The following is a 72,089-nucleotide window of genomic DNA, read 5'->3' on the forward strand; positions in this document are numbered from 1 at the left end:
CAAACACACAAGTATGAAATACTCAAAATAAGAAAAGTAAATAAAGAAACACACTTTTTTTTTTTTTAATCTAAACAAACAAAGAAAAATTAATTAAAATTAAGAAAATAATGCAAGTGACCTAACAACCAAAAACCAAGGAATTAAAGCTATTACACTTTAATCCTCGGCAACGGCGCCATTTGATTTGGTGTGCTTAAATGCAACTTACGCGCAATAAGGGCACGGTCATCAAAGAAGTGGGAAATATTTAGACCCGAAATTATCGTACCAGGGGATTGAAAAACTAACTTTAATCCTTGGTTATGCCGATTACTAAGTCACTAACAATTAACAAAGAACCTAGAAAAATATCACCAAGCTATTTACATGCTCGGCTCGGAACAACCAAGCCTAAAATTGGTCAAGAGAACCACAAATAAATGCGGAAACTCACAACCAAATGGTATGGACAATGAAAGTGGTTTGTGAAATTTGATTTTTTTAATTGCGAAGAAAATAAAATTAACAATTGAAAATTAAAATTAAAATTAAAATTAAAGATAATAGAAACTAATCAAGAAATGAAAATTAGATCACTAGAGTATCCTCCTAGCCAAATTTAATGCACAAATATCTTACGACAATGGTCATTCAATTCATAATGGCATCAAGAACCATACCCAAGGCTTTTCAAGGCTCATGGGTCATTAGATTCCTTAAAGGGTATTCCTACTCCGGATCAAGGGTCGTAGAAACTCAATTGGGACAATCTAGAGCCTTATTAGGGCCTCTAGTTGCACCAAAAGGCGAAGAGTCCTAGAATCAAGGTTCCCAAGCTAGCCAATACGGCAGTCGAAATTGGTATTGTAACTAACCAAGTTCTAAACAAGTGTCCTAGCCATAAATTAGAGAAGTGATTAGGTCCCCTAATTTTTTCTAGACATGCTCATTTACACATTCAAGAGTTAATCAAGCTCCTAAGCATGCATCTAAGCCAAATAATATAGAATAGAACATATGCCAAACACGAAATTGAAAACCATTAAATCAAAACATATTTATTACATTAAATCCATGCTAGGGCTCAAACCCTAGCTTCCTAAATAGACTACTCACAACCCATTCGCAAATCAACAACAATATTCATCAATTAATTAAAGAGGTAAAGGTGAAGAAGAGTGAAAATTAACAAAAACAAGTCACAAATTGCTATGGAGCAATTATGACAAGCCTTGATTTATGGCTTTCCACTATACCCAATCTCAAGTCTTGATGTAGATGGGATCCCTTGAAGCTCCTTGAAATCCCTTTGAGAAATTGATGAGGATTTGATGGAATTTTAGTAAGGTGAATCTTGGTGAGGAGGAAAATAGATCTTGGTGAGGTGATAAATGGATCTTGGTGAGGAGAAAAGTGAATCTTAGTAAGGAGAAGAAAGGGTGTGGAGAGGTGTGATGGAGAAGGAGAGAGAGAGAGAGAGAGAGAGAGAGAGAGAGGGTGCGGCTCTTGTTCTCTGTTTTGGGAAGAAGGGGATTGAATTTTTTAATTGTAGTGTTCTGGTGTGTGAGACAAAAGAAGGATCATAGGAAAGGAATGGTGCATGTGTGGACGGATGAAAAGAGAAGAGATTAGGTACCACGTGTCCAAAATTGAGAGGAAGAGTGGAAAAAGAAAAAGAAAACAAATGGAAAAAAATAATAATAATAAAAAATAAAAAGAGAGGCAGCACGTGGGGGGAGGAATTATGATACTGACATCATCATGACGTCAGCAAAGTAATTTTTTTTTTCCCTTTTCTTTTCTCTTTTTCTTGTCTTGTCTTTTCTTTTTTCTTTTCTTCTTCCTTCTTTTTGCTTTTTTCTTCTCTGTTCTCAATGCACTTCCGCATATGTTATCAGAGACAATTGGATTCTACTCCCTTGATGGCGTTGACCATTTCGTCATTTTGTCGAAAACTCCATTTTGCTCAATTTTTCCGTCATTTTCTTTCGATTTCTGCAACTCCGCTTATTTCCTACAAGTAAATAAAAATGGATTAATTACATTATAATTGACTTGAGGACTAACTAATTTATCGTGTTTTAGATACAATTACATGCATAAAAATGCGTGTAATCAGCACACAATTGGCTTGAGGGGGAAAGGATAATTAAGGACCATTTGCTTAATTGCCAGACCGTGCTGCAACATTCATTCCTCTTTTATTTCATTTTTTTTTCTTTTTCTATTTCTTTATTCTCTCTCTCAATATATATACACATATATAAAAAAATATATATATATATATATATATGTATAATCTTCTCCACGATCTCAATATATTTCCCCACCAACCATCAAGGAAGTAGTCGGGTTTCACTTCTCTCGCTGACATTGATCATGGTTGACTGGAGCCACTATTTTGTCTTTTTCTCGAAAACTCCAATTTGCTCAATTTTCTATCACTTTCTCTCGATTTCCGCAATTCCGCTTATTTCCTACACAATAAATAAAATTAGATTAATTACATTATATTGGCTCAAGGATTAGCTTATTTCTAGTGTTTTAGATACAATTACATGCATAAAAATGCGTGTAATCAAGCTCGAAGCTCAAGAAAACATGTCATCCCCGCTGACCAAAAGCAAATTCAGACTAGCCCCACTGGTCAAGTAATAATGGAATACGGGGAAGAATTTATCACCATACGAATAAAGGAGCCTCCCAGGCTCGGGTCGAAGTCTCCCAGACTCTTGAACCTCCCAGGTTCTTGTTCAACTCAGCTGCAAACGCATAGTAAGTGGGGATGAGTACTAATAGGCTACCTAGCAATAAAAATAAATAAAACGACCCAGGTATGGTGGGTTAAAATTATACAAAAATCGAAAACCAGTAAGGCTTCCCCAAAATATCACGAGAGAAAAAAATACAAATTTATTTTCCGATGACGTGGCCTCGCACGTCAAAATATTCTCGAATTCAACAATAATTAAGCGGAAAATAATAAATAAACATAATCCCTTTGGAAATCCCATTTCCGAATATCCATCTAAAATCTCGAAAATTGATAATTAAAATATAAATGATAAATTCTGGAAATCACCTCAGAATTTTCAACATAAATCACAAGTCTAAAATCGAGCATAATAAACTTCAATCCGAAAGTCCAATCCATATATTAATTTATGATCAAAATGATTAATGTGCTTGATAAATAATTTGATATTTAATAAATTCAATAATTCAGAAATTAATTTGCATGCATCAATTAAAATCAAAAGTCCACTCACAGTACTATTTAGGCAACCACGCATATGAGTTTCTTTGTCAAGCAGTATCTCGGTACATCGCCCTGTGCAATTATAATCCGTAAACAATAATTCGACAAATTAAATACGATTCTAAAATCAACTCCTCGTAAATCAACATCTCCTTTTCTTCTCGGATTCAACCCAAACTTTTCTATCAACAATTATTCATCTTAACTTTCTTCCACTAGCTTCCATTTAACTCCAACACTTCCAATTCACAATTTTCTCAATTTATTCTCAACACCAAACAGTATGATAAAGCTTAAAAAGGATAAAAATGGTTATGAAAGGCCGTCGGAGGCGGCAGAGCCGCAGTGGCTCAAGGTAACCCGAATTCCAGCTTCCAAAATCTTCAAATTTATATGCAATATTATACTCAAAAGAAAGTCCATGAGGTAAGGAACAACTTTATATCTTGGGATTTCTCCAAATTCTAGATGGTTTGGCCAGAAATCTGAAAATAGCCCCAAAAACCCAATCTACTACAGTCACCTTCTTGGCTTCAATTCGTCGTCAGTGGTGGATGATAGGATGCAAATCATATATGGATGGAAATCTTGTTTCAAGACGAAGATATTGATACCAATTTCATGGCCATAGGTGGCCGGACGAAGCGGCGGTGAAGCAAGGAAGTTAAGCCGGCGAGAGAGGAAAAAATTTGGAAATTTCAGGGACTTTTCCGAAATGGAAAGTCAGCTTGCTATTTATAGACACGAATTCAACATAATTACAAAACTGCTACTAACTTAAAACCCTTATAACTTCTTCGTTACAACTCCGATTTTAGTGTGCCATGTGTCCATGAACTTGGTTTAACGTCCTCTACAACTTTCATGAAGGAAATTTCCTCAAAAATTGAGCCAAACAAAAAGTCAACTTTTAGAGCCACTAAATGATCAAAATGCAGGTGAAAAGTAAAGATTTTATCTGTTTACCTTCCAAATGACCAGTAAACGGGTAAACTAAGGTTCGAGAAATAACAATTTTTATTCAAAAGTCATATTTTTTGACTTTATTTGGCTACATCATCACACTTGACATTCCCAGCCTTTGTACTGTGTCACCTTAACTACAAGCAAGATTTGTACAATTGGTAGTATGTTCTGCTATTTTGCATATTTTCCTTTATCAATATTGTTTGGATCCTTCTATAATTACAACGCTAAGATCTATATTTAGTTTAAGTGATTCATAATTAAAAGAGCATATCGAACGTTTGAGGATCCCTCTTGCCGGAACTATAATGAGAGGCACCCCATAAAGTCTCTCAATATTCTTGGCCTGATCGAGAATGTTGTGATAGTTGGAAGATAATACTGTTGCTTCAAAATTAGGATTGCATATTTTGTGTGGTGCTTTTTATTCTACAAAGTTTTTAAAAAATCTTTTATTATTATTATTTTTTTATACCCATCCCACCCTCCACTCTCGCCCAACCAAGCTTAACTTCGAAGTTCTAATTGGCTTCACTTTATTATTTGTATTTTGGTCGCACATTTGCACATAATCTCTTCATCATTTAATAAGAACTGTTTTTTATCCTGCAATTAATTATTGTAGAAACACAAATCTCAATTTTCCAGTTTGAGTAACTATAACAAAAAAAAAAAAAAACCACTGCAAGTGGCTTAGTGGTTTTTGCCTAGTTGGGTGTGCTCCCCAACCTAAGTTCAAACCCCAAAGCTGTCAAAGTGGCTACGCACTGTGCTGCAATATACAATTGGAGCATTTCACATGTGCCGAAGGGGTTTATCTTGGGCCTAGGATGCCTTTGGGTTCCCCTTGACAAAGTTTAAAAGAAAAAAAAAACTATAACAAAAAAATGTCTCACTCAAAATATTAATAATAAAATTGTTGACTAACTATATATTTTTGATGGAGTGACATCAGCACTAGCATAGACATGGTGGAGTAACTCAGTGACACATCTATTATTTCCTATTTTTCTGAAAAGTTATAATATAAACAGGACAACCTTCTACCACATATTATAATATCACAACCCATGTCTATTGATCGATCATTATTATTTTGTAACTTAGATTATATAGTAAACAATTTTTTTACTGGTAAAGTTTATGAGATAAACGAGGTTTGATGAGAACTTCAAGTGGAGTTGCTTTGACGTTTGTGAGCCCAGAACTCTCGGTCATATCAATAGGTGCATTATCAGAGAGAGTTGAAACTTGGAACGCATGTAAGAAGCTGGCCAATGTAAATTGCACCATTTGAATGCCGAAATCTAGTCCAGGGCATGCTCTTCTTCCACTTCCAAACGGAATTAACTCAAAATGTTGACCCCTAATATCGACATCTTTATGGGTGGTTAGAAATCTCTCCGGCTTGAACCCTAATGGGTCATCCGGCCACATTTTTGGGTCAGTTTGGATCTTCCATAGGTTTGTGATCAACCGTGTACCTTTTTGGACATAGTAGCCACCGATGGTGCTATCCTGGTTGAATTCATGTGGTCCCGATAACGGTGCTGCCGGGTATAACCGAAGCGTCTCTTTCACTATGGCCTGGATATAAACCAACGTGCTCATATCCGACTCACTCACAAATCTCTCTCTTCCAATCTCGGTGTCTAGTTCATCTTGGGCTTTTTTCAACTTTTCACGGTTGTTTAATAGTAATGCTATTGCCCATGTCAAAGTGACCATGGTGGTATCGCTGCCTCCTGCAATCATATTCTGAGAAAAACACAAAGTATTTTTATATAAAAGATTTATTTAAAAATATTCAAATTTGAGTGCATATATAGCTTCATAGAAGTATGTACCAAGCTTGTGGCTTTGTTGATGGTATCTGCATCAAAACCGCCGAGGTCTGCACCTTCAAGTATCGAAATCATGATGTCTATGAAGTCTTGCTCCCCTTTACAATTATGAGCATCATCGCCTTCTAGTGCTCTCTTTTGCTTATGTTCTTCCACCCATTTTCCAACAATGGTGTCCAATTCTTTTGCGGTTTTCTTCATTGCTTTCTCATGTCCTCCTAAATCCAACCACCGAAGATGAGGAATCACATCGCCTACCAATAACAGCCCCACAAAGTTAAAGAACTCCCTCACTGCCTTCTGGACTTGATGTGCTTCGTTCTTCTCTTCCTCGTCAGTAGCAACAGAGTAACGTTTTCCAGCTACCATCCTGAGAATCACGTTTAGAGTGAGGTCCCCGAACCATTGTTTTAACTCCACCAACACTTGGTCATTTTCTGAGCCTTTTTTTTCATTTGCTCTACTGCTCCAAGTTCTGTACATTTCTTTCAAAAAGGTGCACACCTCCGAGCCTCGAATGTGTTTGAGTAGCTCGAGCCGACGCTTGGAAAGCAACTCTAAAGTGGTAATCTTACGCATTTCTCGCCAGTATGGTCCATAGGGTGCAAACCCAAACATTGCGTAGTTATAGCCAATGTGTTCTACAACGGCCATTTTCGGTCGGGAGGACAAGCATGCGTCTTTAATGGTGAAGCACTCCTTAGCCATCTCACTACTACTCACCACCAAAGATTCATGCACCCCGAGCCGGACGGTGAAAACGGGTCCGTATTTGTCAGCCATGGCTCCCAAGGCTATGTGAAGAGGGTTGGTCGACCTTCCTAATAAGGGAAGGTGACCGAATAAAGGCCATGCACCCTTGGCTTCAGGAGCTCTTTTGCCCTCGGAAGCTCTCCAACTCCTTGAGATTAAACAAAAGGAAATGGTTATTATTGCAAGCAATCCAACCGTGATAGGATTCTTCAAATAGGGAATGAGAAAATCCATTGCAACTTATATATGGATCGTTAGCTAACTAGGGTGGAAAGATATGGGCAGATTTGGTTTTGTATGACTTTGCTCGTTCACAAACCCACATTTATAGCACTAGTAAGATATATGGATAACTACTGAGGACTGGTTTCTTATCAACCGTGGAGTAATTTTCATCCTTTAGTTTGATTTACACATTTAATATGATCGTCTTTCAGTCAAGTCAACATTTCAATTTACAAAATGAGACGTACTAATGTCACGAGACAAAACAGTCTTGTCTTTCATACACACTCTATCACTTCATGAAATCATGCATTTGAGTTGGCTGCTTGATGCTTGTACTGATCATGTACGGTCCTACATGGCCAAATCTGAACCATATAGAATTTTCTTTTACGTGCCTATTTTGGATACGAATGTTGAATTATTGGGGACGGTGATGGTGTCATAGATGATAAAGTATTGTTTAGCTTGTCATCTACCATTATCAACAGAGAGTTCTATTGGTAGTCAAACGGTGTTTTTATATGCATTGTCCAAATTCAATTTCTACACCATGTAGTCAAGGTCGAGTATTCTATATATTGAACAATGACAAATTTATGTTCCACTCCACATGCATAGAGCTTCATTCTAGTCAATTTGAAGATATATTTCAAAGCTAACTAATCCCTTATTTTACTTTTCAAAGAATTTTTTTGATCGTGGATCCGATCTCAACTTGCAGGTAAGATAAGATTCATTATCTTGTTTTGTATGTGTGGTTTATCTTTGATTGGCATGTATGTTATCTTATCTCATACCTTTGACAAATTACACTGTCAAGTAGACAAAATCAAGATTCATTAGTCAAAAGTAGTAGTTTTTTCCTAGTTGATAATGGTTTTTTCAATAAGGCATTGACAATCTAAGTATAGGACAACTTTGTTTAATCCACATTGGATTCTTATAATCGATTTTCAACTAATATAGTCTATTCAAAATTTTCATCGATGTAGTAGCTTTTTTATATGAAAAATGTCTTTTTGACGATTATAAAATATATAATTGTGTTGTAAAATGAGAAAGTTTGAGAGAGAATAATGTATACTTCTTCATTGATAATATATATATATATATAATATAATATATAATTATCACTACAAGAGAAAATAGCAAAAGCGAGGAATTTCATTGTGACAACCTAAAATTAGTCGCAAAAGCTTGGCAAATATGAGAAAAATTCAATTGTCACACATGATCCCATCGGCGACAACCAATTTGTCGCATAAAATAGGTATTTGCGAGAAATTGACAGTTGTCGCCCATATGACATTATGTGACACCAAATTCCTCACAAAATGTCAATTAGGCGACAATTTCTACCAATTGTCGATTAATGATTTTGTGACAACTTTACCTTCCTCACAAAATGTCAATTAGGCAACAATTTCTACCAATTGTCGATTAATGTTTTTTTGACAACTTTAACTTCCTCGCAAAAGATTAATTGGGCGACGACTTCTGTAGATTGTTGCTTAATGTTTATGTGACAACTAGTTTTTTGTCGCTGAAGACTGATTTTTTGTGACAACTTCTGTGAGTTGTTGGTTAATGTTTATGTGATAACCTTAACTTCCTCACTCAAAATCAATTGGGCGACAACTTTAACGGGTTGTCGCTTCATGTTTATATGACAACTTGAACTTCCTCACTGAAAACTAATTAGGCAACGACTTCTACTAGTTGTCTGCTAATGTTTATTTGACAACTTTAATTTTCTTGCAAAAGACCAATTAGGTGACGACTTCTATAGATTGTCGCTTGATGATTATGTGACAACTTGAACTTCCTCACTGAAACCCAATTAGGCGACGATTTCTACGAGTTGTTGGTTAATGTTTATGTGACAACTTTTATTTTCTCGCAAAAGCCAATTAGGTGACGACCTCAACGGATTCTTGCTTAATGTTTATGTGACAACTTGAAATTCCTTGCTAAAAATCAATTAGGCAATGATTTCTATAAGTTGTTTAGTGTTGATCTGACAACTTCAATTTTCTTGTAAAAGACGAATTAGCTAGGTGATGACTTCTACAGGTTGTCGCTTAATATTTGTGTGACAACTTGAATTCCCTCGCTGAAAACCAATTAGACGACAACTTGTATCAGTTGTTAGTTAATATTTATGTGACAATTTTAATTTTCTCACAAAATACCAATTAGGTGATGACTTTTACGGTTTGTCGCTTAATGATTATGTGACAATTTGAACTTTCTCACAACCTACCAATATATCATGCATAGAGAAAAAATATCTTATCTTCCACCGTTTCTGCAAAATTTCTCCGATATCGTCAAATATCTCATATATATTATATAGTTGGGATATATCCAGATAAAATGAAGAAATATCTATAAAATGTGAGAAGAGAAAAAAAAAATTAAAAAGTTACTCAATTATTTATAGAAAAACATACATTATCGAATATGAAGGTTATGTGGGGCATAAAATTTAAAAATAGTTTCTAGTCGGGAAATGGCCTAAATAGAGAGGCAGCACAATTTGTTTGGAAAAAATGTCTCGAGGTGAAATCCCTCCAGGCGGATTTGGGTGAGGCGAAATTATCCCTCAAGGTGAATCTGTGTGAGGAGAAATCTCCTCAAGACGAATATGGGTGAGGAGTAATCCCCTTAAGGGAAATTAAGGTGAAGAAATCTCCCCGATGGGAATTGAAGTAAGGAGAAATCTTCTCAAGGCGAATCTGAGTGAGGAGTAATCCTCTTGAGATGAATTTGGTTAAGGAGAAATCCCTCAATTATATGAAGATTTCAAAGAAAAACAAAAGAAAATTTTCATTTCTCCAAGCTGCTACTACTTTTCTTGATGATCTTTGTGAAGTTTCTATATCCAAATCTTCTATTAGGCCTGTAAGCTGTAACTTAGTTTTTTCTTTATACTGTTTTGGGTCTTTTCAAGATCTCCTTGTAACTAAAAAAGAGAGAATATGTAATACCAAGTCAAACAGAGAGACTAATCTGTGGTTGATCAAACAGAGAGAGGTAAAGTGTTGCTTCTATGAATTTTCATAGCAATGAACAAGTGCAAAGTCAAAATTTTTACTATAAGGAGGGGCGACCGAGCAAGTGAGCACAGTTAGATTTTTATTCTTCACTATTTGATTTAGATATAATAGAGATTAACTACATAAACTCACCAAGGGACAAAGAAATTAGGTCGATCACATCACATCTTCTAAAGTAACATTTCCTCATAAGCACACTTTTATTTTAGGGAAAATGTTTGTACAGTACACAAATTTTTCCTTCTTATAACTTTTGGTACTTGAACTTAAAAAAATATCAATACGGTACCTGAGGTTCTTTGCCTGACTGAGGATTGGTACATATGGTCATTACCTCCGTTACGACGTCTGCCAGTTGACAATTTTTGAAGGGCATTTTCCTCTATTCATGTCCGAACTCAAATTTTTTTTTTAAATAAAATCTTGAACTCAATTTTTATGTCTGTTCATCTTCCTCTCTCTTTCTGCAAATCATCTTCATAGATGAAATCCAGAAGAAGGAACAGGGACCTTAAGTCTCTCTCTCTCTCTCTCTCTCATGAATAAGTAAATGAAAAGGATAATGGCAGATTGTGAGGCAAGGTTATCTGGAAACATTCAACCATTAAAGAACCATAAGTCTCTAATTGTCCCTTCTCTCTCGTTTTCCTTGAGAGAGAGTTATGGTTGCCGTGATCTTTTCGAAGGTTGAGGCGGTGTCCTGGTGACGTGGGGGAGTTGGCTTTATGTCCGGTTGGTCTTCCTATTTTGTCAAGATCTGGTTCTCGGTTTCACAATTCTTTTGTGACATGGAAGAGGTAGTGGGTAGTTTTGCAAGGAAACTTGCATTGTCAGACAAGAAGGTGGAGGTGGTGATCCCGCCAGAGGAGGAGGCAGATGATGGTCCAAAGCGTGTCTTTCTGGTGGCAAAACTGTTAACGGATAAACCCTATTCAGTGGAGGCCCTCATCAGTACTATGCGTAGCTTGTGGATCCTATAGTTTGAGCCTCCACACTGTTCGAGGATAACTGCCTGCGTACTTGGGGGGGGGGGTAAGAGATTGCTCTTCTCTTTTAAAAATCATGCAGATCTAAAGTGGGCTTTGAGAGGTAGCCCGTGGTAGTCCGAGAAGTCACTACTACAGGTGGCGCTTATAGATGGTATGGAGGACCCTTTACGGGTGTCTCTCCGGATCTAATACTTTTGGGTTAGGGTCAGGGAGTTGCGGTTTACTTGGAGGATACCAGGCTGTATACGACGGGTCGAAGGATTGGCCAAGAAATTGGAGAGTTCATCCATGTGGTATGGGGATCTGGGAGTCTAGGTGTTTATCTGCGTATGAGGGTGGGCATTGATACAGAGGAGGCTCTGAAGAAGTGGGTTGTGTTCCAACCAGCCAGGGCCGGCCTTGCTGCTGGGCAGCATTGGCGACCGCACAGGGCACAACAAAGAGGGGGGCACCAGATTTTTAAAATAAGATTTAATAATTATATATATATAATTATATATATAAATAAGTAAGGAACGTTAAAAAAAAATTACAGATTTCTAGACGCAATTATTCCAGCGTCTTTTCTTCTTTCTTCTTCCAATTGCACGCACGATGTCATTATTTCAGTGTCTCTTACTCTCTCCCAAACCTTGAAATCAAGCAAATTCTCTTTAAATTGGTTTCAATGGTTGTTCAATCCTTCAATTTCTTCTCATCATTTATCATCACCCACTCTTTCTCCTCTCTATGCTTATGTACTTCTACGGTGTTCATACGAATTCTTCGGGTTTCCATCGACTTAGGCTGAGGTACAAATCAAAATTCGTATTGGGTGTTTTTCAATTTTGATTTTGGGTTACTTGATTTTTGGGTTCTGTTGATTGCTAATTTGTTGGAGTTCCAAGTCGATCTCAAGCAGAAAAGGAAAAACAAGAAGGAACAAAGTTGATTGACTGATTTCACATTTTATTGTTCTATGCTCAAATATTTACCTTCAAAGTTTAGTAGACTTATGTTTGGCTTCTCTTTAAAGATCTCAATTATTGAAAACTTTTTTTTTTTTTTCATTCCATTTTATTGATGTATATATATTTTTCGCCCAGGGCCTTGAAAAACTCAGGACCGGCCCTGCAACCAGCAGGATGGTCGGAAGTAAACGCTTTGATCTGGAATACGAGCGGTTAACCCATTTTTTTTTTTTTTTTGCGGCTTGTTGTCCCACACAGGGTTGCCCTAGAAGAGAGGCAGGAGAGTTGACGGAACAGGTGTATGATGCGTTGCTTAACGTGGAGCGGAAGGAGCAGTGGCTCTTGGAACAATGACAGCCTAAGCATAAGGTTGAGCCGTCTTCGATTGGTGGAACTAGGTTTGGCTTGATGCCTAGGAGGAAGATGGGCTGGATTATGTAGGCACTTGAGCTGTCGGTGAGCGGGCTGACCAGGAATAGGGAGGAGAGGGATGAAGGTTCGGTGCTCAGGAAAGGGGAGGACAGCGGCATGGATATCAACTGCCCGGTGGATCAGGAGCCATTGTTGGAATTTAGGGCAATGAAGAGAAGGAAGTCCGCCATGGATGACGAACGGAACTTGCCTCCGTCGTCGAAGGGTGCTGTTGGAGGGTGTTTTCTGGAGGTTCCTGTTTTGGAAGGCCCTGATTATGCGTCTGCCTTAATGCAACATTCAAGGCGGGAGGATTCTTTAGGTAAGATGGTGGAAGTCAATCAAAATTTGATGTCCAGTGGTAATCAAGATCCACAGTTCACGCTTTCAAAATCTCGGGGAGTCAAGGAAAATATTTCGATTCAAAACAAAACAAGCGGGAGTTGACTTTGCCTCCAACAGTGCCTTTACGAGATAGTGGGCCAGTTGAGAATGCTCGTACAGCTGGGCCTAAAGGAAAGGGAACAAGTAACATGGCGGGCCGGGTGAAAAATGGGCTTTTGACCGGTCCTGGGTCTCCAAAACAGAAGCGTGGGAGGAATGCTAAGACTGTTTTTTTACTGCCTAAGGTTACATTGTCTCCTAAGAAGAGTCTAGGGCGAACTGATCGTCCATCAGTGATAGGTCCGGTATCGACCCATAACGAGTCATGAATATTTTGTGCTGGAACTGCCAAGAGATTGGGAACCCTTGGAAAGTGCGTGGACTTAAAGGGTTGCTTGCCCTAAACATTCCTGATTTGGTGTTTCTTAGTGAGACTCGGTGTACTGTTCAAGAGATGACTCAACTTCGTTATCAACTAGGTTTTCAAAATGTGTTATCGGTGGCCTACAAAATAATAACGAAGACTAGAGCAGGAGGTTTGTGTCTTTTCTGGAAGGATGGGGTTGAAGTAAACCTAACCACTTATTCAGATCACCACATTGATGTTATGGTGGGAGGGATTAATGATCTGCATAGATGGAGATTTACAGGCTTCTATGGTCATCCCAAGGTGGAATTACGGGCCCAAACGTGGGAGTTGCTAGAACAACTAGGGCAAAGTAATATTGGCCCGTGGCTTGTGGGAGGGGATATGAATGAAATATTACGATGCATGGAAAAAGAAGGGGGGCCACCTCACTCGCCTAGATAGATTGAGTTGTTTCGGAGATATATTGATAGATGTGGTTTGCATGATCTCAGTTTCGTTGGCCCTCTGTTTACTTGGAGAGGGAAGCGACACGGTGAAGAGATAAAGTCAAGCTTGATCTATTTCTGGCAACTCAAGATTGGTTTGACAAGTTTCCGGCCTCACGTGTTACACATCTCAATCCATCCAAATCTGATCATCTGCCTTTACTGATTGAGATACGTACCTGCAGACCGAAAAAAAAATGAAGAAACTTTTCTTTCAGTTTGAAGAGCAGTGGCTACTTGACGACGTTTGTGCAGACATGGTAAAGCAAGGCTGGGAGGGAGTCTCTGCTGACGATCCTTTCATGAAGTTTTATAATCGGGCTGATAATACTAGGCAGGTTTTGCTCAGTTAGAGTAGGAGTAGATTTGGAAGATTGAAATCAGAGATTGAGGAAACACGTGGAAGGCTAGCAGCTTTTTATACGAGCTATCTGTCGGCATCGTTGGAGGAGGAAAGACTAGCGTTGGAGGCGAAGTTAAATGACTTGTTGTTGCAGGAGCATCACTATTGGAAGCAGAGGTCTAGAATTATGTGGTTCACTGACGGGGACCTAAATACTCAATTTTTTCATCAATATGCTTCTAACAGAAAGAAGAAGAAGTTGGTGAAGGGCTTATTCAACAAAGATGGGGTATGGTGCACGGATGACGCAGATGTGGAGAGGATTGTTTTGGACTATTTTGGTACGTTGTTTAATTCAAATAGTCCAACAAATTTTGCTATCTTTTCTGAGCTTTTCCCTCAGGTTGTTACGCAAGAGATGAATAATAGGCTCACTAGAACTTTTGAGGAGGAAGAGGTCTTTATTGCATTGAAGCAGATGCACCCAAGTAAGGCACCCGGTCCAGATGGTTTCTCACCCTGTTTTTATCAACGTTTTTGGCCTATAGTTGGGAGGGATGTTACTGCAGCAGTATGTGCTTTCATGAGTTCTGAAGCTCTAATGAGGAAAGTAAATAAAACTCATGTAACATTGATCCCAAAAGTGAAGGAACTAGAACACATGTCGCAACTTCGTCCAATCAGCTTGTGTAATGTGATTTATAAGTTGGGTTCCAAGGTGCTTGCCAACCGTTTAAAGCCTTTGCTTCAAGACATTATTCCACCTAACCAAAGTTCCTTTGTTCTCGGAAGACAGATTGCTGACAACTCCTTACTGGCGTTTGAAATTTCCCATTTTTTACAACGTCGAACTAGAGGTTCTCATGGTTTTGGTGCACTGAAATTGGATATGAGTAAGGCTTATTACAGGGTTGAGTGGAGGTTCCTAAAAATAGTCATGCAAAGTATGGGATTCAGCCATGTATGGATCAACTGGATTATGAGTTGTATATTTACCATGTCCTATTCATTTATACTCAACGGAGAACCTAGAGGATGCCTTTATCCTTCTAGGGGAATACAGCTAGGGGACTCTATCTCCCCATACCTATTCCGTCTCTGTGCCAAGGGTCTCTCAAGGCTATTATTGTCAGAGGAAAATCATGGCAGGTTACATGGGGTGTCAATAGCTACAGGAGCTTCTTCTATAAACCATCTCTTCTTTGCCGACGACTCCTTTATTTTCATGAAAGCGGAAAGAAAGGAATGTGTGAAGGGGGTATTGCAGCTGTATGAAAGTGCATCCGGCCAGGAGATAAACTACCAAAAGAGCAAAATCTCCTTTTAAAAAAATGTGGAGTTGGCGGTTCAAGAGGATTTGGCTGCTGTTTTTGAGGTGGAGAGGGTTGATAAGCATGATAAATACCTAGGGTTGCCAACTAAGGTTAGTTATTCTAAAACTGAAGCTTTCCAGTTTATTATGGAGAAGACAAGAAACAAAATGAAGGGTTGGAAGGACAGAATGTTGAGTGCCACTGGTTAGGAGGTTATGATAAAATCAGTGGTCCAGTCTGTGCCCACCTATGTCATGAGCTGCTTTTAATTACCAAAGCACCTTTGTGAGGAGATGCATAGATGTATGGTGGAGTTTTGGTGGGACGACACGGAGAAAGGTAGGAAGATTCACTGGTTGGCTTGGGATAAAATGTGCATTCCTAAAGCTGATGGAGGTCTTGGTTTTCGGAACATGGTGGATTTCAATCATGCCCTTGTGGCTAAACAAGGGTGGCGGCTAATCCGGTACCCAGATTCGTTGTTGGCAAGAACTCTCAAAGCTGTGTATTATCCATATTCTGACTTTATGCATGCAACTGTTGATCCGGGGGACTCCTACACTTGGAGGAATCTAATTAAAGGCAAGATGTTTTGGCAAAAGGTCTGTGTTATCAGGTTGGTACAGGTGACAGCATATCGGTGTGGCTTGACCCTTGGATCCCAAGGCCCCATACTTTTAAACCGGTCACACCTGTGATGGAAGGCTTAGAGGAACTTAAAGTTGCAGATCTTATTAACTGAGAATCTAACGAGTGAATTGTGGAGATGCTCGAGGAGTTATTTTCTCCTGATGAAGTTGAGTTGATTGTTAAGATACTGCTAAGTATGCGACATCCTCCTGATCGGATTGTTTGGCATTATGACAAGCGTGGGATTTATAGCATCAAGAGCGGATATCATGTCACTAGAAGACTGTCCTCTCCAGTATTTCAAGCATCTACCTCAGCGGGACAACCAGTTTTGATGGCGTTCTGGAAGAAGCTTTGGAGGGTGAACGTCCAACCTAAGGTCCGTTCCTTTATTTGGCGTTTAGTGTGTGGCATTATACCTACCAAAGAAGCCACTATGCCAATAATAGCTTCAGATGACAGATGATATTTGTCGTCTGATAAGGAAATTATCTGTTGTGTATCTAGCTGCCGTCTCTTATGGCATCAGACGACAGATCATCCGTTGTCTGTCCTCATTGAAACAACATAAGTTTAGCAATACTCTGTTGTCTGAACAACCCAAAATTGAAGGATTTCAGACTTTCTGTGGTTATTAATCACATACAACGACAAATTAATGTTGTTCAAATGAACTACAAACTACAGTTTTAATAAAACTGCTGTTGTCTGACATTTAATAAGAACACATTTATATGTTGTCTGAAGTTACCAAAATAAAAGCTTGTTTAACAATCTGTTGTCTGAATGAATTTGTAAAGACATTTGATTGTTATTTGAAATTCACTTAAACTGGGTAAATTATGCCTCATCTGTCGTCTAATTAGTTTTAAGAATTTATTTGTATGTCTTTTGTCTTGTATTCCAACTACTGCTTTAAGTATTTATGTTGTCTGATAAACAATATAACTATATAAAATCATGTACTTTTGTAGTTTGATTGAGGTCAGAAACTCACTCTTCTGTTGTTTCAAGCTAGCACATTTGAAATATAGATAACTTGTTAATTCTGTTGTTTGATATAACAAGAAACAACATATTTTGGTACAATTTAGTTGTTCATTTTCATGTTGAGCCAACATATGTTGTAATCTTGTGTTGGTTGTTAACCATATGGACATCATTCATTTTGGAACAATACAAAAGGCTTGTTATATATATATATATCATCAAAGTCAAAAAGCTTGAAGCCAATTCAAAACCTAATTTAAGAAAACACCAAGCAAAACTAGATTACTTCTAACCCAATAATTATAGAATAATATTACTCCATTGCAGTATGTTTGCAGCTAGCTGTGCCACTTCTTATCACTTGATATCCTTCGTACCATTGCGAAAAAAATAAATGTTGGGTCAGTGACAGCTCTTTGTAGTAGGCAAAGACCAAAACTGCATCAGCATTCATCCTCTCCCCTACAAAGTTGCAACGCTTTCATTAGCTACCTTCCTCAATGGTTTCAAAGATCGCAAAGAACACAAATCTGCATAACAAAGAGCAATCCAAAATCTATCATACTCTTACAAATCTTCATGCTATAAATAATCTTACTAAGCAGGCATTAATCAAGTTTAACCAAAAGAGCTATAAATATATACATGTATGCATATTCCATAAGTGCTTTTGTTACTCTAGCTTCTATAGTTTCTCCTTGCTCAGTCACATCCTACACAAACAATAAATTTTTTTGTGAAAAATCACAATTTAGAAAGCTAGAAGTAGAAAAATGTAATAGAACAAATGCATTTACTCACCAATTTTACTCCCTTATATGATTCCATGAAAAGCCATCTAAAAGCTAGGTTCATTTGGTGACATCCCTCTGCAACGTTACAAAAACCATCTTATATGGAGTTACATTCAACCACCCAGAACATGGACCCAACAAAAGCCATCTAGAAGCCAGGTTCTATTATCTATTCTTGATCTTTTATGATTGCAGTAATGAATATTCTTTTTGTTTTTTTTGTTTTTTGAAACGGGTGTAGTAATGAATATTTAAATGCCCAGAAATGATTTCCAAATAGTCTAAAAAGCATACGAGATACAGGTGATTAGTCAGTGGCATTTAATTATCTTCAATTCACAAATTTAAATGGTTTCAATGTTGTCATTTTTCTTGGATTTAACAAGTAATAAACAACATGACCCTTGACGCCATACAGATCAAACACAAGAACTTTGATGCTAAAGCAATAAACTATCACAAGTTTATAACAGAAGGCTAAGCTTGTAGGTTTTGGTAAATTAGTTTTATCCTAGAAATTCAAATGAACATAATTGTAACGTAGGTATTAGCATTTCACGACCATGTTGGATTATAGAAAAGTACCTGAAGTGTGATGGCTAATTTATCTTGAACTATCCAAGTTCCTGGACAGTTGACAGAGTTTACAAAGTCAATAAAATAAGAAACACTATCGTGTAGATTGACAAAATAGTGAAATACTGGACACACGTTTTCACTACAAATGAAAACTATGATGAGTCAAAGAGATGTCCCATATTTGGGACTTCTTCAAGTGTTTCCAGTTCAGTCAATGACAAATAATGTATAGCTATAACATAAATTTACCTGCTTGAGTAACTAACAAGAGAAGACAAAAATATCATAGCACCAGATAAACAAATTATGGCCCTGGAAACTTAACTTTCCTAGTGATGGGTAACATCCATGCACTCAATTTAATATTCTTAAACTCAAACCAAAAGAATATAGTAGAAGAAGAAAATGTTGAGAGTATAAAGTCAGATAAGAGAAAATGGGACTTCGACTCATAAGAAAGGTAGACTATGCTTGGAATCTAATAGAATCGTCTTAATACTTTTAATAGTATATAAGTTCAAATTGTCAGGGTATAACAAGAGAAAAGGAGTGAACCTGAGAGAGCACAGAACATTCTAAAATGCAATGTATTAAGGTTCAATTTGAAATGAAAATCAAGAATTTCAATTAATACTAATAGTGGAGTGGAGCACCAATAACCTATACAAAATTATACAATGCCTTCTTAGAAGAGGATTTGACAAAGTAGCACAAATATTTTCCTATATTTTATTTCTCACTGGTCATTGTGGTAAATGCAATAGCTTATATATTCTCTAAGTTTTCCATGCAAAGTAAAAGAAACAAAGGCAACTGAACATCTTATAAAGCAGCATTTAGCAACTTATCACCTTTGCAAGGCCACCAAGTAGGATCACAGACTTTTGCCTCTTTAGACCCATTAGTCCTGTGTATGTAGCTTCTACAATTGTTGCCTTGTTGTCATCAACCCAAGTTACCTCATGGATATCCTTGCATACTGCATAACAACACTAAACCAGTGAAAATATATAAATTTGAGCCACAGGCAAAGTTAAAGGTATGCTAACAATCATTGATATTACGATTTCAGTCTGAAGAATAGGAACAAAGAAAAAAATCACCAAGTTGAACATAAATTCATATAGAAAACAAGTATCTTTCTCTTCTCTTTTTTGTCGTTTCCTGAAGTAAACGACGTTGCCAAATGTGAGAAATTTTGTTTTTGATAATGGAGACAAGCAGAAAATTAAATATCCAGAGTCCCAGACCTACAAACAACTTCCATACTGTACCTGAAAGGAACTCATCTAGAAGTACATTCTGACATAACAGTTAGTAAAAAGCAAACAATGCCAGAGATTACCTTAAATGATTTCATCTGAGTGTTAACTGTTTGCTTGGCAAACTTAGCTGCCTTCACTTCCAACTTTATTGGAATGAGATCCTTTCGAGTAGCTTGGTCAAGGGATTGCAGAACTATATAATTCAAATGATGCAAGTTAATCTCAGGATTCCACTAAATGGAAAGCAAACCTAGTCTACCTAATCTTGATTTCAAGTAATTTAGGCCACTTTAATTAGGATAAATAAGAGAAGAGAAAATGATTAAGGCCCCTTGATTTCAAGTCAATTCATTCACTGTATTATGAACACAGTTTGCAAATATTAAATGAAAGAGCAAAGGATTGGTTCTATAGACCAGTGCCTAGAGTTATAGTTTTTAAGATAGTTTGAAAATTGTACCTCATAAAGGTGAGATAAGAGAGTGCCGGTGGTCTTTTGGGCAACCAAACAACAAACCGTAAACACTAATGTCCCAAAACCTAAATTAAAATGAAACCCCAAAAATGAAAATGAAACGCATTCATCAAAAGCTAAATTACAAACAATCTTGAACCAACACTCAACCCAAATTTTATCAAACAATGAAGAAGACTTGGAAAACAACCGATTCAGAGAAACCCATGGACAATCTTACCTGAATGAGATGAGAAGATATTGTCCCAACAAAGTCTAATTTTTTGATTTGGGGATGACTAATTAGAAACAAAATAAAAAATCGCAAATTGAAAACAGAACCCGAGCTTGAAATTCAACGATTTGAAGAAAAGGAGTTAAGAAGTTGAGTGAAACAGACCCGGTGCCGAAGTTGAGAGCATCATTCAGATTCAGAGGGTGTGGGTGTGTGCCTACACATTCCAGAGACATTCCCTACATCTCCCTCTTCAGAACAACGCATACGCCCATTACCCCATTTATTTCTCTCCTGAATCCCAAATCTTAGCTATCTCTCCTGAAATCCCAAATGTTAGATATCCACAATGTTACAAATATTATGGAGAAAGGAAAAGAAGAAGAAAAACACAATACCTAATTGGGGGTTTTTGAAACCCTAGAATTTTCACTTCAAATTTGATCTGGGGAGGCTTCACGTTAACGTGTTTGAAGGAAGCTAGAATCCCCGACCGAATCACAAGAAGGACGAATTGAAATGGAGAATCTGCAGAGAAGCTAATGATAAAAAGTTCGGGGTAGGGGAGTGAAACTTTGGGGAAAAGAGGGAGAGATGAGAGTAGGACTAGATCTGTGAGGTCCCTTTTGTTTTTTTTATCTTTTGGCCATTATAATTTCATGACGTTTTCGATATGTTGCTATGGGTTGCTGCTGGGTTTGTTGCTTTGGGTTGCCGCTGGGTCGAGATATAGCTAGGCGCGAGAGAATGTGTTTTTGATGTTTTGAGTTTTTGACTAGTGTGGGAAAAACAGGGCTTGCTAGGGCATCAATTTGATAAGTCTACGTTGTAACAAAAAATAATTTTTGGACACACAATGAGAAGTAATTTTCCTGTTTCACTCAGACAACATAAATTTGTTGTCTTATTTTGTCAATTGAAAGTTAGAATTTCTTGGTTTATTCATACAACAGTTATCTGTTGTTTGAATTTTTCAAAGTTGGAAAAAATGAACTAGCATGGATTTTCATGGTATTCAGACAACACAATTAGTTTATTATGTCGTCTAAAAAACTTGAAACATGTCAGACGACAGAAAACAAGTTTTATGTCATCTGAAATGTGTTGTCTGAAGGCATTATTGGTATAGTGAGCGTTGAGTAGCAAAAGAGTCCAACTTCCAGAGAAGGTATGTGTGTTGTGCAAATGCAATGTAGAGATTGATTTACATTTATTCAAAGATTGTAATGTGGTGGCATGCTTTTGGCTCTTCGGTGCACTTGGCCTGCGAGCAAGGAACCATCATTCAACTTCTTTTCGTGCATGGATCCTAGATATTGTCACGTCCTGAATTTCGAATCAGAAATGCGAAACTCAACAAGCACAAGAAGAATAAACATAAAAATTTTCATTTAGACTAAGCAACAAACAAACTGCACTCACAATGTCAATACCGACTCGTTCTCTAGAGTCAAATATCACATCACCAAGTGTTTACAAATTAAACTGAATAACAATTCAATAAGTAAACGCACCCTCCACACTCACTACACAGTGGAAGGCTAGAACCAAAATACCTTACTACGTCCAAGCTACGACAGCAACAAAACCTCAGCTTCGATGATGATTACACTGACCTGCACATTAACCCCTACACCATGGAATAGTGCACCGGGTTGAAAAAACAAACCCGGTAAGCTTTTGCAAGCTCGTGTGAGTAAACTCAATTAAAATGACTCACGTTACACATGCTCATAATTTCTCAACTCGTGAGATAAATTAAAGCAACAATATTTAACTCTACAAAACACAACCAAACATACAATCACACCAGGTGAAAATTAGTAATCCCTGCATAGAAAATTAGTTTAGGAGATCCCTAAAATTACACAACTCAAAATCATAGTAATCCCTGCGTGTATTTTAGTTCAGGAGATTACAATTAAATCAAACAATAGAATTTGTTTTGAGCGACCCCGATACCACGTGACACCGAGAGGTGTTTTGGGCGACCCCGATATCGAGAGGCATGTTGAGTGATTCCAATGTCGAGAGGTATTTTGGGTGACTCTGAGGCCAAGAGATGTTGAACTTGTTGATACCGAGTTGTAGATGCCGAGAGCATAGTAAGAAACTCCAAGAGTTGTAATATTAAGTAGTAGATGTCGAGAGCATCTTGAGAAGACTGGTGAATTTAGACAGTTGTGTGCCCTGGGCACTTGGAGTGTCGAAGTTAAAGCAAAGCTTCTTATTTAGATCTAGAAAGGCAAGATGCAAATACACCAGACGCTTCGTCGCTGGCTATTCCCAGTTGCCGAGAGCACCGCTTGGGAGAATGTGAGATTCAGTTTCTCTCTCCTTCGTCTCCCCCATATACAAACCCAGAATCACAGCTTCCAGAGACCAAGATGTGTGATGATGATGATAATTACTTGGAGAAGAGAGGATGGGAGGGTGGTGTCTTGTAGTAACGGCTGGTAAAGGAGGCAGAGTTCATGGGTGCCCAGAGAAAATTTCTGGGTGTCCGAGGCGACGGCGCGTGGGTTGCTTTCGAATGCTATCAGACGACTTGGAGGCCAGGTCGAACTCATCGAAGGTCGGTGGGTATAGCGGTGGTGTATGTGAGGCACGCTGGTGCTTGTGGAGCAGTGGTTGAGGAGAGAGAGAATTTCAGATCTAGTTTCTCTCTCCTCAAAACTTACTGAACAGAAACCCAGAAGCTGAAAGAAGCTTGATTTGGTGTGTAGAAGGTGAATATCAAGAGAAATATGTGGAGAAGATGAACTATTGATGTGTGCAGAGAAAGATCCGAGAGGGGGGAAAACATTTGTTGCTCGGAAAAAATTTCAGTGAAATTGCTCGTGGTGAGCTCATGGCACCACCGGAGGTCTCCTTCTAGCGCCAAATGTTTCAGTGGTAGAAACGGGGTTGTCGTGAGAGCTTCCACCTCTGATATCTGTACCTGACAACCATAAACAGAGGTCAGAGGGAAGACCGGGCTAGCCGGCCTTTTACCCTCCGATGCCTAAGTCAGATACATGTAAGAATGTAGACTAGGTAAGAGTAAATGGAGAATGGTGGCTTACCTTGATTGAGTGGAGAGACATGTATTTATAGTGTGGGGATGGGCTTCTCACCCCCTTTATTTCCAATGTGGGACTTGGTGTGGCCTACCAGATACCTCAAGTGCATGGTATCGGCATCGTCTTTGGGAGTTATCGGCATTGCTTCAAGTGGCTAACGAGCCTTGTGCTTCTGATACTTGTGCCTGAGAGGTATCTATACCAACAGAATTCATAGTAATCCAAATCTCACTTATAAATTAAAGAAAGAACACCAGAAATATTTTCTGATAACTACGTACTCATGATGCAGCAACACAGTACCACCATGACCATACACATACGACAGACGACATACTCATGATGCAGTAACCCAGTTACCACCATGACCGCAAGCATACGACAGACGACGTACTCATGATGCAGTAACCCAGTTACCATCATGACCGCACGCATACGACAGACTACGTACTCATGATGGAGTAACCCAGTTACCACTATGACCGCAAGCATACGACAGACTACGTACTCATGATACAGTAACCCAGTTACCACCATGACTGCAAGCATGCAAACAGACTAGAGCTCTACTGAATCGTAACCTGTCACCTCGGCCGAGGTTTAGCCTTACGATATTTTTGCACCCAGGTTACCACTGTAACCTATAGACTTCAGACCCTTCAGCCCTAGGAACAAGACATTTAAGGAAATCCCACACGACTCACAAATGTCACTCCATAACCCCAAATCACTCTTCCAACAATATAAATCATCAAATATACCTCCGGCATAAGTAAATGTTCAATTCAATAATGTGAATGAAATCACCAACAGTCTACATATCACAATGCCACACCATCCAAATATATATATTCCACGTAAATATATATATATATATATTTATATATATATATATATACAGTCATTCATGCAGCAATGACCATTAATACCAACTATAGTTCATACATATTAAAATCAAGAAATTCATTTTATACTTAAATTCATTTTTTTTACCTGTGAGCCGTAGCCCTATGAACCGTAGTCGATCGAGTTCATATTATTTCAAACAAATCTTTATTTTCGAAAATGATTTACAATTATCAATCAATTCCGAAAATTAAATAACTCGGTTCGTAAATGAACCATGTGAGATTTACTCACCTCTAAATCCCGCAGCGTCTTCTCTTACAGCTGAGATCACACAATCAACAAATGTTCGCCCAAAACAATTCTGTCAAACACCTAATCACATACAATCTCAACTTAGCACATAATCCACAAAAACACAATTATACGATGATCCAACTGTTGAATCCTCATCCGAGACCACACAAAGTCATCAGAACACTTATACGATCAATATATCAAATCTACAAGTCGATCGGACGGCCGGATCCTCACGGATCGAAAACCAAATGAACCGAAAACCCTAAAACCCTAAAATTCATAACTTGCTTATACGATTTCCAAAAATTACAAAATATATATCGAAATGATTGTATCGATGTGTAGATTAAAAAGAGAAACATAAACTGTTCCTGGGGTGGCCGGAACCTGCCGAAAAACACCACCACAGTGGCAGCGCCGCCGCCGGCCCAAAGTCAAAATTTGACAAAACTTCCAACATAAAAGATCTTCATCTCAACTCTAATTACAACTTTCATAACTAGCACAAAGTCTGAATTGAAGCCATATGGCCGGAATTTACCCCGCAAGTTTTGAAAACCGATGAACCCTAAATTCCCAATCTTCTAAATTCGAGCTCCACAGGTTGAATCATTGTAAGCCACCTTGAGAGAAAGCTTCTACGTCCTCTGGGCTTCAAAAGCCCCTAAGAATCACTTCCTGAGGTCGCCAGAATTGTGAGCTCCGATCTAGGCGATTTGTAGCGCCACTACCTATCTTTCCAGCCTTGTAGTGCAGTGCATGGGCCAACCCATGCAGTGAAACTTCCCAGACTTGGTGATGGGACTGAGGTGAAGAGAATGGAAGAAATGATTCGTCGATTGGTGGCTGGAGGAGGGAGAAGGAAGCCTGTAAAGTTGGCTGGGCAAAATTGGGCTTGGGACAGAAGAGAGAGAAAAGTTTCCCATTTTGGAAACTTGATATTTTCTGATTTTTTTTTGGATTTTTCCTATATATCCCAAAATGGAAAATTTTTTCGATGGCCATAACTTCTTCATACGAACTCCGATTCTCGCATTCCGTATATCCACGAACTCATATCAACGCGTTCTACAACTTTTATGAAGAAAGTTTTCACAAAATCTAAACGTATAAAAAGTCAACCCTTGAATCAAAGCATTTCGAGTGAATAATTGTCCGAAATACTTCCGCTCCACCCTTGAACCACTAAATCGTTCTAACAAACACTTAATTAATTCCTGAAAACCATTAGAATTTAATAACGAATTTTCGGGGTCTTACAGATATGGTGGACGTACTTCCCATGCAACAAGTGTGTATCTTTTTCATGTCTCTTTGGACTATATGGGTAGAGAGGAATCATATTGTGTGGAATGGAAGCATATTTAATCCCATGCATGCTTCTACATGGTCAAACCACCTTCTTTTGGAATACCAACGTTTGCATCCAATTAAGGAAGTAAGGTAGCCTAGGAGAAGGGAGAAAACAAAGTGGGCCTTCCGTCCCAAAGGTAGACTCAAGTTGAAAATTGACGGGTCATTCCAGCGAGATGGAGGCCGAGGTAGGATAGGTGTTGTTGTGCGGGATTCTCGGGGTAAGGTTCATGCTTCGTGGTCCAAGCTTCTACCGAATGCAGGTTCTGGTTTTCAATGTGAAGCTTAGGCCTGTAGAGCAGCTTTGCTGCTAGCTATACATCAAGGATGGCGTGAAGTTGAAGTTGAGAGTGACTCGTCGGTCTTAGTACATGCTCTGAATTACCAAGGGGAGGACAACTCAGAGGTTAGTCGAATTATTGATGATTGTAAAGATTATATACTTGCTTTTGATGCTATTGTAATTCGACATATCTTTAGAGAAGCAAACAGTGTGGCAGATAGACTTGCCTATTTTGCTAGTTTAGGTCATGTTTCTAACCTATATTTAGGGGAGGCTCCTGATTATTTACAGGATGTCCTCTATGAAGATTTTTGTAATGCTTCTATAAATGCTCGGGGTACAGGTATTACGTCCCCCCCCCCCGGATGCATCAATCTATATTAAATAATAACATGGGCGTGGGGATGAGCCTCCCAGCTTGATTGGGTTTCAAACCCCTTTTCGAAAGAAAAAAGAACCATAAGTCTCTAAACTTCCTTTACATTATTAAACAATGAAATTGCAATAGTGGATGAAAAATTAAACCCAGCTCCCAGATTCTAAGAAACAAATCTAAGCAATCTTCCTCATTAAATTCATGAAATTCCTAAGGTTTAGCAAAACTCAATTGAAATCAAACCAACCCATTACAAATTTACACCCAAAGATTCAGATAAAGATTGGAACTTTCAGAAAAAAAAAAAAAAGAAGAAGAAGTGCTTGAGGCCACCATTACCATCTTCTTCTTGTGTTCTCTCTCTCTCTCTCTCTCTCTCTCTCTCTAGATCTCTCTCTCTCTCTCAGATCAACACCATAGACAAACACCATGAAAACCCAGCAGCCTAATCTTAAGACCCAGCTCTTCTCTTGTGGGTTCTTCGACCACTGTACTAGAACAGTCCTCGGCCCTACCATGCCTCATCCTCCAACTCTCCCTTTCTCATCCACCGATCCATTACCACCTTCATGCAATGTAAACGAAGCCTCGTATATTAGAAATTGTAACAAATATAAAGTCTCGCATATAGCATTTTGTAACACACTTACGTGTCTCACAAGATGTCATATGCGAGGAACGAATTGTGTCGCATATTTTAAATTCGACAATCATACAAGCCCCGCAGATGGAATATGCGACATAAACGAAGCCTCATATATTAAAAATTGTAACAAATATAAAGTCTAGCATATAGTTTTTGGTAACACACTTTTGTGTCTCACAATTTGTGATATGCGAGGAACTAATGGCATCACATATTGAAAAAGCGACAACCATGTAATTTTGTCACGTGTTGTTGTAGAATTAGAAAATTTGAGAGAGATTAGGTTGAAATTAACAATGGCTGCTTCAACATAGATTATAACTATATTGAAGTGTCAAGTTATCGCATTTTGAAGTGTCAAATTAATTGATATACATTGACACCTTGTAACATGCGTCATGCCTAGAAATTGAAGCAAATATTAGATTCAACTAAAAACTTAACTCTTTAGTATGAGTAAGGCTATGGTATGTTAATATTTCTCATACATCAACTATTTTTATCACTTTGAGCACTCATTTTACCATTTTAAGGACTTATTTTACCACTTGAGGACTCATGTGGTAACTAAATTTTTTTACCACTTTAAGGACTAATATTACTATTTTGAGGACTCATTTTACCACTTTTAAGGCAATTGTATGCATGTCATATGTGAACACATTGTAGAATTTCCCCATTCAGGTATACTTTACAATCTTCAACAATGAAACCTACCTCAGAGAAGTCCTCCATGCTTCCATTAAGTCCATTAACCACCGCAACACAATCAGTCTCAATGTCGACCTCTGTCATGCCTTGGTGAATAATTAGAAGGCGACCTACTCTCATAGCCTCACACTCCATGTGGAATGCAGATCTAACCCGAAAAAAAGGGCGTGCAATTGCAGCTAAACACACACCAAACTCATCTCTGATGATTGCCCTGATTCCATCTTGACCCGTAGCTGCTAAAAAAGCACCATCCATGTTCAATTTGAGTCTACCACTAAGGGGAAGTTGCCACTTAGTCCTCCTCCTAGGCTTCTTTAACAGCTTGATAGTCCTTTAACAATTTTGAGGCCCAGGCTGCTGTATTGAGGGGGTTAAAAGTACTGCCCTTCCAAAGAACATTATTTCTTTCATTCCACAAAGCCCACAGTAGCATGCAAAAGAGGTCCCTCTTAGAATGAGACAAAGAACCAAAGACATGCAAACCACCACCAAACTGAGAACGTACCTTTAAATTCAATGACCCATCAACCAAAAGACAACCACTCTTTTACACCCCATGAAGGCATGCACATCGTCTTCCAAGTGACCACCGCCAAAAACACAGCTAGCGTTGTCTTCCAAGTAATCAAGTTGTTATTAGTGTTAACACTTCACTATTACAAGTTTGAGAACTATTTTACCAATAAAATAAAAAATTACGGTAAAATGTCGTAATTTAGTTGTTATAAGTGTTAATATTTCACTATTACAAGTTTTCATAACCACTTTACCAATAAAACAACGAATGTGTTATTATACTAGTAAAACCTAATATATCAGTAAATTGGCGGTGAGTAGTCCTTTATGGTGTAATGAGATTGTCTATTTTGTAATTACTATTCTTTAGGAATTATTTACTTATTTGACGATATTCTTGCCTGATTTTATGACAATTGAGGTCCAAAGTAGTGACCAAGATTTTATTTGTGGTAAATCTTCAATATTACAAGTTTGAAAATCATTTTACCGATAAGACAACGAATTGTTGTAAAAGTAGTAATCAAGCTTTTATTTGTGATAATATTTGATATTACAAGTCTGAGAACAATTTTACCAATGTGACAATGAATTGCTGTAAAAGTGACAGAACTTCATGTATATACAGTAAATGAGGCACGAGTCCTTAGTTTTGTAATAAAGTTCTCTATTTTGTAAATAATGTTAAAGGAAAAGCACATTATGTGCATTCGTCAAAGAAACTGACGAAGAGGAAATCAAGGAATTGCAATCACATCACAAATCAGCATTTACAATCATCATTGTAATTGATGTTAATCGATACTTCCATTGTTTTTAAAAAAAAAAATTCGATGCTTCCATTGTAATTCTATCCCTATATAAAGGGGCTATGGAAGCTGCCCCCGAGGGGGAGACTCAAGCTAAAAACTGATGGTGCTTTCTTTAGTGAGACTGGTAAAGGCGGAATTGGGACAATCATTAGAGATGAGAACGGTGTGTGCGTAGCTGCCATTGCTCGTCCCTTTTCCCATGTTCGATCTGCTATTCATATGGAATTTGAAGCTATGAGAGCAGGACTCCTACTTCTCATTCACCAAGATATGGATAACGTGGAGATTGAAACGGACTGTACCATGGTGATTGATGCACTTAATAGAGACACAGAAGATTTATCTGAGGTAGGATGTATTATAGAGGATTGTAAAGCTTATTTGCGTTCAATTCCTTCTTCATCACTCTGCTCTATTTATCGTGAAGCAAATGGTATGGCACATAGATTGGCCCATCTTGCTAGTGTTGATTACTTAGATGATTATTGGTTAGATGAGACACCTGTGATTATCCAGGATGTTCTCTATGAGGATGCTTGTACTAGTACTCGAGGTTTAGGTAATATGTCCCCCTCGCTGTACAATTATCCATCTATTATTAATAATAATTCCGGGCGTGGGGCTGAGCCTCTCAGTTAGGCTGGGTTCCAAACCCCGTTTCCAAAAAAAAAAAAGGGTTATGAAATGAAATGAGTAAATCAATTCCAATTCTCAATTTACTTTTACACGTTTTTTTACACGCTCAGAGCAAATAGCCAAGAGAAAAAGTATGTTTTTTTACACGTCAAAATCAAGTATGTTTTTTTTATTAATATTTTTTTTTTTTGGCTTCCTTGTTTATATTCCAATTTTCATATATCTTATTATATGTGATATATATATTCATGGAACCTAGAGCATGTGAATTTTATGTTTACTACTTTTAAGCATGCCTTATATTTTATTGTTTATGTTTTTATCATGAAATTTTGAGAATGTTTTATTTTATTTACGCTTATATAATTATTTCTAAGCATCCCTTTATATTATTGCTATTATTATATGTAGCATATATTTTGTTGTATATTTGTGAAATTTAAGCATGCCATGTAATTTATTTTTATATATGCTATGTTTTATTATTTATTACGTGCTATGATTATTAAATCTATACAAAAATTGTGTGTTGCCATGATAATGAAAATTCATGCACATTATACATACGCACTTACAGTGATAAAGCATTTTCACATACCATCGGAAAAAAAATATGTGACCATTACGAATCTTGGTCTTGAATTCTAATTCATATTTTTGGAAAATAATTCAGGTGGATGTCTTTATGACTGCGTAATTTATATCTTCCCTCTTGTTTATGTAGATGGCTGATTCAACTCGACTTGAATTTGACATTTTGGACTCAAAAGGACTTGAATACCATCGTTGGGTTTCCAATGTAGAAACTACTTTTGTAGCAAAAGACTACACTGCCACTATTACCGACCCCAAAGACGATGTACCGTCTAATAAGGTGAAAGCAAATGCACGCCTTAATGTTTCTAGGTGACATATTGATCCTAGCCTACGCTGGGACTACCTTCAGTTGAAGACACCCAAAGAACTGTGGGATGCCCTTAAGGGACATTTTGGGAACATTCATGATACTTTGCTCCCAAAACTGACCGTTCAGCGAAATGAAATCCGCTTGCTTGACTACAAAAGGGTCAATGACTTCAACAAGGACATGTTGCGCCTCAAGGCACGTCTCAACTTCTGTGGAAAGGAACTCACCGAAAATGATATGATTGAAAAGACTCTTTCCACCTTTCCTACTTTAGCACTTATACTCTCAAACTAGTATAGATTAGAGTATGACAACAAAAGAATCACATCCTTCAATAAGCTGATCAACCTACTGCAAGTGGCTGAGAGGCATAATGAGGTTCTTTTGAACAACAATGCCAGGCCTGTTGGGACAAAGAAAATTTCCGAGGCTAATTATGGCAAAGAAAAAGGTGAAAAGAACCCCGAAGCAAAGGGGGTTGAACGTGCTGATCCCTACCCGCGTGACAACAATACACCACGTGGAAAGGGACATGGGGGTCGTGGAGACCCTCCCAATGTATGGCACAGAGATGGTGGTGCTAGCCCTAGTGGTCTTGGAAACAAGGTGCAAAAGGCACCTAAGAAACCTTCATTCAAATAGGAAAGAGTTGGCAATGAACCATGCTATAGGTGTGGAATCATTGGGCATTGCTATAAGAACTGCCAAGCAAGTAACATAGTTGCAGCCACTTACAAGAGGTATATGGAGTCTAAAGAACAAGAGGCTCACAATATGGAAGAAGGAAGCCATGACCCAGACGTCAACCTCACAATTGCAGACTTAAATGGCAACAAGGAACTTGCTCAGTCAATGGATGCTCCAGATTTTGACCGATCTGCTTTTATTATTTTATTTTCAAAAAACAGTTGTGAAGGCATAATGCCTCATTTTTAATTAGACTATTGTTTGGTCAATGGTCTTAAAGAATGGTTTGATGAATTAGATTTCTGAATAAGACCTTGATTTGATTATCGTTGGCTTGTTAATAAATTTCAGATTTTATTCTGAAGCATTGAATTTATTCGAATTTACATGGTTTGAAATAGCACTATAAAGATGTAAAGCAATACATTTAGAGAAAAAAAAATTATTAGAATGAAAAGATTGTCATTCTACCCAAATAGAAATATTCAAGAAGAGCTAATCGAACCTTGTTAAGTTTCAAAGATATTCATGCCAATGGTTATCATGTAGAAACACACTGTGAGAATGAAACTGAATACCTTTATATTACCTCTAATGAATGTGGAAGGAAACGCATTTTAGAGAAACTAATGAGTCAATCTAGTGGACTGTACCTCATTACTATTGGGATCATTAAATCCTATGCTTTCACCAATAATGAAATGTGGGACACTGACTCATATAGGCTTTGGCATGACCGCCTAGGGCACCCCAGTCGTGACAGATGATCCGTATTTTAAAGAACTCACATGAACATCACTTCTTTCGAGTGAAAAATAAATTGGGAGAAAATTCTGCCACACTGCAAGGTGGCGGTCCTAGTACTGCTCAAATGCAGCCATTGCCTTCTGAAGTACCAGAAGCACTACCTCCCTCCCATTATGCCGCATTGACTATTTCAAAGGTACATCACTCACTTCACAAAGCCTGCTCTTTAGCAAAAACAGGATCGAGACCTTCCATGCTAAAGACACAAAACAAAACATTCCATTCTTACAAAGGATACAAGGAGATATATGTAGACCTATCCATCTAGAATGCAGACCTATCCATCTAGAATGCGGACCATTTAAGTACTTTATGGTTCTAGTGGATGCTTCGACACGCTGGTCACATGTCACTTTATTGTCCACAAGAAATGCTGCATTTGCAAAACTCCTAGCACAGATTATACGTTTAAGGGCTCACCACCCTGATCACCCTATCAAGTCTATAAGGCTTGATAACGCTGGAGAGTTTACATCAAAAGCATTTGATGATTATTGCATGTCTATTAGGATCGACGTAGAGCATCCTGTACCCCATGTGCATACACAAAATGGTCTCGCAGAAGCCACCAGCAAAAGATTACAGATGGTGGCTAGGGCATTGGTTATGCGCACCAACCCGCCTATATCTACCTGAGGTTATGCAATATTGCACGCAGTTTTACTTATTCGTTTTAGACTCACTGCTAGGCAACCATTTTTTGTGTACCAGTTGGTAACTGGATATGAGCTTGACATTTTACACTTACGCATATTTGGTTGTGTAGTATATGTGCCTATTGCGCCCCCACAACACACCAAAATGGGTCATCAAAGACGATTAAGTATTTATGTTGGATACGAATCTCCAATAATTATCCGCTACTAGGAACCCTTGACAAGCGATCTCTTTACTGCTAGATTTGCGGATTGTCACTTTGATGAGACAGTCTTCCAGTCGTTAGGGGGAGATAGGAAAAAGGATTTTCCAAGGGAATGACAGGAATTTTCGTGGTTAGTCCCTACTCTGTCTCATTTTGATCCCCGCACTTCACAATGTGAAAGTGAAGTGAAAAGAATAATTGATCTTCAGAACGTAGCAGATTCGATGCCTGATGTGTTTACTGATATCGCAAAAGTGACGAGATCACATATACCAGCTGCAAATGTGCCTGCAAGGTTAGAAGTCCCTAACAAGGAGCACAGCACCGCAGATAGAGACATTGCAACTACACTTAGTGGAGGTGTGGTGGAGGCCGTGGCTTCCCAAAGGAAGAGGGGGAGGCCACTTGGTTCAATTGACACTCACCCAAGGAAGAAGAGGGCGAGTAAGGCACAAACCGATCCATTAATCATCAATGTAGAGAATCCTTCTCATGAGACTATCTCTGATTATAGTTATGTCCATGAATCAATACTGGAGGGCTCTCTAATGTTTGAAATGATTCCAGAGAACAAAGAAATCTCAATGGATTACGAGAGTGCATATGAGTTGATAGAAAGATCTTCCATACACATTGATGATGTATTTGCATACATTGTTGCTCAAGAAATCATAGAGCACTATGATATCGAACCACGCTTGGTTACAAAATATCAACAAAGAGCAGATTGGCCTAAATGGAAAGAAGCAATCCAGGTAAAATTAGATTCTTTGGCAAGGAGACAGGTATTTGGTCTGGTAGTGCTAACCCCACCAAGTGTAAAGCATGTAGGACATAAATGGGTTTTTGTCAGAAAGTGCAATGAGAAGAATGAAGTCTGAAGGTACAAGGCTAGCCTTGTGGCGCAAGGTTTCTCACAACGCTCTGGAATTGACTACGATGAGACATACTCTCCTTTAATGGACGTTATAATGTTCCACTCAAGGTTCTAAAAAACGCTAGGCGCTAGTCGGGCGGTGCCTCGAGGACTAGCACCTAGGGGCCTCGGCGGGAACTAGGCGCTTTTTATTTTTTTAATTATTTTTATGACATATAATTATATAAATATAAATATCTAAAGTCTAACAATTAATTATAAATTTAAAAATAGTCAAAATATATTATAAGATTAAGAATTTAGCAATCACACGTTTGTTATATGACATGTATCCTTTTATTTAGATTGAGTTTGTTATATCTATAGACTATTTTAGCTGGTGTATTGTATGACTACACTATTTTAGTGGGTGTATGATTGCTACACGTCTGCAAACTGCATGTATATCCTTTTATAATTTTAGCAAATGAAACCTCCTTTGCTGGGTTCCAATTTCTCTTTCTCTTCTCTTCCTTCGCCTCACTACATCTCCCGCTTACAGTCCCACATCCGAGCGGCCTCAATCACTCGCACTAGAACCAAGCCCTTCCCCCCCCCGTCTCTCTTTCTCTCCCTTCCTCCCTTTTTCTCTCTCTTCCTCCCTCTTTCTAGTCATCACCGGAACCACTACTGTCCAGTCAAGTCGTCGGCGCTGCGTTGTCAATTTTGGATCAAGGGCTTAATCGAGGACTAGGTTTAGTTCAAAGAGTAGTCTCTAAATGCTTTTGATTTTTGAATCTTCTTCTTCGTCCTTTTGATACCTGACTAGAATCAAAAACAAAAAAAACAAAAAAAATTTAGCGCCCAACAGATCCGCCTAGGCAGCCGCCTGGAGGCCCGACGCCTAATCACTTCGCCCAGGCCAAAATCGGAAATGGATGTCGACGCCTAGTGCCTAGGCGCCGCCTAGTCGGCCGCCCAGCCCGTTTTTTAGAACCTTGGTTCTGCTACTTAGTTAGCTTGGTAGTTTTCGAAGGACTAGAAATGCAACTCATGGATGTGGTTACTCCATATCTCTATGGGGATCTTGATTCAAAGATATATATGAAAGTTCCTGATGGTCTTACATTTACCCAAGTCAAGTGACTCTAAACCACAGAATGCGTTTATAATTAGGTTGAAACGCTCACTTTACGGATTGAAACAACCCGGAAGGATGTGGTCTACCCGTCTAAGTGATTACTTGATTGGGAAGGGATATAAGAACGATGAATTATGCCCCTGTGTATTCATAAAGAAAACAAGTTTTGGATTTGCAATTGTAGCAGTATATGTCGATGATATGAACATAATAGGTACTCTTGATGAAATGAGAGAAACCGCGAGCTACTTGAAATCCGAATTTGAGATGAAGGATCTTGGGAAAACTCAATTTTGTCTAGACCTTGAACTAGAACACCGAGTTTATGGAATACTAATCCACCAGTCTGCGTATGTCCAAAAGATGCTCAGGCGATTTAACATGGAGAAAGTGCATCCTGCTAGCACTCCCATGATCGATTGAAGTTTGGATGCAAGGAAAGATCCATTTCATCCAAAGAAAGATGACAAAGAGGTGTTGGGAGATGAAATTCCCTATCTAAGTGCAATAGGCGCGTTATTAGACTTAGCCCAATGTACTCGACCAGACATTACATTATCAGTGAACTTGTTAGTTAGATTTAGCTCAGCGCCAACGCAGCGTCACTGGAATGGTATCAAGAACATTTTTCGATACCTAAAAGGAACCATTGACTTGGGATTTTTCTTTCCCTACAAAGAGACAAGTGGGAACGCAGATGGAACTGCAATCCCTAAAGGAAATGTTTATGGTGAAAGCACCACTCACTACATCGAAACGCCAAATGACGTTTTGGTAGGTTTTGCTGATGCTGGCTACCTCTCTGACCCACATAGAGGTCGTTCCCAAACTGGTTATGTATTTACCATTGGGAACACGGTGATATCTTGGAGATCAACCAAGAAAACCCTTGTGGCTACCTCCTCGAACCACTCAGAGAACATTGCTCTACATGAGGCGGTTCATGAGTGTATATGGTTAAGAGCTATCATTACACATATTCGAGGGACTAGTGGTTTGAGTTTTACAACTGAAGAGCCTACTTTCTTTTATGAATATAATGCAGCTTGCATCGTACAGATGATGCTAGGATATATAAAGGGTGATAATACAAAACACATATCGCCAAAGTTTTTCTACAATCAGCAACAACAAGCTCTCCTCAAGCTTCAAGTGAATCAAGTAAGGTTTGAGGAGAAAGTGTCAGATTTGTTCACCAAATCATTGCCTAAGGCCACATTTATGAAACATGTGAAAAACATAGGAATGCGAAGACTTTCCAAGCTCCCTTGATTAATGTAAGTATCAGGAGAAGGTGTAGACGTTTGGGGGAGTCTAACACACACATGTCATCCTCAAATGTAGAAGGTGCGTTGTGCTCTTTTCCTTCGACCAAGGTGTATTTTTTGTCCCACATGATTTTTATTGTTACTTGGCAAGGTTTTTAGTGAGCCAACAACTCATGCACCATTTCGTCTTTGACTTGGCGCAAGGGGAAGTGTTAAAGGAAAAGCACATTATGTGCCTTCGTCAAAGAAACTGACAGAGAGAGAATCAAGGAATTGCAATCACATCACAAATCAGCATTACTATCATTATTGTAATTGATGTTAATCGATGTTTCCATTGTAATTCTATCCCTATATAAAAGGGCTATGAAATGAAATGAGTAGATCAATTCCAATTCTCAATTTTCTTTTACAAATAAAACTTTTTTTTGTCTAAATCTCATCATACATGAGATAATTACTCGTCTGACAATGCATTTTACTATAAATTACAACGATTAAAGTGTAAAGCAGTAATTATGGTTGTATTTATGATACTTACTTAAAATATGATTCCATTTACCCAAAAAACGATCATTTACAACAAATGTATTGTCGATATGATAAAGAATCATATTAGACCTAAAATTTCTCAAGTCCTTATTCTTGTAATCAGGTTCTTCTTTGTGTAACTAGAGTCATTTTTTTTGCAAATTTCATCATTGATGAGACACTTTACAACAAATCACCACATTTGATGTATTTAGTGATAATTATAGTTGTAATAAAAGTAATTACTATATTTACGATCTTTATTACTAGTTTTTGAATAATTTACATATAAACTAATTAATGAGTCCTTAGTATGATAATTTTTTTTTTAAAAAAAAAAAACGTACACATGTCCAGTTATAAGTGGATAACCTGTTGATCTATATAACAGGTTTCACTAACTAATTAAATTTAATATATATTTATTAAAAAGTTGATGTATGACAAATATCAACACATCTTAGACTTACCCACCTGAATGCTATTTCTTCTTTTTCTTTACAACCTATTTATCGTGAAGCAAATTGTGTAGCCTATAGATTGCCGCATCTTGCTAGCTAGTGTTTCTTACTTAGATGATTATTGGTTAGATGAGACTCCTCTGATTATCTAGGATGTACTCTATGAGGATTCTTGTACTAGTACTCGAGGTGTAGGTAATATGTCCCCCTCACTATACAATCATCATTTTTATATTAATAATAATAACTGGCATGGGGATGAGCCTCCCAGTTAGGCTGAGTTCCAAATCCCTTTCAAAAAAAAAAATTTAAAAATAAAAATAAAAACAACTTGATTACCACAATTCGCGGTCTTATGGCTTAGACTTGAAATATTCAAACATTACTACAAATAGAACTTTGGTTACTACTTTTAACCTCAATTATCATAAAATCAAGATAGATATTCATTAAATAAGTAATTAACTCAAGACTTCAATAGTTACAAAACAGAGAACCTCATTACACCGTTAGGGACTCACCCCCAATTTTTAGCACAGATTTCAATTGTATGTATTTTAAAAAATCCTTCACAAAAACAAAAGAAAAATCAGTCTTGACTAGAAAAATAAAATAAAAAATTCACTCAACCCCAACTCAAGTCTAACTCTGTTGGACTCCAACATCTTTCAGAAAAAGCATAGCTCTCTAGATTGAATTGAACGCTGAAACTCTCAGGTCATCCTTTGCCTTGGCTCCACCGATTGCGCCACCAACTCCATTGTCACGGTCAAAATATTAAGTGTTGTTTAACAAATTCGAAAATTTTCTCAAACAATCAAACAAAATTAGTAATTATCTGCATTAAATTTTCCTAAATCGTAAACCCTGACCCTAAACTCTAAAATTTCTGATATTCTTTATCAAGATCCTCCTCGACGAGATATTCTCACGTAGATGACGAGACATTCCCACCTAGATAAGATATATGCTCCTCAATAAGATATTTTCTTTTCGACAAGACATCTCATCCCCGATCATAGATCTCCTGCTCGACAAGATATCTGCTCCTCAACAAGATATTTCTTCCTCGACAAGATATCTGCTCCTTGATAAGATATCTCATGCCCAACGATATATCTCATTCTTGACAAGATATTTCCTCCCCGACGAGATACCTACTCCTCGACCAAATACACCCTCGTTGTGTTTCTAAAGCCATTCTCAAAATTTCTCCTCACCGGCTTCTTTGGATCATAATTTTCTTAGTAGAACATGATAAATACTTGCTTGAGGTCATGTCTACTGTTTTTCACGTTTGAGTTATTTCAGTGCATAGATAAATATTTAGCTTCAGCCAATGTACAATATGTTGTGGATACACGTCAATGATGAAACCAAAATATCCTCTATTTCAAATTGCGTAACAAATATTATTGTACGTACTAATGTAGACCAATGTGCGTACTAATGTAGATCAACCACCATCAGACACAAGGCGTGGGACACTATCGGTTAGGTGTGAGAATTACGATAGTTTAGACTTCTACCATAAAATTCATGGACAATTGAATCTAGTTTTTTGGCATGCGAACTCTTTTCTTGTTATTTATGTACTCTTCTCTTCTTTTCCCTTGAGCAAAACAAACCAACCGCAATGAAGTCACTCTTCCTGTTCTGCATGTATTTATTCTCTTGTAGTCCTTTTTAATGTCACAATCCACGACCTTCGCATAAGAATCATAAAAGGACTCATCTTCTTCCGCAGTCTTAAGCTACTGTCTTCTATAAACAACGTATCGTACCGAACTCCCTTATGTTGCATTTCATTATGGCTATGTTTGGTATAGCTGTTCCTTGAGAAAAAGCTGGCTTCTGCTTATTTCTGAGAATAAGTGGCTGAAAAGCAAAGCTGCTGAGTGTTTGGTAAACTAGCTTTTTATAAGGGCTGTCAGTGGCAGAAGCAGTGGCAAAGTGTTTGGTAAATCAAACTGGCTTGTGCTTTTTATTTGTGGAATGACCGAATTGGACATGAGAGATTATTTTGCTTAATTAATTGTATATAAAACAATATTGTTCAAATGATCTTGTTATTATTTTTAATCTTTATTATCTCCGTATTAATTTTTGTTAACTTTGAATTTTTATAAAGCATGGTGACTATTTGATTAATATTGGACAATATGATTATAAATCATGGTGACTATATTATTATAAATCATAGTTTCTAGTTCACATCAAATGTTCACGTTATTACGCGCATTCATCAAGAGCAGACCCTTCCCATCCCGCACATACTAGATAAATTTCTAGTTTAGGATTGTAGCTCTTTTAAGAGGCTGCCTATTATGTGGTCCATTTTGTCCAAAGTCAACTAATTGAATTGCTAGTTGCTGGTTGCTACATCAGAAGTCAGGTGCTAAAATTTTGTCATCCAACCAAATTCAGTTTGGATTACAATCCCACAGAAAAGCTAATTGACATCCAATGCTAGCAAATATCAAACTGTTAAAATATAGATTTGATGATAATCCATCGAGTTACTTGAATAAAAGTGTACTACAAACTGGCTCTATGCCCACCACAAAATTTAGTTGATATCATTTAAACTCTAGAATCACATATATCATTTAAACTCTAGAATCACATGATCCAGACTAGCTATAATATGAGACCTGCACCACTTTTCTGATCTGATCTCTTTTTCTGCTACCTGCTAGCTAGCTTCCTGTGCTGGGAAACCTACATGCATATCAACAATTTACTATTAATACTTGCACCAAATAGAAGAAAAATTGTCTAGCTTGGATTATGTATTCAGAAGAAAAATGCAAACACTAAGCTCATTATTATTACCCAACCATAGAACCAAATAAGAAAAGGGGTATAATTGATCATTTTCGGTTATTAACCATGATCGATCAATTTCGGTTATTACCCAACTTCCGGATTAAAATGAGTATGTGGACGATTATTGTTATCCACCTCCTTGATACATAAGTCACAAAAAACATCTACTAAAGCATCATTCCAAACAGCCATCTAGCACAGATAAAAAGCCAAAAATTTACAGCCCAAGCTTTAGTACCAACCCCAATGCATAATCAATGATATGAAGATAAGCTTTAGATGCAATAACAAGAAACTAAAGCAGTGATAAGAAAACATAAACATCAACAACAGACAAAGAAAAAAAGGCAGCTATAAGAAAAAGAATAAAGTAGCTTGAACAGCCCCAACCATTTGTACAGCTGAAACAAACAACAAAGCTATAAGAAAAAGAAAACTTAAAGGAGTACTTCTGCATCCTTCAAAAAAAATAAAAAAGAGTACTTCTGCACATTGGAATTAAAGGGTTGGTGACCGACAGGAAAGAAACTGAGAAGCATCTTCTCATCCTTCATGTTCTTAGTTTTCTTTTTTATTATCATTACTCAATTCATCCCCATTTTCTTGTTCCTTCAGTGATTGAAAACCTTTGTAGAATTCGTTCCCATATATGATAATGATACAGTAAACTATAACTTAATTACTCAAAACCCCAAACAAAAAGTGACTGCAACTCTGGAAGAACAACTCCAGTTTATAGCAAAAATTCAATTCCCATTTAGTTTCCTGATAGATATAAAAAAACCAACCAAATCGAAAACACCTCATCTTGCAGGAGCTATTCTTAGTACAGATCCATAATTGTGAAGCCTATACACTTCATCTGACAAACAAATTCTGAAACACCTAAATGGATCGATAAACAAGAAAAGCAAACATAATTGAACTATCCAACTAACATTCACTCAAACCTTGCTCATCAGTAGTACACTTCTAGATCACTAGCACTCACCACACCAAAATGTTTTAACTTTCCCAATCCACTCTTACCCACTACCAAACCCCAGCGTGTTTTTTGATTTAGAAGAGGTTGCGAAAGTCACAATGCAAAAGCTTTAACAAGAACTACGAAAATCAAAACAAATATAACAACAATTAGATTAAAGATAAGAACGAAGCAGGGAGAGAGACTGACTTGCTTGATTGAGGCTTCAATTTCACTTCCGAAATCCTGATGAGATGCAAGTGAGGCCAAGATCGAGATGCGGCGACTGATGGGTTCTGTGATTAGAGGGAGATCGAGATGCGGCGGCGACTCGATGGGTTCTGTGATTAGAGGGAGATCGAATGGGATGCGCGAGATGTGGCGGCGACTGGATGGGTTCTGTGAGAGGGAGATCGAGCAGAGGGAGATCGAGGCTTGCTTGATGGGATGGGATGCGTTCTGTGATCGAGCAGAGGGAGATGGGAGAGCGAGAGACTGATATCGATATCGAGGGTTTGATGGCAGTTCATTGTAATTGCTTCAGCCAACGGAGGGTAGAAACCGGGATTTAAAAAAATTCATTAATGAACAGTAATCACCGCTACAGTACTCAGCGGGCTTCTGGCTTCTAAAAGCTGGGGGGAGTCGGCTTCTAAAAGCTGGGGAAAGCTGGGGCAGCTTTTTCCAAAAGCTGACCATAAGCTCACTCACCAAACACTTGTTGCTCTGGTGCTTATAAGCAGGGGAGCAAAAAAGCCCCCCCAAACATAGCCTATGTCACTTCCATTCATCGAACTTTGGAATAGCAAACCAATATCAGGCATTGAAGATTCATATGATCCATCCATGCTTGAAACAAATAAAAAATTACCCAAGAATTCAAATCAAACCACAATTGATTGATGAGGGTAGAAACAAGTGTAGAAACAATTAATTTGATCCAAATAGATTCTTAGCCAAAAATAACAAAACCAAGTGTTCATCATAAAATAATAATATTGATGTCAAGCTATAGAGGATATATATATATATATATATATATATATATATTGTTGTCAATTATAAGATGTGCAGAAATAGCATATCATTCACACTTTCAAGAAGGCGAGTAACCTGAATAGTGAATACGCCAGTTAAGATGTCAGGCTGAACTACTTGAAATACTCTATTTTAGACTAATTCGTAGCCAACACAAAATTTCAAAATAACCCAAGAAACAAATGGAAAGCAGGTACAATATGCCACAGCATACAGAACTTAAGAGATGTCAACATAACCAAAAATGCATAAATAAGGATACGTACAGTTCTACAAGTAAAGATTTGACTTTCTGAGAATTTGCTGTCAGACCAACTTGTATGAAAGGCTAAAAGAAAAGCAAAGAGAAATAGGATATAGTCTCAAATTCTTTTAAGAGGTCTGGCATTCCAATATATCATCACGAGTACAACACAGAGAGCTTTACAATGTTAATTGATAGGTAGTAATTGAATCTTAATCAAATTCAGTAAAACCCATGTATCCTTTTCCACAAGAAACTAGGTTGAATAATCATGAGCGATAAACAATTAGATGACATGAAATTGTCTTCGATAGTCCCAAATTGACCACGAAATTGAAGCAAACAAGGTTAGTGAATCAAGATTAATTGAATGTTAGATATATAAGAGCTCCGTCAGGCCTCAATCATGGAGCGATCATCATATACATATACATATGTGTGTGTGTGTGTTTATATATGTACGTATATGAGCTCTGTGTCTCCAATCTCAATCAAAGAAGTCAGTGACGGGCAGTCATAAGTTTCTTCCCAGTTTCAACCTTGATTATAAAGTTAGCTAGTGTAATTAAAGAGAAATAAGAATCATGGTAGGAGCATTGTGATGAACTCAGATTTGATAAAATTGCATATAGGAAGGAAATAATGTTAATTGAAGAAAAATTACGAGTGTGCACTGGTTGGGCAAAAATTGTAAATTAATATACCCAACACAATTTCGCTCTATCTTATTGACAAAATAGAGCTTTTATTATGTCAGGTTCGATCCATTCAAGATAACAATAATCTCTTAATTATAATCCCTCACTTTAAGGGAAAACTCTTTGATTCCAAGTGCAAAGTTAACATATGGAGATGTGTGTGTTTGTGAAAAATTGCGGCTGCACCTGGGTTGTTTTACAGGCTGCCTACGTACCCCGGAAGGGATCAAGCCACTCGTAGTTCAAGTTTTTGTGGCTTTGGAGTTTCAACGGGTAGACGACCTATTGAAACAATTTTGGTTAGGTGTTTGAGTAAATTTGGTTTTAAAAGAACCAGAGATTCGGTTTAAGTTGTGGTTGCATCCAGATTTAAATCCAGATTGCCTACATACTCTGTGAAGGGATCAAACCATTGTAGTTCATATATTTTGGGAATTTGGGATTTTTCTTGGTTTTGTACCAAAAGGATATTTTTTAGGTTCCGGAGCATTTTTTTACGAAACCAAAGCTTGGGTATTAGGCAATGGACACCCATAGCGACATGCTTTGCCGAGTTCTTCAAATAGGCCCAAATTTGGACATGGGCTTCTTTTGTATCCTCGTGAGTCATGTTTCTTGATCCATGAAGCTTTCTCGGCCCCAAATTTAATACTGGCACCTTCAATCTACCGAGCGGACTCCGAGTCTCAATTTTCCTTGTGTAGAATTCGGAGACATGGTTCAAATTTTTATTTTGGGCATCAAACTCGGCACGGGTCAGAAAACTTCTCAGAGGCCCAGATTTCTTGGAGGCCCAAAACTGACGAAGGGCACCCAGCTGTGTTTTTCACGCTTCGTTTCATCTCTTCGGTTTTCACAGCCCTTCCTCCACCAAGTGGAGTCCACCTCATCCAAATTTCAACAGAACTCGAGCTCGGCCATGCTTTCTTGCCAAATAGAAACGGAGATGGATTTGAACTCAGAAACCAACTTGGAGATGGGAATATACATGGGTCTTCAACGAATAGTCTCACAAAGCTTGAAGCTTGAAACTCGGCGTCTTGCTTCTCTCTGTGAGCCATCAGGTAAAGACTCTCCCCTTCAATGACTAAAATATCGAGTTTCGAGGAAATATCGATGGTCCTGAAAACAGAAATTTCGACGGAAATATCGAGGATATATCGATTTCGATAAAAAAAAAAAAAATGATGGAAATTTGAAGAAAAATATGGAAATTTTAAGTGAAACTTTTGGATATGTTTGTTTTATCAGTTGTCTACTATATATGAAAAGAAAACCTTGAATAAACATTGTTATATAGTAATTTGTAATAATTTAAGATGAAACGGTAAATGCTGAATAACAATAAGAATTAAATGGTTAATAATATTAACTTATTACTTACCATAATTATAGAGTGAAGAAGTAGTAAAAGAAAGAAGAAAGAAGAAAGAAACTTTGTTCTTTCGGTGCAAGGAATGAGTGGAACCCTAAACCCTATTTATACAAGTTCAAAATTGAAATGTTGTTGTAAATTTTTTGAAAATTTGGTAAATAAAATTCAAAATGTAATAGCTTGTTCTATGTTAGTATTTAATTGGACATGTACCTAAGTTTTCATATTCGTAAGCTAAATGAATATATATTAGAATGGTGCAAAGATAACATGAGTGTATGTGCAGTAGAGTTGGCCAAGGCTCTCAAAGGGCAATAGAGTGACCAAAGTTCGAGCCTTGGTGACCTTGTGGAGAATGAGTGGTAGAGTGGGAACTGGGAAGAGACGGAAGGTTCCCAAAAAAAAAAACCCAAAATTTAGCAAAATATCGCCAAAATAGCGATATTTCCGGAAATTTCGGGAAATTTCCAAAATATCCTTTGAAGGTTCCAAAAAAATACCCAAAATTTCGCAAAATATCGCCAAAATCGAGATATTTTTGGAAATTTCGGAAAATTTCCAAAATATCCATCGAAATCTACCCGGAAGGTTACGGAAATTTCGACAAGTGAAAAAACCGAAAATTTCAGCAAAATATCGCCGAAAATTTCGATTTTTTAGTCCTTGCTCCCCTTGCTTTCGCTTCTGGCTAGTACTGCATTCCAGAAGGCCAGATACTGATACTTTTTTTCCATAGCATTTTAGATTGATTTTGTAAAAAAAAAAAAAAACAGTGGAGCTTTGTGCATCGGCGAGCAATTCAATTCAAAAGGTCGACATATTGCGGGTGAGGCTAAACCCCCTTTTTCTTTATGCCTAATTGACTTGAATTGCTGAACTTTGCCCTTCCTTGAATATGTTGATTAAGCTTTTGTGCATGAATTGATGGTCTGCAATGCCACTTTTGTCGGCTTCATCAATTGTGTTGGACACTTTGTTAATTAAGCCCTTTTGTCTTATGCATAGCTTAATTAATATAATCTCTTAGTCTGCAACACCACCATAACATTCATTCCTCTTCTTTTTTCTTTATATATATATTGCTTTGTGCTTATGTCAATCTCTGAAATTGACACTATTTGTCAAAAAAGTGTTGAAGTGCAGGGGATATATGTTAAAGCCACTTTCAACTTATTCCAAGAGGCTACAATAAGTTTTGATGCAAGTAATCGAAGCGGTGCCGACATGAAAACTGAAGAAGTCTTTGGCGGTGGCATCTTTGTGTATAGAAATGCCAACACACCATATGAATGGTGTGAGTTATAGGATCAAAATCTTCTCTTATTTCACTCCCAATTCTAATTTAATTAAGGTCTAAATTATATGCTTAGATTATGTGGGTACTTTAATTGGGAGGGAGGGACAAAATGGTAAAAGATGCATGAGGGGTAGAACAGTAATAAAAACAACATTAGGGGTAAAATAGTAAATCAATGGCTGATGGCAACTTCGTAATAAGCAAACAAACAGGGGTAAATTGGTAAATCAATATGGGAGTTACTGTTCATGGGGAGATAGGGCTTTAGTATAGGTAATTTGTCTTGTGTACTTAAATAGAGTTTCAAATTGTCATTTTGTCATTCCAGGCTTTCAACTTTCTTCTTCTTCTTTTTTATTCTGCATCTTGACCTGTGGCCCTCAGAAACACATAGTTGTCGTCCTTTGGTATTAAGCTTTGGATAGGTTCTTTTCTAAACATAACTTGTATTTGATCGAACAGTTTGACGTGCAGGTGTAAACAACAGTAGTAATTATCAAAACCTCAGAGGCCTCTCGAAGCTTTTTTCTTTGGTGAGTTTCTTCTTGAAGTGTTAGTTCTGATGTCAACTTGTTTGTGGGCGTTAAGTTTATAGTCTGCTGCAGAATTGGATTCATTTTGACAACTTCTCTCCTTGGCTATGCAGGTGGCTCGAGATGAGATCGACGACTATAGTTTAGCCAAGCTTCAGAACTCCAAGATTTAAACTCAAGGGTGAGGCTTTTCTTTATTTTCCCACTGGTTTGTTTAGAATAGGTGCTCTGGAATAGAGGTTGGGACAGGCTCGTTTTGGCTATGGTGATTTGAAAGGATGCAGGGAGTAATTAATATGTGGTGTTCAAGTGGAATTAACAGAGTTTCTGTTATTATTTTTATATTGAACCACGACCCTCTGCCGGTTTCGGTGTATTAAACTGCCGAAACATGAGGATGATAACGGCAACCTAAGGCACGCCGTGTCAAAGTTCTGAAACAGTATTGGCACCGTAGGGCACCGTGACCAGAGCTTTGAAAGCAGTTTCAGCACCCTAAGGCACGCCAAGTCGAAGTTCTGAAATAGTATTGGCACTGTGAGGCACCGCCACCGGAGCTTCGAAAGTAGTTTCGGCACCCTAAGGCACTCCGAATGAAGCTCTGAAATAATATTGGCACCGAAAGGCACCGCCACCGGAGCTTTGAAAGTGGAAAAACCATAAAGAGATGCAGACGGATTCTCCACCTTTGATTCCTGTGGAACAGCTGCGGCTTCTTCTCTGTCTCCTTTGCTTTCCTTCTCCTGCTGCTTCTTTTTTTTTTTTTTCTCTTTTCTTTTCGGCCCAGCCCTCTTAGCTTTTTATATAATGCACTGATGGTATGATTAAGTTTTAGAGAGACTCTTGTATTTGATATGCATTGAAACACCAAAAATATAGTTGTAATCTTTATCATGGAAACTCCCCCGTACAGGTTGCACTCAAACTCTAGTACGTGACAAGCTTGTGAGCAAATATGACGTGGGCCTTTGACTTTCATAGACTTTCGGTCCCTTTTTTTTTGGTTGCTTCCTTTATGTTTTTATTGCTTTTTTTATTTTTTATATTTCAACTGTACTGTGAGATATCCTTCCTCAACACTCTTCCTCTTCTAAATTCTAGGGTTTTTTTCTTAGAACAAAATTGGACAAATTTGGACGAGTTCCTTTCCTAAAGGGTTTTTTTCCCCGTGATGCATCTTGCTTTGTTTGTTTTCTCATTTTGTACCGGAACAAAACTGGACGAGTTTCTTCCTCTATTCTTCGTCTTCTCCTTTTCAATTTAGGGTTTTCTAAATTTTATTGTGGATATGTAATTCAGAATTTGGAAAATAAAATAAAATTATACAGGCTAAAGGGTAAGCAGGTTACTACTATTGAATATTCTGGATCGTCAGATATATTCACATTTTAATTATAATCCAAAGTTCTAAAATATTCAAAAAAGTTGATGTATGACATACATTAACATACACCAGAACTTTCTTTCTTAGTTTAGAGACACCCTACAAAGTTTCTCAATATTCTTGGCCTGAGAAATGAGAATGTTATGATGTCGGAAGATATTACTATTGCTTAGTATTGAAAATTTTGTGTGTAGCTTTTAATTCTACAATTTTTTTTTAAAATATTTTCTCTAGTCCACCCTCTACTCTCACCTAAACAAACTTAACTTCAGAGTTGTAATTGGCTTCATTGCATTATTGCTGGTATGGTTGCACCTAATCTCTTCATCATCTAATAAGAAGTGCTTTTAATCCTGCAATTATTCATTGTAGAAAGACAAATTTTAATTTTCCAATTTGAGTAACTATAACAAAGAAATGTCCCACTGAGAATATTAACAACAAAAATGCAGACTAACTATATATTTTTGATGGAGTGAGATCAGTAGTAGCACATGGGAATGGCAGAAACTCAATAACACATCTATTATTTTTATTTTACAAAACAACTATAATATAAACAAGACAACCTTCTACGCAAGCCATGACCGATGGATTGATCATTTTTATTTAGTAATTAGATAACATAGTAACTACTTTTCATTCATAAAGTTTATGAGACAAACGAGGTTTGATGAGAACTTCAAGTGGAGTAGCCTTAACGTTAGTGATCCCAAGACTCTCAGTCATATCAATTGGTGCATTATCAGGAAGATTTGAAACTTGGAATGCATGTAGGAAGCTGGCCAATGTAAATTGCACCATTTGAATGCCGAAAGCTAGTCCAGGGCATGCTCTTCTTCCACTTCCAAATGGAATTAACTCAAAGTGTTGACCCTTAACATCAACATCCTTATGGGTGGTTAGAAATCTCTCCGGCTTGAAACCTAACGGGTCATCAGGCCACATTTTTGGATCGGTTTGGATCTTCCATAGGTTTGTGATCAACCGTGTACCCTTTGGGACAAAGTAGCCACCTATGGTGCAGTCCTTGTTGAATTCATGTGGTGCTGATAATGGTGCTGCAGGGTATAACCGAAGCGTCTCTTTCACTATGGCTTGGATATAGACCAGCTTGCTCATATCCGACTCACTTACAAATCTCTCTCTTCCAATCTCAGTGTCTAGTTCATCTTGGGCTCTTTTCAACTTGTCACGGTTGTTTAACAGTAATGCTATTGCCCATGTTAAAGTTACCATGGTGGTATCGCTACCTCCTGCAATCATATTCTGAGAAAAACACCAAGAGGTTACATAGAAAAGTAGTTATAAAAAATGTTAAAATTTGTGTGCATCTATAGCTATACAGAAGAAAGTACCAAGGTTGTGGCTTTGTTGACGGTATCTGCATCAAAACCGCCAAGGTCCGCACCCTCAAGTATTGATATCATGGTGTCTATGAAGTCTTGCTCCCCTTTACAATTATGAGCCGCATTGCCTTCTAGTGCTCTCTTTTGCTTATGCTCTTCCACCCATTTTCCAACAATGGCGTCCAATTTTTTTCCCGTTTTCTTCATGGCTTTCACATGTCCACCTAAATCTAACCACTGAAGATAAGGAATCACATCGCCCACCAAAAACAACCCAATAAAGTCAAAGAACTCCTTCACTGCCTTCTGAACTTGACGTGCTTCGTTCTTCTCTTCTTCGTTGATAGCAACAGAGTAACGCTTTCCAGCTACCATCCTGAGAATCACGTTTAGAGAGAGGTCCCCGAACCATTGTTTTAACTCCACCAACACTTGATCACTGTCCGGGCCCTTGTTTACATTTGCTCTGCTACTCCAAGTTTTGTACATTTCTTTCAAAAAGGTGGTCACCTCTGAGACTCGAATGTGTTTGAGCAGCTCGAGCCGGCGGATGGAGAGCAACTCTAAAGTGGTAATCTTACGCATTTCACGCCAGTATGGTCCGTAAGGTGCAAACCCAAACATTGCATAGTTATAGCCAATGTGATCTGCAACTGCCATTTTCGGGCGGGAGGACAAGCACATGTCGTTGATCGTAAAGCACTCCTTAGCCATCTCACTACTACTCACCACCAACGATTGATGCACCCCAAGCCGGACAGTGAAAAGGGGTCCGTACTTGTCAGCCATGGCTCCTAAGGCCGTGTGAAGAGGCTTGGCCGACCGTCCTAACAAGGGAAGGTGACCAAATAGAGGCCATGCACCCTTGGCTTCAGGAGCTGTTTTGCCCTTGGAAGCTCTCCAACTCCTTGAGATTAAACAATAGGAAACGGTTATTATTGCAAGCAATCCAACCGTGATAGGGCTCGTGAGATTGGGAATGAGAAAATCCATTGCAAGCTAGCTTAGGCGGAAAGATATGGGCAGCTTTGGTTGTGTGACTTGACTTTGCTCCTTCACGAACCCATATTTATAGCACTAGTAAGATATATAATTAAGCACCGAGGAGAGTACTTTTCAGCTTATAGTTTGATTTACATATTTAATATGATTGTTTTTTAGTGAAGTCAAGATCCCTATTTACAAAATGAGACACACTCATGTCACAAGACAAAACAACCTTATCTTTGATTTACATTCACTTCAAAAATCATGCAAGATATATAATTAAGCACCGAGGAGAGTACTTTTCAGCTTATAGTTTGATTTACACATTTGATATGATTGTTTTTTAGTCAAGTCAAGATCCCTATTTACAAAATGGGACACACTCATGTCACAAGACAAAACAACCTTCTCTTTGATTCCAATTCACTTCAAAAATCATGCATTTGAGTCAAGGTTTTAAATTTCGGTTTCGGTTTTGATTTCGGTACTTCAAATTTAAGGAAATTTAGGAGAAAATTTCGATTTCGGTGGAAATTTCGGTTAAAAATAAAGAAATCATATTAATTGCATTTATAAATGATATTTTTGAATGAAACTTTCATGTAGACTAAACTAACCTATAATAAACCTATTTACAATGTAGCCTCTCTAAAATTATGCATTTATAATAGAATTGTGATATTTAAAACGTACGAGTAATTAACTAGTACTTTAGTAGGTTGCTAAACTAGTGTTTTTATTTATATGTAATTATAATTGTGCTGTATATTGATAATGTGAATGTGATTTATTTAATTTTTTTTTTTATGGCTGGAACCCACTTGACTATATGACGTACAATTTGAATTGTCATTGTTCCACACTAAATGGTGAACAAGTTGAATTCGGACAATGCATATAAAAGCACCGTTTGAATAATACTAGTCTTACCCAAGATTTCAAATTTCGGTTTCGGTTTCGGTTTCGATTTCAGTACTTCAAATTTAAGAAAATTTCGGAAAAAGTTTTGATTTCTGTTAAAAATAAAGAAATCATATTAATGGGTAAAGTTATGGTATGTTAACATTTCTTATACATCAACTATTTTTACCCCTCTAAGGACTCATGTTATCACTTTGAGAACTAATATTACTATTTTCAGGACTCATATGGTAAACTAAGAAAATTTACCACTTTAAGGACTCATGTTACCATTTTGAGGACTAATATTACTATTTTGAGAACTCATGTGGTAATTAAGAAAATTTACCACTTTAAGGACTCATGTTACCACTTTGAGGACTAATATTACTATTTTGATGACTCATTTTACCACTTTGAAGGCAATTGTATGCATATCATACGTTAACACATTGTAGAATTTTCCCATATTAATTGCATTTATAAAATGATATTATTTTTACATAGATTAAACTAACTTATAATAAACCTATTTACAATGTAGCATCTCTAAAATTATACATTTATAATAGAATTGTACTAACAATATTTAAAAAATATTATTTACCAAACACAAAATTGTTTTAATTCATAGCTGATTATTCTCACAACACAGCAGCAGCAGTTTTTTTTTTTTTTTTAAGTCACAACAATCCCAAATTAGCCCTAAATGGCGTACAAGTAGAATTGTCACTGTTCCACAATATATAGATCACTCATTTTTGGCTAAATGGTGTACAAGTTGAATTATCACTGTTCCACAATATATAGATCACTCAAACTTGGCTAAATTGCGTACAAGTTGAATTGTCATTGTTCCACACTAAATGATGTACAAGTTGAATTCGGACAATGCATATAAAAGCACCATTTGAATACTACTAGTCCTACATTTTGAGTTGGCTCGATGCATTTACTTGTGGCACATAACCTCTCACTTGGCCACAGTTGACTAACTACAATTTTGAATTTTCATTTTGCGTGCCAAGTTTAGATATGACTGGTCAATAGGTGATGGTTATGGAGCCATAGATGATAAAAGACGGTTTAGTTTGTCATCTTGTATTACCAACATAAAGTTCTATTCGGGGGGTAGGTCCTGTTAAGTTCTGGTCACTCAACTTTTACATGTTCGACATATTGGTGACTCAAATGTGTTTCCTTATAATCGATTTTCAACTTATATAGTTCTTTTTTCTTTCTTTTTTTAGTTTTTATTGAATAGCTTATTGAAATGAAAAATGTCTTTTGATGATTATAATATATATAGAGGGAGGATCTAGAAATGTCTATATATATATATATATATATATATATATATATAGATACACACACACACATACACTATTATTAATATAAGAAGGTTTGTTAGCCAAAATAGACAAAATGTACGAGAATGACCATGAAATATTAAAATACTTTATTACTCATAAAATGGATAGGACTAATATAATTAAATTACAAAATAAACAGAAAATAGAAAAAATAAAAAAATGGTGAAAGTAAGAAATAGATAAAGTACGTGGAAAAAACTACCGGCTACTTATATATATATAAAAATAAAAAATAAAAAAAATTTCAATTTTCCATTTAAATAATATATATATCAATTTTCACACAAACAGTGTGTAGGGCGAAGCTTGTTTAATGTTATTATTTAAGAGAAGAGAACTTTGAAAACTATTCCAGAACTCATATTCTTTCTCACCCCCCCTTTTCTTCCGCAGAATTGTCTCACCACGTGGAAAGAAACAAAGAAAATTTATGATGCATGCTATATAATTTTGCCTCAGGCTGCTAGTTGTCCTCGAGTCAAATAATGACCTCTACTTATAAACGAGACATCTATATCGCTAAACAAAATTGTCATAGCCATCTGAATAGCTCTCTAAATGAGAAATTTACCTCCATTTTCATTTATCTATATTTGGATAGACCAAAGAAAATTCTGCGAGTGAGGTGGTTTGATTTCAGTCTAGTGGCAGTGTACCTGTCATTTAGTGACTGCAATCTCCATTTTCGTGCCCTAGATAGATGGTAATAATTACAAACTACAATTTTCATATCTTGTTTGATTTCAGTCTAGTGGCAGTGTACCTGTCATTAGTGACTGCAATTTCCATTCTCGTGCCCTAGATAGATGGTAATAATTACTGACTACAATTTTCATATCTTCATGATAAACAATGTCTAGTTATTTGTCGGCTAGTATTGCCAACAGGCAACAGAGGGTACTAGCTATACTGGACAGTCCATCGTATGGTGTATACATGCAATGGCAAATTTCAAAACTTGTACACAATTTAGTCAAGTTCTGTCACTCTTCCTGATCGATTTGAAGATATATCTCAATGCAGCAGCTTCATTCTAGTCGATTAAAGATATATCTCAAAGCTAACTAATCCCTTTTTATAGTCTTCAATGACCTTTGTTTCATCAAATGTGTTTTCTTATAATCCATTTTCAACTTATATGGTTCTTTTTTTTATAGTTTTTATTGAATAGCTTATTCAAATAAAAAATGTCTTTTTTGATGATTATAAGAGGATCGAGAGCGGACGTCCGCACTTTCGCTAAAGTGCGGACGGCGATGCAGCAGCTCGGCTCGGGGCGCGACGGAGCGGCGGAGCATGCCGGACGGAGGCCAGGGGTCGGACGGACCTGTCTGCAGTCGGGTGGAGTCGCCGGCGACGAGGTTGCAGCGCTGCATGTCCGGTTGCAGTTGCAGGTCGGGTCGCCGCCCAGAAACCTGCAACCCCGACCTGCTCCGACTTCAATCGTTGTCCAGACGCGTCTGGGAAGCCTCTGGCCTCCGTCTGGCAAGCTCCATGCCGCCGTCGCTGCCTGGAACAGCCTGCTGCGTCGCCGTCCGCACTTTAGCGAAAGTGCGGACGTCCGCTGTAGATCGGGCCTCATATATATATATATATATATATATAGAGGGAGGATCTAGAACGGGCTTCTATGTCTCTACACACACACACACAATATTATTAATATAAGAAGGTTTGTTAGCTAAAGTAGACAAAATGTACCAGAATGACCATGAAATATTTAAAAACTTTATTACTCATAAAATGGATAGGACTAATATAATCAAATTACAAAATAAACAGAAAATAGAAAAATAAAAAATTAGTTAAAGTGAGAAATAGATAAGTACGTGGAAAAAGCTACCGACTACTCATATCTATAAAAATAAAAAATAAAAAAACTTTCAACTTCCCTTTTAAATAGAATATATCAATTTTCACACAAATAGTGTATAGGCCAGGGCCTATCTAATGTTATTATTATTATTATTTTTTTTAGAAGAGAAAATAACCATTAATCAACAAAGCTTACATGGGGGGGGGGGGGGGGGGGGGGGACATGAACCAAAACCTCAAGAAACCGCGGTTACAGAGACCATTAGGCCAAAGGGCCCAAACTTTAACCACCAAAAGCCTATTTCCAAGGCTACGTTGAGCATATAAACTTGAAAATTTCAGTAAAACCTCGTAATCAACCGCGAAGAAGACAACGTCCTCTTCAACACCGTGTCCGAAGGTGCTAGACCATGTGTAAAGGATCACTTATCAGCAAATCGACAACAAAAGTAAACCAGAGTTGAACAAAATCGTCCTCGTTCTCGGGAATGACACCATTTACATGGCATAACACCTAGACCAATTCCTAGCTCAAGAGAGTAGGAAACCAACCCTAGCTCAGTAGAGTAGGGACTTATTAAATCTTAACAAACCAAACTAAAAACCCTAACTAAAACCAAACGAGACCAAAGCCCAAAGACTGGGGCCCTGCCCAGACCCCACTTCCCCCAACAGCACCCAAGCACTGCAAACAACCAATCCCACCGCCGGCAAACACCATCGTCATCACCCCGCTGCCTCGCCACTACCTCTCCACGCCCAAGTCGAAGGTGACCAGCATTAGTTTTGCCACACCGCCAGCCCGCCTGCAAGTCCCGTGTTGTCCCACCACCGGCAGCCCCTGCTTTGCTCTGAGATCCCTCCATCCTGCCATCAATCTCAGAGCGCCAGCAAGGAATATCATCCTTACCACCATCCACCATCCTCAGATCGAACTCTAGCAACCCAAACCAGATGGCCATCTGCCGATCTGATCTGCGCACCACAGATTCTGACGATGCAGCCACACGCCTATCGCCATCCGGCGACGTCGTATCACGCGCCACCCAATCGGTCCACGTACCAGACTCTGAGCTCCACACCACCAGCCACCCCTTCCTCTCCCTGGCAAAAACCCCAAGCGTTCTAACCAGCGAAGCATCTCCCACGCTGCCGTTCCATCGACTGGATGAATCACCGGACACGAGGTCCCCATTGGCCCGTTCGTAGCCGCCACCGCAAGGGCGTGGCGTCGGATAGGGCATGAGCCTTGACTGAAGAGACCTAGATGGGCGGTGCTCTAGGTCAGAGAGCAAGGAGGAAGACTTATCTAATGTTATTATTTAAGAGAAGAGAACTTTGAAAACTATTCCGGAACCCATATCCTTTCTCACCCCATTTTTTTTCCCGTATAATTGTATCACCACGTGCAAAGAAAGAAAGAAAATTTATGATGCATGCTATATAATTCTGCCTCAGTCTGCTAGTTGTCCTCGAGTTAAATAATGACCTCTACTTATAAATCTATACAGTCATAGCCATCTGAATAGTATCTAAATGAGAGATTTACCTCCATTTTCATTTATCTACTACATTTGGATAGACCAAAGAAAATTATGCAAGTGAGGTGGTTTGATTTCAGTCTATTGGCGGTGTACCTGTCACTAGTGACTGCAATTTCCATTTTCGTGCTAGACCTAGATAGATGGTAATAATTACTGACTACAATTTTCATATCTTCATGATAAACAATGTCTAGTTATTTGTCAGCTAGTATTGCCAACGGGCAACAGAGTACTAGCTATAGTGGACAAACAGTCCATCGTACAGTGCATACATGCAATGGCAAATTTCAAAACTTGTACACAATTTAATCAAGATCTGTCACTGTTCTTGATCGATTTGAAGATATATCTAAATGCAGCTTAATCCAATAGAACTTTAATAATCATATGGCTGGGTTGCTGGCTCGATCCGATCTAAACTTTCAGGATTCAGGCCACCACAAAAAAGCCTCTCAACAATGTTGGTAACTTGGTTTGGCAGCCTCTGGTCATAGGATCTGCAATTGTAGCAACAGTATGACATAGTAACTCTGTCCATAGATTGTTCTACTAATTAGAATGGCGTTTAATCTTAATCTCTTTTCTAATCTTTGTGTGTTACAACAAGAGGTTGATCTGGGAGAAGTGTGGAAGGAGGAATATTAGTATTAGTCTTTTGGTAGGATGCAGTACTCCCGTGATGAAATAGACAACCTGAACAGGATAGAGGTTTCGAATAGAGTGACCAATCAATTAGCTTCACAGACAGATCAAATACACCCTTGACCATAAATTTGGTGAAGTCCATTAGTCCATACAATCAGATACATTGGGTAGTTGGGTTTAAAGTTTTCAAACACTATAACATTGCTTTGTTCTGAAATGGAGAGGGGAACTTTAAGTACGGAGCTAGAGAGGAATTGCAAAGGGGATGTTTCCCCTTTTGTCCATTCAAAAAAGAATGAAAAGAAAGAAGAAACCTATTTGCTTAACTACCCAGCAAGCCATATCATAGCCTTAACAGTTCTGCAATTTATTTACCAATTATTCATGTACAACTTGGAAACAAAGAGAGAAGGAAAATGTCCTGATTGCTAACTTACCATGGAGATCCTTGTGTAGATCGAAGATGATGTATCAGATGTTCATCTAACAACTCTTTTAACACGGATGAAGTAGATGTAAACAAGTTTAACTACGATAGTCAGAAGCAGCAGCAACTCCACTAACGATGGCTGCAACTCTGTATTTCGGTTTCTTATCACCAGCTTCTTGCACAGGTCGGAATGTTGACTGTTGTCCCCATCAACTATGTCTGCTACCCTTCTGTTTCTTTGTTTATGATGAATTGAAATGGATTAGGGATTTGACCGGCAACCTCTCCTGAATTTTTTACTATCACTTGTTTGGGTAAGTAACCTACCATTTTCAATTGATTAAATTAATTATTTTAGCTATTTTTAATTCTACAGACAAATAACACCGGCCGGTTAATTAGAACAGTGGATAATTAGGTCACAGTTTTGTTTCAAGAGTTCGTATAAATTCATGAACCTTAATTCAATTTTTAATTTAGCCTCAAGTGATCCTATATGAACACAATTCTTGGATAAAAATTATGACGTGTACACATATTTACAATAAATGCCTAAAGTGTGGGTTAGAGATTATATACTTTTGATAAATCATTGATTCGATTACTTGAAAACCTTCTACAAAGTTCGACATCGACATGCTTTTGTCTTCATCTTGGCTTTCTGTAGCTACCTTGCAGATCTCCATTCTCACAAAGTATCAATATAGTTGTAAAATCGAGTTTTGTTTGTGCGTCTACTACAAGAGTGTTGGCTAAATTTATAGACAGGAGGCTAGTGGAAAATACTACTTGCTTTAACAAAACAATGGGTTAAGATAGTAATCGGCCGTTTTGGCCAAACAATGGGCTAATATTGTACGTGTTCAAGTAAATCTCTATTTGTGTGTTTATCCCAAACTCTAGGTTACTTGACCTAGTGGTAATAGGATTTTAATTAGAGAGAAAATCGGAGAATATCTTAGAGATATCCATTCATTGTATGATTACCTTTCCTTGTACAATTCAGATTCTATGCATTTTAATCCTCTATATAAAGAGGCCCCTATTATCAATGAGAAGACACAGCAATTTTCTCTCAATTTCTGATTCCCTAAAACACGTTATCAGCATGAAGCCCTAACCCTGATTCAGGAAGCTAAAAACCTTGAATCCGAATACAAAACCTTGAAGCCTTTTTTGCCTCCACCTCACACGTTGAAGCACTCGATCCCAGGAGTCCAGAACCTGCGGCGCCACCCGAAAAACCGGCCGGAAACCTACCGAACTGGCCACCGGAAGCTCCATACAACCCGCAGCAAACATTCCACCGGTTCACCATCTTCCGGGGATCCAATTTCAACCAAACTTTGTCCCCAGATACCTCTCAAGCTAACGATTCAAGAACTGGAAGAAAAATCACAAAAACCAGCCTAAAAGTGGGTGAACTGGCTGACTAAACCTTCTACAGAAAATCGGCATAAAAGAGAAGAAAGGAAAAAAAAAAAAAAAAAAGAGGAAAAGAAGCCCAGAAGCCCAAGCCCAAGCCCACTAACGTAGGCCCAGTGCCACGTCAGCTTCCAGGACCCACTGCCATGTCAGCCTCAGACCCCACTGCCACGTCAGTTCCCAGGGACCCACTGCCGCGTCAGCATCAGGGACCCCACTGCCGCGTCAGCATCAGGGACCCCACTGCCACATCAGTAGTGGTTCAAGAGTCACGTCAGCGATGGTCAGCACGGGTCAACGCAGGTTGACCGATTCTGGCCAACTTTTCCGGCGACTTCTGGCGACTTTTCCGGCCACTTTTCTTGGCACTTTTCCAACCATTTTTCCAGCTACTTTTTCCGGCCACCTATTTCAAGGTATTTTTTACTAAAAGTTCCCGTTTTTTGAGTTTTTATTCAATTTCTCTTCTTTTTCTCGGTAGGGAGACCAAATTAAGCCGAACTGTGGGGGTTCATGCTCACTCCAAGCTTAGAACTTGTTGAGATCTCCAAACTTAAAGTTTGTAGAGAATTTATGATCGACCACTTACGTCATTGTTTCGATCTAATCCAATATCTCTTGGAATCGAATTTCTTGGAAGCGACTACGCTCAGAAATTCCTAATATCTTGGAAGCGATTATGCTAAAATTTTTTATATGTTTTCGTGGTAGCCTATTTCGCTCCAAAACTAACCCTTATTTCTTGTTCTCTTTCAGGATGAGTAACATGAACAAATTGGACTTTGCTCCATTGGGAACAACTGGCTCTGGATATCACAGGTGGGTTCGTGATGTCCACTAGCATCTCAAGGCCGATGGAATCTTGGATATGATACTCGAGCCTAGCCAGGACGTGCTAACTGTTGAGCAAGCTCAAGCTTTAGAAGCAAATAGAGCAGCCTTAGAGGTAAATAAGGCGAAAGCCATCATCCTAATGACTCGTCATATGGATGATTTGCTCCAGTACGAATGTATGAATGAAGAAGACCCCAGAAGGCTGTGGGTCTCACTCGAAGAAAGATTTGGCAACGTCCCTGACTCCCTGCTTCTTGACCTAGAAGTGAGATAGCATAGCCTCCGCTTCTGTGATTTCAAGTCAGTTCTTGACAACAACTCGGAAGAGCTTCGCATTAAATTCTTAATGGAATTCTGTGGTAAAGAGATCACAGATGTGATGTTGATTGAGAAGACTCTCTCTAGCTACCTTCCCCATCTCTGCATTGATGGTTGCTAAGAACAATCGAATTGATGTTGCTGCAGGACGGATCACAAGGTTTCATGAGCTCATTGGAGCTATGAATGTCGCTGAAAAGCATGACAACATCCTTGTGAAGAACTATAATTCGAGATCCGTGGGAACATAGCATATTCTAGAACCCAATTATAGTCGTGCCCTAATCTTAGGGATACATTTGGACGTTCTGGCCCATATAATCGCTCTACTTGGGAAGGTAACCGCCAAAATAGGAGAACACGGAACGGAAGAGGTCAACGTGGAAAGAAAGAGGGAGGCAACGCCTCTGGCCATGTTGGTGGCACCACCAACACTAAGAGCCATCTAAATGACGCTTTCAAACCGCCTCAATCAATGGAGTTTGAGCAAAGAGATGTATGTTCTCGATGTGGAATGTCTGATCATTGGGCACACATTTGTAGAGCTCGTGAAGAACTTGTCACCGCCTACAAAGCATATTGTAAAGCAAGAGAAGCTCATTATGTGAAACAAGAAGATCAAGAAGATGATCTAGAGCAAATCTAGCTGGGATCAATAGATCGCCAATTCTGTTTAAGTCTTTATTTTTCCAAGAGATGTAATAGGCAATTGCCATATACTTTGTAGTAAATGCCAATGGCTTAGTCTTTCTTCAAAGTAGGCTCACCCAAAGTAAGTGTGATGTCTAGGAAGGTTATGAGATTAGTGGTACTTAAGCGAGCCTTGCTCCACCAACATCTCTCTACTCACCTGGTCACATTTATTTTGGAATTATCGAAAGAAGTTAGACGACTACCATTGTTTTGAATTAGTTAGCATTTTGGATTAGATTTTCTTTGGTCAAAGAGACAATGATGTAACTCCGTTGACTTATGAATAAAATTTCGAGTTCTTTTCATTATGACTCAATTTTGATTATGAGCATATTACTTTGTAACTTCGATGGTTGGGTCATCAGTATTAATTCAAGGACATGGAATAGCCCAAGTTCTCCTTGCCAAAAGGCACCTTGAATACTGTCGCAAAAACTCTCTACGCTCCTAGGGCAAATCGCACATATGAATTGCTAACGGATTCCATGCGAAAACGCATGTAGAGAACGGAAATGAGTTTCTTTGCAATACCTCTAATGATTGCGAACAAAGATGCATCTTAGAGAAGTTTATGTGTCTCTCTAGTGGACTCTATGTCACTATTCGAGCTATTAAATCCAATGAAGTTATGAGAGAAGATCTCTTGGATTTATACACATATTGGCTTTGTCACGATAGGATAGGTCATCCTGGTCATGATATGATGATCCGTCTACTAAAGACTTCACATGGACATCTTTTCTCTCGAGCAAAATAAAGCATGAATCAAAAGTTGATTCCTAGACTATGTGTGACCGACACTGCTGCCTAAGGCACTGCCTCTGTCCACCACCAGCCTAGGGCAGGCGCAATCCAATCCATAACGCCATGGATGGCGTCCATCATGGTGATGGAGCCCCAGGTGATGCTCCAATCACCAGCTTGCTTTAAATAGCGTTTCAGACGCTCAGGCCTAACCAAAATTCTCCTTGGTTGCTTCTAAAGCCTCTCGCTCATTTTACAAAGCCCATTCCTTAGGGAAATTAGGACTAAGACCGTCCTATGTAAAGGAAATGAACATACTCATTCTGTTCTTACATAGAATCCATGGGGATTCTGTGGACTATTTCAACCAACTTGCAAACTTTTAAATATCTCATGATGTTGGTTGACATGCAAACACGCTGGTCTCGTGTTGTGCCATTGTTCACCTGTAACAGCTGCTTATTCTACGCTCCTAGCAAATATCATATGACAACGGGCTCACTCCCCGGATCATCCTATTCCGTCAATTGGACTTGACGATGCTAGAGAGTTTACATCGAAGACTTTCGATGGTTATTGCATTGGGACTAATGTTGGACATTATATTTCCATGAACACACCCAAATGGTCTCGCTGAAACGACTACGATGGTAGCTCGGACATTGCTAATGTGCACCAATTTCCTTATATCCGCTTAGGATGATGCAATATCGCATGCAGCTACGCTAATTCGTCTACTATCTACCGCCACTCAATCTACTTTTGCATTACAGCTAGTGACTGGGTATGAGTATCATACTTACGCACATTTGAGTGAGCCATTTATGTGCCAATTGCGCCGTCACAATGCACTATGATAGGTCCTTATAGATGAAGGCTCAGTACGTTGGACTTGCGACTCCAACAATCGTCCGCCACTTAATGCCCTTGCAAGGTGATCTCATTACCACTAGATTTGCGGGTTGTCACTTTGATGAGACAGTCTTCCCGTCGTTAGGGGGAGATAAGAACACGGATGTTCAGCAGGAACGACATGAATTGTCGTGGCTTGTCCCCACTATGTCTCATCTCGATCCCTGTTAAAGTGACGAGATCACACAAATATGCTGCAAACATGCCTGCAAGGAAGTACGTCCCTACGAGAGGACGTAGCGCCACCCTACACAGAGGTAGGCATGGCGCCAACGCCAAAGAGAGTAGCACTCTGGCATTATAGGCCATGGCCCAAGCTAGGATGCGTGGGAGGCCAGTGAGTTCGAAGGATACTTTGGCATATTCCAATCCTTTGATCATCAAGACTCAAAATCCGTCTCATGAGAATCTTCCGAGTTATGGTTATAGTTGGGGGACACCTTTACGTCAGAACCTATTCTTGAGAATATAGAGCTCTATGAAAATTACACTAGTGTACATGAGACGTGAGATAGAAACTCCATCATAATTGATGATGTAGTCGCGCATTTCGTTGCGCATGAGTTTATTGAGTCCGACGATATCGAACCACACTTCGTTGATGAATGAATGCCAACGTAGAGAGATTTGGCCTAAATGGAAAGATGCGATCCAGGTTAAGATGGATTCTCTAACGAAGAGGAAAGTTTTCGAGCTAGAGATGTCAACAACTCCTAACATAAAACCTGTTGACTAATGGGTCTTCGTTAGAAAGCGTAGTGAGAAAAAGAGATGGTAATCTTGCCTTATGGCGCAAGGCTTCTCATAAAACGCCCTGGAATCGACTACGATGAGACATATTCTCTTGTAATGGATGTCATTGCACTCCACTACCCTGTCAGTTTAGTAGTTTCCGAATAACTGAACATGCAACTTACAAATGTGGTTACTACATATCTCTATAGGGATCTAGATACAGAATATACATGAAGGTTCATGGTGAACTTTATTTATCCAAGTCAAGTGGCTCTAGACCACGGAGCGCGTTTACAAAGAGGTTGAAACGCTCGCTAAAATGACTACTTGATTGGGAAGGGATATGCCCATGCATTTCCATAACAAGTTTCGGATTCCATCGCGGTTCATGTTGGACATGATCTTCATTAGAAGCCCTTAAAGAGTTAAGGGAAACCGCTGAACACTTCAAATCCGAGTTTGAAATGAAGGATTTTGGGAGAACATGATTATGCCTCGGTTTGGAACTTGAGCATCGTGTTGATAGATGCTTAGGCATTTTGACAAGGTCAAACCTTCAAGCACCCCTATGATCGTCCTTAGTCTTGATCCTGAAAAGGATCCTCTTCGTTTGAAGGATGATGACGAAGATGTGCTAGAGGCAGAAGTGCCTTACTTAAGTATAATAGGCGCATTATTGTACTTAGCTCAATGCACAAGACCGGACATCTCATTTGCAGTGAATTTGTTAGCTAGGGTATAGCTTTGCGCGAACACGACGCCATTGGATTAGTATAAAAGATATCTTTCGGTACTTGAGATGTACGATTGATATGGGCTTGTTCTATCCCTATAGAGAGATGATGGATCTGACCTATCACACACCAGGAACGCCGCCAACACTGGCCTGCGTCTATCCCCATCCCAAAACGACATAAGTGTTTTGGAAGGTTTTGCTGATGTTGGATATTTCTCTTGCCCATACAAAGATCATTCCCAAAATGGTTAAGTGTTCACCATGGGTAAAGATTGTGATATCTTGGAGGTCTACAGAAATAGACCCTAGTCGCTATATCTTCGAACAATGCAGAGATTATTACTCTTCACAAAGTGGTTCGTGAATGTATATGGATTGGATCCATAATTACGCATGTTCGAACAATTGTGATTTGAAGTCTACCACAGATGAGCCTACGAGCATTTAGGATAATGCTGCTTGCTTTGAACAAATGAAGCAAAGGCTACATCAAAAGGGACAACACCAAGTATAATCAGCAATAACAAACTCTCCTCAAGATCAAAGTAAACTAGGTTCGATCTAAGGACAGTATGGCAGACTTGCTCACTAAGTCATTACCTAAATTTCACTTTCGAGAAACATGTTGGTAGCATCGTTTGCGGAAGTTATCCGAACTCCAATGACTGTAGTCGTTAGGGGGAGATGCAAACATCAGGGGGAGGTGTCTACATGTATGGTCTCGAAACGTGAAGGGTGTGTTGTGCTATTTTACCCCTTCGACCGAGGTTATTTTTGTCCCACTGGGTTTTTGTTACTAGGCAAGATTTTAAATGAGGCAACGAGAGGAGCACCACGTTTGGGCGATATAAGGGGGAGTGTTCAAGTAAATCTCTATTTGTAATACCCGGCTGTTTTCTTTAATCAAAGTAAAAACATAATTATGGCATTGCTTTACTTTTCATGATTGCACTGCTTTAACTTTCATGATTATGTTTAATTAGTAGGGCTGCTTGAGATTGTTTAATCATCGGCCGACACCCTCGATCGACCGACACCAGAAACAAAAACAGAGCAAACGTTCTCTCTCTCTCTCTCTCTCTCTCTCTCTCTCTCTTTCTCGTCCGAAAACACAAAAACAGTGCAAACGCTCTCTCGTTCTCTCCCTTCCTCCACCGGCCATCAATCGACGCCGGACAACCTCCAGTGGCTTCGTCTCAGCCTTGCGAAGCTACCTAAGGCAGTCTTGGGTCACGGCACAGCCGGAAGCGGCGGCGAAGAGACCGGGTTCGTCCAGCCCCTATTTGGTTCCAAGCATGGTAGCTTGAGCTACCGATCAGGAAACCTTCTCAAGCTCCATCCACAGGTTCGCTTCAACCATCTGAAACTCCTAGAAGCACCCTTTCACGGCGGCGCTGTCTCTGGAGGCGGCTGGAACTCAACCCCGATCGGATTGAAACGGAGCAAAGGATCCAACTATCTCGAGCTACAGGACGTCGTCTTGAGTGTTTCTTGGACTGGTGAACTCAGAGTGAGGAGCTGAACAACTTTCCAGAAGGGATCGAGGCCTGAGGTTGATGTTTTTACGTCGAAACTCAAGCTCGCCGGATTCTGGAATTTTTCCGGCCACCGAAACTTTCGATCAGGATATCTCGAGCTGTAGAGCTTAGTTTTGATTGATTCTTGAACCAGTGAACTCTCCTTGAGTTTCTGAAGAAGTCTCCAGAAAGGATCGAAGCGAGTGGCGGAGCTTTTTACGTCGATCGGAGCACCTACCGGATTCAGGAAAATTTCCGGCCAAGTTCAACTGTTCTAGGTAATTTTCGACCACTTCCGATCATTTTCAGACTTCATGCTAGTTAGGAAAATGGTTAGGCTTGATGAGATGAAGAGGAGCAGCCTGGCCCCGACACCATTGGCGGTGGTCGGCGGCGGCTCTACCCCTAACTCCGGCAGCCCTCTCCAGCCACCTCCGGGGGTCAAAAATGTGATTTCTTTACATTTTTAGATTCTACATTTCAATACGATCATTTCGATATATTATACGCAATTTTTGGATATCGTATGATTTAGTTATGAATTTTTACATCTCGATCGATTTCGATCGTTCGATTAGTGATCTGTGAAGATCAGACGGTCGGATGGACTTGAAATTTTAGTATGTTGATCGTATGACTGTCCCGATGACTTTGTGAGGTCATGGGCGAAGATCCGACCGTTGGATCTTCGTATAATAGTGAATTAGTGTTTTGGAAGTACATTCGTGAGAATCCGACCGTCGGATTTTCATATAAATCTGAGGAGATGTTAGTAAAGGCGATTCAGGAAGATCCGACCGTTGGATCTTTGTGATAATTTCGGGAGGATGATCCAAAGGGCGATCCGTGAGGATCCGACCGTTGGATCATCATATAATTTCGATCCGACCGTTGGATCATGGTATAATTTCGATCCGACCGTTAGATCGTCGTTTATTTTATTTTATGAGTTGTGGGCTAAATTCAAGTCACATTTAATTAGGTGATTGACGGTTTTTACTTGGGCGAGTGAGTTTGGTGTGATTGTGTTAAATTGAAGAAGCAACGGGAGTATCGAGGTGAGTAAACCGCACATGGTTCATTCACGAACCGAAGTTCTAAATATGTTTGTTTATTTGTGGAAATTGTTTTGAATTAAATAATTGTTTTGAAAAATATGAACTCGATCGACTACGGTTCATAGGGCTACGGCTCACAGGTAAGAAAATGATTGTAAGTATAAAAAAAGGAATTTATTGCTTTATTGTACGAGATCTATAGTTGGTATTAATAGGCATTCCTGTGTGAATGTCTATGTACATATATTATTTACATGAAAAATATATATGTATTGATGGATTTTGTTGAGGAAACCATATAGTAAGGTGTTGAGTTTTATTGTTTGAGAAACAATAAATTGTTGATTTGTTGAGATTTATTGATCTGTGGAGATCAATAGGTCACGGGGGTGACCATGGCATCTATTAGTGAATCACTCTCTTGTACCGAGTTGGTGGTTACTAATAGTATTAAATCGTGAACCACGCTCTCGCACCGGGCCGGTGGTTACGATCAGTTAGAGCTCTAGTCTGTCTGCCAAATGTTGAGTGATCTTATGAGGGTAACGGGGAGTGACTCATGAGTGATCTATACACTAGCATCTAAAAACTGAACGGTCGAGATATGGATATGAGACCGAAAAGTGACCCAAAACTCGAACTTCATACGTTAATTTCAAAGCGGAGCTCCGCTCTGGATAGGATCTGTATATATAAACATATCTCAAAGCGGATAGGATCTCCGCTCTCATATCCATATCTCGACCATTCAGTTTTTAGATGCTAGTGTATAGATCATCTCTGCAAATTTTCAGCCAAATTGATGATTGTTAAGGTATCTAACTCGCTTAAACCAATAGAGGGACTGAATCTGTCAACCTGAACCGTACTAGCTTTAAGGCAATTATCAATGCCTTAACAATCATCAATTTGGCTGAAAATTTGCAGAGACGATCTCTACACTAGTACCTAAAAACTGAACGTTCGAGATGTGGATATGCGACCGAAAAGTGACCCAAAACTAGAACTTCACACGTAAATTTTCAAAGCGGAGCTCCGCTCTGGATAGGATCTGTATATATATATATATATATAGAGTGAGAAAGTGAAGTGGTTTTGTGGTGGTCGTTGTGATTGTGATGTTTCTACATTTCTATACTTGAGTTAAAGGAAATGTATTTTAATAAATCAACAGTTCATTCTTGTTTACTCATACGAGCTGTCAAAAGCTTACCGGGTTTGGTGTTGTTGCAATCCCGGTACACTATTCAAATTGTGTAGCGGGTAATCCTGCAGGTCAGGAGAATCAGGGCGGTGATCGTGCGGGTTAGAGTATTTGTTATAGATTTACAGAAATTGTAATAGTGAGGTGAGTTAAGCTCATTGAGCCTTACAATTTGATTGGTGAGAGTGTGCTGTAATAAATAACTTGAGGATTTTGTTTATTGTATTATTGAGAGGTGAGAAGTGTGGTTGTTTGTGAGAAAAAAATTCAGGACGTTATTTGTAATTGAAATTATTCATGTTTCGGATTTGAATTGGTTATTCAAAAATTCGGGGCGTGACACTATTTGTGTGTCTGGCCCAAACTCTAGATTACTTGACCTAGTGATAATAGGGTTTTAATTACAGAGAATCTCGAAGAATATCTTAGAGATATCCATTCATTGTATGATTACCTTTCCTTGTACAATTCAGATTCTATGCATTGTAATCCTCTATATAAAGAGGCCCCTATTATCAATGAGAAGACACAACAATTTTCTCTCAATTTCTGATTCCCTAAAACAGTACGTGAATTTTCAGTTATTTTGGATACCTAGATGTGGTCGTCGTCTTTTTAATTTTATTTTTAGTATTATTTATTATTTGCTTGTTTGGTATGTCAATTAAGAGGATTCGTAATTTTCCTAATTTTGTTTATTAATTATAATCACTTTATTTATTTATTTTTTTATTTTTTGAAGGGGTTTGGAACCCAGCCTTACTGGGAGGCTCAGCCCCACGCCCGAATATTATTGATAACAGAAGGATGATTGTACACCGAGGGGGACATATATCCTTCACCTTGAGCACTAGTACAAGAATCATCATAGAGTATATCTTGAATAATAACATGTGCCTCATCTAACCAATACTTATCTAGAACAGATAAACTAGCAAGGTGCGCCAATCTATGGGCTACACCATTTGCTTCACGGTAAATGGACTGAAAATGAAAAGGCGATAAAGCATGTAAATAAGCCTTACAGTCCTCTACAATACTGCCAATCTCTGAAAGATCCTCCATCTCACCATTAAGTGCGGTAACAACAGTAGCACAATCAGTTTCAATGTCAACATTAGTCATTCCCTGTTGTATAGCCAATAGAAGTCCCGCTCTCATAGCCTCAATCTCCATATGCAAAGCAAAACGTACAAGAGAAAAGGGACGTGCAATAACAGCTAAAAACGTACCATTTCATCTCTGATAACTGCCCCAATGCCTCCTTGTCCTGTGTCCATATGGAAGGCTCCATCTACATTCAATTTCAGTAGCCCACTTGGAGGGTGCTGCCATCTGGTCTTAGGCCTTGGCTGCCTCTTTTTCTCTTTGCCAATATGCACTTTCCGGTAATCTTCAAGATGCTTCGATGCCCAACAAGCCGCATTGATGGGATTAAATACACTGCCCTTCCAAACTGCATTATTACGTTCCGTCCACAATGCCCAGAGTAGCATGATGAAAAGTTCACGTTGTTGTTGAGTGTGACTCTCCAACACATGCTGAATCCACTCCACCAAACTATGCGTCTGCATCTCTCTTGACCTCAAATTCAAACCAAAACTCCTTGGCCCACTTGCAGTCTTTGAAAAGGTGAATGTCATCCTCCAAATTAAAATTGCAAAAAGGACAAGAAAGATCTGGAATATTGCACTTCTTGGATAATGCCCATCTAGTAGGAAGTACACCCTTAATTAACCTCCATGCAAAATTACGTACCTTGGGGGAACATGGGCACCCCACACCTGCTTCCATATACAATCTCCAGCCAACGCCATATTATTCGAACTAGAAGCACGTTCAGTTGCATGCATGAAGCGTCTGTATGCATGGTACCCACTCCTAACTGAGTATTGACCTTTTTTGTCATAGTGCCAGACCCATTTATCAATTGATGGGCGAATGCTAAGAGGGATGCCGCCAATAATCTCCGTCTCTATCTCTCAGAAAGTATTGTTTTCACAAACTGCAAATCCCATTCATTTTTATCACCATCAATTAAGTCAGTTACCAATAAGTCTTCAAGGCCTTCAACCGGAGGAGAAAAGGGCTTAAATAGATGGGGAAGTGGTAACCAAGGATCACCCCACACCCTAATAGAAGCACCATTCCCAACTTTGAATCGAAGACCTTTGCTCAACACATCTCGTCCCTTCAGAATACTCCTCCAGGCAAAGGAAACATTCCCCATAATGGATGCATGCATGAAATCACTATTCATAAAATACCTGGCTTTAAGAAGTCTTGCAATCAAAGAATCGGGTTGCTGAATTAAACGCCACCCTTGCTTTGCTAGAAGAGCCAAGTTATACTGATGCATGTTTCGGAATCCTAAACCCCCCTCACTCTTTGGCCAAAATAATTTCTCCCATGCAAGCCAATGAATCTTCTTGTCCTCCTCTGTAGATCCCCACCAAAATTTCGCCATTAGGCTGTGCATTTCATTACACAAATGAATTGGTACCTCAAAACAACTCATCACGTATGTCGGGATCGATTGAGCTACTGCTTTAATGAGGACCTCCTTGCCAGCAGAACTCAAGGTCTTGTCCCGCTACCCACTTGTTCTTTTCTTCAGTCTCTCATTGAGGAAGTTGAAAGCTTCAGTTTTAGAATAGCTGATCTCCACCGGGAGCCCAAGGTACTTGTCATGCTTATCTACTCTTGTCACACCCAGCACCAAAGCAAGCTCATCTTGCTTTTGCCTCCTCACATTTTTGCTAAAGCTGACATTGCTTTTCTGATAATTAATCATCTGACCTGAGGTACTCTCATAACAGCCTAGTATGTTTTTTAGCACAGTTACATCCTCTACTTCTGCTTGAAAGAAGATAAAAGAATCATCTGCAAAAAAAAGGTGAGAAATACAAGGAGCACCATTACAAATTTCGACTCCATGTAACAACCCCTCCCTTTCCGCCTTCAATATCAATTGGGAGAGCACCTCTGCACAAAGCAGAAAGAGATAGGGGGAGATTGAATCTCCCTGTCGTAGACCTCTAGAAGGAACTAAATTACCCCTCGGTTCACCATTCACAATAAACACCTCTGCACAAAGCAGAAAGAGATAGGGGGAGATTGAATCTCCCTAACGTAGACCTCTAGAAGGAACTAAATTACCCCTCGGTTCACCATTCACAATAAAAGAGTAGGTAACAGTACGTAAACAACACATGATCCAATGCACCCATGTAGAGCTAAACCCGAATTTTAGCATCACCATCTCTAAAAAGCTCCATTCAATCCACTATGCCAAAAAAGCTATCAGACAACAGAGTTCAGACGACAGAATGGTCAATTTCTGTCGTCTGAGTGTTTCAGACTAAACTCAGACGACACATAAATTAAATGTGTTGTCTGAATATAATGAGAAACCATGCTTGTTTCATTTTGAAGATATGGTCAGACTCAGACGACACTTAAATGTCGTCTGAAAAGATGAAAATTTTCTTAGCAGAAAGTTTAGATTTCCCTCCAACAAGATTAAGTCTTTTCCCTCCCAAATGCCCAAACCCTATCGGTGACTAGTCAATGGAAAACTATTCAGACAACAGAGCCAAGAAATTCTATTGTTTGAATAAGGTGAGTTTGACTTTTTTTATTTTAAGTCTCTTTTGACATAGCACAAAACCTAGCTTCGTGTTTTTCATTCCCACAAACATTACCTCCGTCTAAAACTCTCTTAGCAACCAGAAACTCGAAGCTCACAGCATCTGGAGGAAAACTTAGCCATCTATACCTCTCAAAAATCGGCCATCTCTCAAATCTAAGAATCCTTACCCAAAACGCGAAGAGAGGTGAGAGAACCCTATTTTCTGGGTTGCAAGTCAAAACGCGAAACACTCCGTCACTCTCTCTTCTGGGTTTTGTCGCTCCGTCGCTCTCTCTCTCTTTTCTACACTCTCCGTCGGCCAGTCGCTCTCTCACTATTCGACAGGCTCTCTCTAGATCAGTCAATTGACTCGATTCTCAGTCTCTCTCTGGCCAGCTCTTTAGCTCTCCAGCTCAGAGGTAAACTCGATTCTCAGTCTTTCTGGGTTTTACTCTCAATCAAATTTATGGGTTTTAGTCTCACAATCTCACAATTTCTGGGTTCACACTTTTCAGGGCTTTCTAGGTTTGATTTTGGGCTGGATTTCTGGGTTTGATTTTGGGTTGGGTTTCTGGGTTCAAGGCTTCAAGGCTTCAAGCTCGGTGATTCTTCAACCTCGAAGCTTGGTGATTCTTCATTCTTCAAGCTCGATTTCTGGGTTCAAGTGGTGATTCTTCAAGCTCGATTTCTGGGTTTTGGATTCGGTCTTTCTGCAAGCTCGGTGAGTCTTGTTAAGTTGCTGGGCATTGAGTGATTTCACTTATTTGAGTCATAATTGAAGTGATTCTGGCCTTCTGCAAGCTCGGTGAATGTTATAAACTTAATTGAATTGTAGTTGTGTATCTCATAGTCAAGCTTTGGATTTTGGACTGTGGTGTTCTGATTCATGATTATTGGAGCTGTTTTGGACTTTGCTTACTGCATTGTTTTGAGATGATGATATTTGTCCTCTGTATCTATTTTGGATGGGAATTGAATTAGTTGACTAATTGAATTGCATCTATTTTGGCCTCTGTGAATGGGAATTGTATCAATTGATTCATCTATTTTGCATGATTAGCGATTGATTACTGCCTATGCTCAGTTTTTAATTATGCTCTATTATGGACTTTTTGAGTTTTTGGTAATTCATTTAAGTTTTGAATTAGGCTCAGTTTTGGTAAACTGAATTGCATATATAGAAATGGTCAAATGGCTGATTTTGTTTTTGTTTTTCATAGAAATGGTCAATTGCATATATTGAATTAGGCTCAGTTTTTGTTTTTCATTCCCATTTGTTTTTCATCTCTAAGTTTGGTGTGGAGGGTTTCATTCCCATTTGTTTTTCATCTCTAAGTTTCACTATGTTATATTCTGACTAGTAAGAGTTAGCAATTGCTCACTGAACCTTGTTCTAATTTATCCTGCCACTTGTTCTTGAGGGTTTGGGCTTTCTGCTAATATGGCTCTTTAGTTGAAAGATATTGAAATTTGACATTGAGTGATAGAATTCATATAAAGCACCTACTGAGAGGGTTAAAAGCTGTTTTG

General features: G+C 38.5%; 3 protein-coding genes and 2 long non-coding RNA genes across 7 annotated transcripts in view; all 5 read right to left on the reverse strand.

The window, feature by feature from the left end:
• The window catches only part of LOC112164638, a 7,931-nt gene extending 3,272 nt beyond the window's left edge, over positions 1 to 4,659 (reverse strand). Inside the window, exons 1-2 of one of the 3 annotated variants that reach the window (XM_040507078.1) lie at positions 2,666 to 4,659; positions 1,239 to 2,459 (exon numbers count right to left, since the gene is read on the reverse strand). The gene's annotated coding sequence lies outside the window, so the exon portion shown is untranslated. Of the gene's footprint in view, positions 1 to 1,238 lie in introns of all 3 variants that reach the window. The other 2 variants (XM_040507080.1, XM_040507079.1) reach the window with 2 other exon arrangements.
• Positions 4,660 to 5,097: 438 nt separating this feature from the next.
• LOC112164636 (cytochrome P450 CYP82D47) lies at positions 5,098 to 7,115 on the reverse strand. Its single transcript, XM_024300903.2, has 2 exons — positions 6,055 to 7,115; positions 5,098 to 5,965 (listed from the first exon to the last, which is right to left on the reverse strand). Exons 1-2 carry the CDS (start codon positions 7,036 to 7,038, stop codon positions 5,336 to 5,338), a joined length of 1,614 nt encoding a protein of 537 aa, XP_024156671.1. The 5' UTR covers positions 7,039 to 7,115; the 3' UTR covers positions 5,098 to 5,335.
• A 10,112-nt stretch (positions 7,116 to 17,227) lies between these two features.
• LOC121053088 lies at positions 17,228 to 20,835 on the reverse strand. Its single transcript, XR_005810740.1, has 9 exons — positions 20,682 to 20,835; positions 20,449 to 20,604; positions 20,055 to 20,134; positions 19,675 to 19,787; positions 19,181 to 19,308; positions 18,336 to 18,376; positions 17,758 to 17,825; positions 17,602 to 17,669; positions 17,228 to 17,486 (listed from the first exon to the last, which is right to left on the reverse strand). It is a non-coding gene; the product is annotated as an uncharacterized LOC121053088 (long non-coding RNA).
• Positions 20,836 to 39,814: 18,979 nt separating this feature from the next.
• Positions 39,815 to 41,908, reverse strand: LOC112166911. The gene is made up of 2 exons (XR_002923485.2): positions 41,351 to 41,908; positions 39,815 to 40,068 (listed from the first exon to the last, which is right to left on the reverse strand). It is a non-coding gene; the product is annotated as an uncharacterized LOC112166911 (long non-coding RNA).
• A 6,305-nt stretch (positions 41,909 to 48,213) lies between these two features.
• On the reverse strand, positions 48,214 to 50,139 carry LOC112165672 (cytochrome P450 CYP82D47). Its single transcript, XM_024302273.2, has 2 exons — positions 49,068 to 50,139; positions 48,214 to 48,978 (listed from the first exon to the last, which is right to left on the reverse strand). Exons 1-2 carry the CDS (start codon positions 50,049 to 50,051, stop codon positions 48,349 to 48,351), a joined length of 1,614 nt encoding a protein of 537 aa, XP_024158041.1. The 5' UTR covers positions 50,052 to 50,139; the 3' UTR covers positions 48,214 to 48,348.
• Positions 50,140 to 72,089: the final 21,950 nt, after the last annotated feature.

Source organism: Rosa chinensis, chromosome 5 (genome assembly GCF_002994745.2).
Source record: "Rosa chinensis cultivar Old Blush chromosome 5, RchiOBHm-V2, whole genome shotgun sequence".
Lineage (NCBI taxonomy): Eukaryota > Viridiplantae > Streptophyta > Magnoliopsida > Rosales > Rosaceae > Rosa > Rosa chinensis.

What these genes read in the sequence shown, in the direction of transcription:
- LOC112164636 (XM_024300903.2), bottom strand. Translation starts at nt 7,038, where the DNA reads ATGGATTTTCTCATTCCCTATTTGAAGAATCCTATCACGGTTGGATTG. An exon ending in TCAACAAAGCCACAAGCTTG is followed by an intron (nt 5,966 to 6,054) that starts GTACATACTTCT and finishes TGTTTTTCTCAG; the next exon opens with AATATGATTGCAGGAGGCAG.
- LOC112165672 (XM_024302273.2), bottom strand. Translation starts at nt 50,051, where the DNA reads ATGGATTTTCTCATTCCCAATCTCACGAGCCCTATCACGGTTGGATTG. An exon ending in TCAACAAAGCCACAACCTTG is followed by an intron (nt 48,979 to 49,067) that starts GTACTTTCTTCT and finishes TGTTTTTCTCAG; the next exon opens with AATATGATTGCAGGAGGTAG.